Source organism: Primulina tabacum, chromosome 13, assembly GCF_025594145.1.
Source record: "Primulina tabacum isolate GXHZ01 chromosome 13, ASM2559414v2, whole genome shotgun sequence".
Lineage (NCBI taxonomy): Eukaryota > Viridiplantae > Streptophyta > Magnoliopsida > Lamiales > Gesneriaceae > Primulina > Primulina tabacum.
Genome location: NC_134562.1, coordinates 31,203,278 through 31,275,366, shown reverse-complemented (window position 1 = coordinate 31,275,366; position 72,089 = coordinate 31,203,278). Strand labels below are relative to the sequence as shown.

Sequence of the window (72,089 nt, the reverse complement as noted above, 5' to 3'; positions counted from 1 at the left end):
CGAACACAAACCGTTCAAGCTAACCATTAGATTATGTTGTTGTTGTTTGGTATACCGATGATCCTTAAATAACCAGAATTTGTAAAGTGATTATTAAGAATTTCAACTTAGACAATGATAAGTCCTACTCAAAGTAGACTGTTACAAAAAGTTGCAAACCAAAGTCTTTTAGTTACACATGTCAAAATGGGTTGGCGGGGCGGGGGGCGGGCCAGCCCGCCCTCTAAATGGTCAACTCAGCCCAACCCACCTTGGGCCGCGGGTTAGGCGGGCCGACCCACTTATTTTTTTTAAGAAAAAAATGTTAAACATATTTCAGTCAAATAATTAAAAACATTGAAATAAGAAATTAAGAAAGCATACAACATAATCCATAAAAAATAAAGTGTTTAAACCAAACATGAAGATTGAGACATAGAAGAGAATATAAAGTCGAGGAAAGACACGGTTGTAAATTTTAAAAAAATATTATGTCTTCAACAATACACATAATTAGCAAACATCTGTCGGGTCCACAAAATTTCACTGCAACTCGTCGGACTTCAAACGAAACCACTATTCGGTTCACAAACAACTGCTATGCTTAAAATTTATTTTAAGATTCATAAATAAATTTTACAAAAATTTCTTCCCTTTTGTTTTCTTTATGTATATCTGTAAATTTTTCTTTTTTTATTTTATTTATGTAAATCTGTTGTAAGAGTAAATTATCAATAAATTTGTTCTAAAAGTAAATTATCAATTTATTTGTTCTAAGATATAGAGGCGCATGAAACTTATTCTAATTTTTATATAAAACTTAAAACTTAAAAATATAAAATTTTATCTTAATTTGGCGGGCCAGCCAGCCCTGTTTGGGTCCGAACCGTCTTGGCCCGCAACCCAAACGGGCTCAGCCCATTTTGCCGGCCTCCAAACGGGCTGCTATTTTATCAACCCAACCCGTTCAATTTTTATAGCGGGGCGGACCGACCCGACGAGCCTAACCCAATTTGACAAATCTACTTTTAGTGAATTATTTTCTAAGTAGAAGAAGAGATTATGTATGAATATTTATTTTCGAACGTACATAAATATTTGTCCTTTTTATATTCGCACTTTACATATTGCTTGTTTTCATATCTAGTCGTTCCTTGTTAAATGTTGCATTTATTAAAATATATAACTTATCACTAGTAAAACTGGATTGTTTCCATACTTGTTTATTTTTTAATGTTTTATTGAAGCTAGTCGTTCAAGAAATTGTCTTAACCGTCTAAAAAATGTTAAGGACGTCTCGATTTCAAGAAAATATTTTAGAAATAGTTTATTCACCGTGGATATAATTTAATTTAGTGGGACGGAGAAATAAAATATTTTAAAAATTTGTGATGTAATGACAAATATTAAGGTTATTTCATTATTTAGAAAGGAAAAAAAAGCTACACGATCACACGAAATAAATTGTCACGATCCCACTTTTTTAAAAACATTTTAAGATTTTAGAAACTTATTTTTTAAAATTGTCACGATCCCACTTTTTTAAAAACATTTTAAGATTTTAGAAACTTATTTTTTAAAAAATAAATTGCAAATCTTCCTTAATTTATTTTAAGAAACATTTTGCATACATTTTTTATAAACAATATATTATAAAAGTTTCAAAACATTATTTAAGTTGAATCTGCTAAAAAAAATAATTTGTATATTAATTTCTTGAGAAACGTGATTAAATTTTTTGGATGAGGCAACAACGGCGGATGAGGTTCACCCAGAAGTCTCAACTGACGAAAATTCCATGCAAATGGAAAACCCCGCGCACGGTATTCACATCCAAATGGAACATCCACACACGCTAACCGAAGTCCTATATAAGAACCAAACCGAGCTAGCTAACTAACTCCAAATCAAAGAAAGCTGCAACAATGGCGGATCGAGAATTCAACTCTCATGATCTCCACGATCATCAGTACGACGAAGCACCAGAACCAAATACCCATTTGAGAGAAGAAGAAGCTGCAATCGTGCTGAACCGCTTCGACTCGTTCAATATAGAGGCCGGGAATGTTTCTTCTAAACCGGCAGCTCATGGCGGCTCTTCCGGCCAGGTCCTCTCCCAGTTTCCTCAATTGATCGTTATACTTTTCATTATTGACAAGCTCTATCTTACTTCCATTATTATATATATTTGATTGAGGACGGTTCTAGAATTTTTTTGGGGTGCGGCGTCCAATTTTTTTTAAATAGTTAATCAATAAAATATTGACAGGGACGAATCTAGAATATTTTTGGGTTGCGGAATCTAACTTTTGGAATATTTGATCAATAAAATATTAATTTTTTGACACTTTTCCTTATTTTGATTCTTTGTTAACAGTTTTCCAATTTCTGGGGGGATTTCAGACATATTTCATCTGATTTTTTGTTTACTAAGTTTTCAAATATTTTATTTTTTTATTTTGATGTACTAACTTTGATTTTTTTCCTTGAGAGATTTCAGACATATTTCGTCATGACACTGAAAAATATCTGATATAACTTCAAAAATATGTAACATCTTCATTCATTGTGCAGAATAGCTGGAGAAGGCTTTTGAATATAACTTTTCAGTGTGTGGGAGTCGTATATGGAGATATCGGGACCTCTCCACTGTACGTGTTCTCCTCCACTTTTCCCGATGGGATTCAACATACTGACGACATAATTGGAGTTCTTTCGCTCATCATTTACACCATTGTGCTCATTCCTTTGATCAAATATGTCTTCATTGTTTTGAGGGCCAACGATAATGGCGATGGTATGTTCTGTATATCATTCACAATTTCGATTAAAAAAATTAGTAAACTGAAAAATAAAAATGTTTAATATCATTTTTTCAATCAATAAACTTTCCATTATCATACTCATTTATTTCTTGAATTCCATTCGCTTCAATGCGGGTGCTTGCTGCAGGGGGTACGTTTGCCTTGTATTCCTTAATATGCCGGTACGCTAACGTGAGTCTGATACCAAATAGTCAGCCTGAAGACTCCCAACTCTCAAACTACAAACTCGAAACCCCTTCGACCCATTTAAACCGGGCTCGAAAGATCAAAGAGAATCTGGAGAAGAGCAAAGTTGCTAAAGTCATGCTTTTCCTCGCCACGATTCTTGGAACTTCCATGGTCATCGGTGATGGTATTCTTACACCCTGCATCTCAGGTATATTTTGAACACACGTGTTATAAATGGCAAGTTTAGAACTTTGAGTTGTCGTTAAGAAATGGGATATTTACATAATTTTGTTTATTGATCGAATTTGCAGTCCTTTCTGCTGTAGGTGGAATCAGTGGTTTGAGCAAAGGTAGCTGCAACATTTTTCTACGTGTTTACTTTCTTTCCTCTTTGGCATATATACAAAATCATACCATGTTCGTGATTTATGTAAATGAATAATGATGTTGGTATGTAATTTCTCAGATGCTATCGCGTACATTTCAATTGCCATATTGATTGCTCTCTTCGTCATGCAACGATTCGGCACTGATAAAGTGGGCTACACCTTTGCTCCCGCAATCTGCTTATGGTTTTTATTTATAACTGGAATTGGTGCCTACAACTTATTCAAGCATGATATTCGTGTTTTACGAGCTTTCAATCCGCTGTATATTGTGCATTATTTCCGAAGAAATGGTCACAAAGCGTGGGTATCTCTTGGTGGAGTTGTTCTCTGCATCACAGGTTATATTTACTAATCAATTCACTTACTTGAATTTGTTTAACTTTCACAAGCAAACCAATGTTTATCATTTGTTATTCTCGATATATAGGGACCGAGGCCATGTTTGCTGACTTGGGCCATTTCAATGTACCAGCCATACAAGTAAGTATATTAATTCCATTATGCCACGCCGAATCGTTGAAGGAATATGCAATGATCACATATATATTATGATTCTCTAGCTTGCTACTTGAGTTGGTTTGTTTTCATATAAAAGAACGTCACATTGTTAGTCGGCACCGATCGATATTGTAAAGTCTTTGCCCTGCGTATCTGAAACAAGAACATCATTTCAAAGGGAATGATTATCCTTATTCCACATCGGATTGTCGGAGAAATTTGAAAAAGTCCATAAAATCGTTAGCAGATTTATCTGATATCTTTGGTTAGTTATATTTGTAAATCTATAATGAAATATTTGTATGGATGATTGAATTCAAGGCATGACAACAAGTTTGACATGAAATATGTATTTCCCCTATAATCCTGTTTGAAGTGAAATATGCTCCTTTCTCTCAAAACCAATGAGAATTCTTTTTTTTGCATCATGTCAGATTAGTTTCTCGGGAATTGTTTTTCCTGCTATCATCATTGCATATATTGGACAAGCTGCGTACCTTTCGAAGTTTCCTGAAAATGTGCTAAACACATTTTATGACTCCATACCAGGTTAATTTCTCTCCGAGATGCTCCAATGCAAACATAATGCTAAATCTCGTATGGTTTTTGGGTTGAATCTGAACATTTAAATATATATATATCTTACAGATCCAATTTATTGGCCAACTTTTGTTGTGGCTGTTGCTGCGGCCATTATTGCCAGTCAAGCTATGATATCTGGAGCATTTTCCATCGTTTCCCAATCCCTGAGTCTAAGTTGTTTTCCAAGAGTAAAAGTTGTTCACACTTCTACCAAGTATGAGGGACAAGTCTACATTCCTGATATCAGTTACTTTCTCATGATTGCTTGTGTCATCATAACGTTTGGCTTCAAAACGACAGAAAAGATTGCCAACGCCTATGGTAATATCTTCGAATTAACTTCATTTTGTATTTCTACTAATTATCAGAAATTCTAATGTTTCTTAAATAGCCATTATATATTATACATGACAAGTAACATAGCCCACACTACTCATGTTGTAGGTATAGCTGTTGTTTCGGTGATGTTGATAACAACATCTCTGTTGACACTGATAATGCTCTTCATTTGGAAAACTAGAATTTGGTGGGTTTGCTTGTTCTTCGTGGTTTTCATGTCGGTGGAGGTGGTATATCTATCGTCCGTTCTTTATAAGTTTACCGAAGGCGGGTATTTCCCATTGGCTTTCTCTCTAGTGCTTATGGTAATAATGGGTACATGGCATTATTCGCAGCAGCAACGTTACATTTTCGAGATGAAAAATAAGGTTTCTAGTGCGTATATCAGGGACTTAGCTAAGAACAAAGACATAAAGAGACTACCAGGAATTGGGCTTCTTTATTCTGAACTAGTTCAAGGAATCCCACCAATATTTTCTCACTTTGTTTCTAACATCCCTTCTATTCATTCTGTGATGGTAATAGTCTCAATAAAGTCCATTCCTATCAGCACCGTCTTGCTTGAGGAGCGGTTTTTGTTTAGACAAGTTGAATCAAGAGAAAGCTATGTTTACCGTTGTGTTGTAAGGTATGGATACAAGGATACAATGAAGGAACCACACGTATTTGAACAACAGCTAGTGCAGAAATTGAAGGAGTTCATAAAGCATGAACATTTTATGCATGAGGCGGAAAACATCCCTAAACCGGATTTATTGGGTGAAGGATCAACTTCTTCTGCATTGATTCAGTCTGCTAGTTTCGATAACAAAAGGGCCAACATTCCACTGGCCCTGCTCCCGGCAGCAGAAGAACAAATGCGATTTATCGATAAAGCAATGGATCAAGGTGTGTTTTATCTGCTAGGAGAAGTGGAAGTGGTCGCGAAAAAGGACTCATCTTTGGTCAAGAAGATAGTAATAAACTATGCCTACACATTCCTGAGGAAGAACTTTAGGCATGGAGAAGAAATGTTGGCCATTCCCCAGAAAAGGCTTCTTAAAGTTGGAATGACATATGAAGTTTGAATTCTCACAAGATAAATTAGTGCAATTTTCAATTGTATATTTGAGTTCTGTTTATCGTGTTTGTTATAATATTGTATCGTGCCCAAATATGTGGGCTATTTCGGAAGTCATGAATTAAAGTTTGGACTTCGTTTTTCAAAGTGATTGAGAATGTTTGCTATCCACCGAGCTGATTTAATTCTATCTTTTGAATAAGTCTTGTTTTCAAAAGAAGAGGCTACAAATTAAAGTCAAATTTTAAAAAGTGGGGATTTAGTGGAACAATCTTCATCAAACTTCAGTGTTGGAAAATGAATATCTCCAAGGTATTTGAGCCCACTGGTCGGTTGAAAATTAAGGATTTGAGCACGGAAGTCTGGTGAGGTGGGTCAATGTGCTTTTGAAAACTTTGCAAATGTGACACAGTTGTCAAATATAATTGATGGAGGCGTAAATTCTTGAATTAAATGTGGCAACTTGCATTTGGTTCACACACACGGAGAGCTCTAACCTGCATTGTGTTTTTGTCTCTTATTTCATCACAATTTTTGGTATTATATTACCGTTACGTCTCAAAGAACAAACAAAAAATCAGTTGACGCTCTTGAAAACTAAAAACTATCGTAATCAAGAAAATGTAGAAGCTGATGATTTTTTCATTCTTAACACAATCCAACTTAGAGATTGTTTTCAACTTTTTTTTAAAAAAAAAAAAAGGGATTTTAGATTTTTCGTACAAATTTATAAAAAAAATCTAAAATCATTTTTTTTTTTGGAAGTCAACCGACAGACCATTGACTTCACGGATTCTTCGCACAGTTTCTTGACGACAAGCAACTACATAATGTTGGGCCATTGGAAGTGGCTAGGGTGATAGGTATAAAGTGGGCTAAAATCCATGTACCCAAATCCAACCTTTGGATCCATGAACCTATTACTGTGCATGGGCCTCTCTTTCAGTCTTTTATCTGACAATCAATGGTCATGATTATAGACTTAAACCCAAACTAGAATAAAGCCCATATAAAATTGGGCCTAATCCTAATTATAGCAAAACAAGCAAGTCCAGAACAATCCTAGAGCAGTCCTGTTTTGTGCCAGCCCAGTCCAATTCCATTTTCACCTAGCCCGAATATTATTAATGTTTTTATGTTACACTCCGAAAGCATTTTATCGTCTTTAAATTCAACATGAACATCTAAACAACTACTTTAAGTATAGGCACAACTCAAAATAGGGGACAGAGTTTAATTTCAATTTGTTTGATCTCTACTTTTTTACCAAGCTTTATAACGAAAATCGTCACGGCTTGGTGAACATTTACAATTTTAAAAAGTATAAAATTTCGGCTCAAATTCGAATTGAAATTTATTTCAACATTTCCGAACTTGGGTCGGGTTTGAAAACCAAGATAAAAACTTAAAGAAATGGATTGGATTGATTTTTACTTGTACTTTCATTCCAATGATGATTTAGATCCTATGCATCGCTAGTAATTGACATTTTTACAATTTAATTTAAACTACGTAATAAGAGTGTTGAATTGGGACATCTCCATTAGCTTAATGGTAGGTTACCACAGAGCAATATAGCCTAAAAAAAATTATTAATGAGAACCGAAAGCTTCAATCTACAAGATTATAATTCAAATTTTGACTAATAAACTCTCATATCGACATCTACTTATAATCAATATTTTCATAAATAATATAATATGATTTAATAAATATTTTACTTGTGTTTTTTGTTAGCGAAAATATTAATAACAGTAGCTTAGAAAAAAACTTGTGAAGACAAAATAGTAGCCGAAATCAGTTTATACTATGATTATTGTGTAAAGAAAAGCTAAACCAAACCGAGGCATGTAGCATGTACAGTTTCCTTAAAACAGATTCGTATCCTCCGATATGTGCTTCGAGGTTTCAACGGACGTCTATTTCTCATTATACAACGGGCATACCCACAGTGATGTTGCACAAATCACTACAATGGCGAATGAAACAGTATATGGACTTTATCGATGGACGAAGCAGGAGCAGAAGAGTAGAAGAGCCGAAGCAGGCAGGGGCATAATGCGGGGACGTAGGAGAAAGTAGATTTTGGTGTGTTTTTTGGCTTTGGCACATCCCCTATTTATACATGCTGATAGCAGCCATACGAAAGGCCAAAGGTTTTCAGACGAAGCACCAACCAGTTAGGCCATGCGAAAGGTCTCAAAGGCATGAAAAAGGTCTCAACCGAAAAAAAATTACAAAAGATGGCATAGACTGGCTAAGCAATTTTTTGCCTTGATATGTTCTTCGACATTAGACGCACTCAGGTCGCGTTTGTACGCTTGCACACAAATCAAGCCTTTTTCAGTTCAAATCGGGCTTATGATTTGGGCCTGACTGCGTCGCGTGCGCAAGATAGAGCTTCTTGACCAATCATTAATAGACTTCCATAAAATACAACACAAGAGTGATTTTATATGGAATTGGACTGGGCTGGCAACAAACAGGACTGTTGGACAATTCCTAATTTTATAAATCAGGCTAAGAACTCCATGTAACATAAGAGTTAATTGTGTCTGGTTTTAAAAATACATGGACATATTTTAACTTATTAATATTTTTAAGGGTTTTCGTCGTTTAGACTTTTCACATGGTAGCATGGTGGAGTTAGCCCAACAAATTAATGTTAGAATTCAATCCACATTCCTTGTATAAGTGTGAGAGAAAATAACATTCCAATCACTAGTAACCTTGAGTAGGTCTCTAGTGAGATAGTCTCACGAATCCTTATAGATGAGACAGGTCACTCCTACCGATATGCACAGTAAAAAATAATACTCTTAGGATAAAAAATAATATTTTTTCATAGATGACCCAAATAAGATATATGTCTCACAAAATACGACACATGAGATCGTCTCACACAAGTTTTTGTCAGTAACCTTTAGTATTACTTATGAGTCGACCCCTTTTGAAAATTCGGGGGACCAAGCGATATTTTGACGTGAGTATCTTTTTTTCGCGACTAAGATGGTATCAATTTGAAATGAAAAAAGAATCTCCCCCGATTCTTGAACCATCCTGGAAATATACCACAATGATTCATTCATGCATACGAAAACTAAAGTCAACTACAAAACTAGAGGTAATCACATCCCTTGAATATACTTTGGGGACACTTCCCCTCCATAATAATAATAAGAACACGAGAATTTTCAACCATATATCTTCTCTTTTTTATATGTAATAAATCCTACTAGTCACCATAATCAAATGGGAGAATTTTGCCAGTTGGTCATGTTTGACTTTTTGATTCTTAAAATGTAAATTTTTTTTTTAAAAAAAAAACCTTTGGTTCTTTTAAAAGGTTGTAATGAATGGAAAAAGTCTTGTCTATGCCCTTTATATAAAGGAATCAAGATTCTAGCAATTGTCTCATCTCCAAAAACCAGATATCCAGTGGGATCGCACATCTTTTCAACTTCTCATAGATCTTTTTCCCCGAATTTCTTGGAAGTTCTTCAGTTCTAAAAGCATCCAATCAAATGGAGAATCCTATTTTTCTTTTGGCATCGATTCTGTTTTCTTGCTGGGTAGCTACTTGCTATGGTGTCACCTTCTCTTCTCTCCAGAACCAGAAGACTCTCGTAGTCACCACCTCACCGCAAACGGGACAAGGTAACTCGATCTCCGTGGTCCATGCACCTGTTTTTTATCCGATGATCAATCGATATTATGCACAAAAAGTTGTTACCTGATCCAAGAATGTTTTTATATTTTAAGAAATTTAACTTTGCAGTTCTTAAAGCCGGGCAAGATTCGATCACCGTGACATGGTCACTCAACACTACCTTCCCATCAGGCACCGACTCAGACTACAAGACGGTGATCGTCAAGATCTGCTACGCTCCGGTGAGCCAAAAGGATCGCGGGTGGAGGAAGACGGTTGACGATTTGAAGAAAGACAAGACCTGCCTACGTGATATTGTATCCCAACCGTATAAGCCTTCCGGCAATACCTTCACATGGAAAGTGGCGAGGGATGTGCCCACCGCGACGTACTTCGTTCGCGCATACGCCGAAAACTCCGCGCAGGTGAAGGTGGCATTCGGGCAGAGCACGGATTCTAACAAGAACACGAACTTGTTCCAGATCCAGGCGATAAGCGGGCGACATGTGTCGCTTGATATATCTGCGATCTGCTTCTCTGTTTTCTCGATTCTGTCGTTGTTCGGGTTCTTTTTCATGGAGAAGAGAAAGTCGAAGGCATCCGAACAAAAGTGATGCAGAGAATTTCACACTTTTCTATGTTATTTAACTTTGCGTCGTGATATATGTGATTCCTATTAGCAAGTTCTTGTGTTTCTTTACAGTTTGGTCATGCAATTCTGTTATATGCGAGGAATCATAGGTGGTGTAGAAATCCTTGTATGGTTAACGAGGTTGGATTACATGTTCGGGTTAAATAAACTTTTGGATGAATTATTGTTCATTTTCATGTTATTAATGTTCGTCTTCTGTCTGATTTTATGTTAATTTCTTGAATTTTTGGGATTGAGAAAATCTATGCACGCTAATAAAGAAGTCATCTATTTCCTATAGATAACAGAGACTTTGGCCTCTTGGCAAGATACACGAGTATCTAACATGCATTGACTTGAAATGTCAGAAATTACCAGGCACCTTCCCCTTGTCTCAAGTCCAATGTAGCAAGTACAAGTAATTTAAAAATGGGAATACATAACTTATTTAATTTTGTCTCTTCATCTACTAAGTTTTTAAATTTTTTTATATTAATTTTTAATTTGCAGTTATTTTGGTCCAATAACTAATGTGATATTGGAAAATGCTGATATGAAATTGAAATACGAAAAAAATCTGGCACATCGACAATTGGACTAAAATAGCTGAAAATTTAAAATTAGTATAATAAAACCAAACTTAAAAAAGTGAATGGATTAAATACTAAAATTGGACAAGATAAAAACAAATTTAAAAAATCACTTTTCCTTAAAAAAAAAAAAAAAAGCGGGACAATTGTATAGATAAATCTATGTGGTGGATAGATTAGAGTTGTATTTTGATTTTTTAAAGAATTAATTTGGAGTGAGTGAGAAATTAATAGCCAAATCAAGGACGAATAAAATTGTGTATGTTAAATAAAAGTAATTATAATACGAGTTTTTTTAGTAAAATATAAAAATATACTTAATCAGATAATACACATTTCTCTCTTCAAAATTATGGGGGTAAGAGTATCTAAAGAGATTTTTTCTCTATTTACCAAAATACATAATCATTTTTTTAAGAATCAAAATCACCATGTGATCAACTTTGAAATTTTGATTAAATTAAATAGGTAACATGAAAAATTTTGGGTTAAACACACACAAAAGTGATTACTGATTTTTTTTTTTTTTTTTGAGTTTGCAAACACTCATTTTTTGCATATCACTTGTTTGGTTCAAAGCAAGCCTATTAATCCAAACATAAAAACTCATGTGAGATGTTTACACGAGTTAATTTTGTAATACAGATATTCTATTTTGGTCATCAATATTTTTTTATGTCAAAAATGTTATTTTTATTATAAATATAGACAGAATTAACTCGTCTCACGAATGAGACCATCTCATGATAAACATATTCTTATCCAATTCCCGAGTTCATGAGGATAACATTGTGGAGCCACATATGTGGCTATCCGGACACTTTTTATAATAAAAAAAATTATATATTAATTTTGATTAATTTGATATTAACTCGAATAGATTAATTTAAAAAATTATAAAAAAATTAGTTTTTAAATCTTAGTCCGTATGATATTTAATAACCACGTTATAATTTATTATTTCAAACATAAATTTCCGTACCTAAAGAAGTTCAATGGTTTATGTCATGAAAAGGCCAACCATCTTTTAAATAGTCTACTTGTTGAAATTTAGCTCTATAAATCGTATTATGATGTCATTACTCGCCTTTAATTTCGTTAAATATTAATTAAATAATATATGAAAGTCAACTCCAAGGAAGAGGTACCCATGCCGAATTATTCAGTAATAAAATAAATGGTAATGTCTTGGGATAATATTATTTTTTTTAGGTGGTGATTTTGGTTATATATATATATATATATATATATATAGGTTTGTTTGTTAGCTATTTTTCTAATATATTTCATCAAATATCATTTTTTGTCATATCTTTCAAATTGTTAAAATTTAGTTTAGAGTATTGATAATATGTCAGTATATTCGTCAACATCACATTGATATCACATCAGATCATATTGGAAAAAAGTAAAATCACAACAACAACAAAACAAAAGTCAATTTAGTGATATAAAAGAACAAAATCGTAAAAAAGAAATTCCTATTTTCGACTTCGAAGATATTATTGTTGAGAAGTAAAACGATGGATAATATTTTCATAGATACATGCACTTTTTTTGGAATGAAATACAGTAGTTGACCAACGAGCATGCATGAATCAAGCACACCATCAATTGCACAATCCAGCAGAATAATGTATACATAATGAATTACGTATTTGTTATGCAATTATAGGATAGCGTGTTATGAATTTGAGAAAAAAATAGAATATTATAATTAAATATGTTAATAATTTGTTTATAGAAAGGATAGAATATTTTCAGAAAATATGTTATAACTAAAACAAAAGCTTGTGTGAGATAGTCTCACGGGTCGTATTTTGTGAGACGGATCTCTTATTTGGGTCATCCATGAAAAAATATTACTTTTTATTGTGATTATCGGTAGGATTGACTCATCTCACAGATAAAAAATTCGTGAGACCGTCTCACAAGAGACCTATTCAATAACTAAAACTGAGATAAGAAAGTTTGTATTCATTTCGTTCCAATTATTTAAAGTTTTTTTTTTTCCGTTTATTTCAAATATATTGTTCAGTTTTTATACTTAATAACGTTTTTTTTACTGATATACTTCTATTAACTAAGTATTGAAAAATATGCAACCATTTTTTGAATGAAATTAAATAAAAACAAAATAAGAAGTTTGTTTGAAAACTTTGTTTAACCAATGATTTCTTAATTATGTAAAAAATAAACGAATTTATATATTTGAGACGGATGAAATATATATTATCGGATAGCTGCGATCTAATCAGCTTGTCATGCATTAGACCACAAAATATTATACTCCTTTACGAAGTATTCAAGTAATATTTCGATATAAGAGAAGATATTAGAGTTAGCCGACATGTAAGGATTCAACTACTTCAATATTTGATTTGTCGATCAAGCTCTCTCGATATTGAATTAATTGAACGTGGCATTTGTCCCAAATCTTGGGATGTAATCGAGTCGAGCCGAGCCGAACTCTTTAACGTTTGAGATTGACTTGTTTATAATCGAACCAAACTCGAGCTTTATTTAACGAATATATTCATGGCTCACGAGCTTATTCAAGCTTTTATCGAACCTAAACGAGCTCAATAAATATGAATTGTACATTTAAATATTCATTAATTCATTAAAAATAAATTATACATTTAGAATAAAATATAATATTCTTATTAAAATTTGTCAATTTATTATAATAAATAAATTTAATAGATTTTTCTATATATTTCATAATTAATGTGTTAAATCAATAAATTAAATATCAAAATTATTATTTTTCATCTAAGATATTACTTATGAATTTACTAACGAACATGTTTACGAGCTAACGAGCCGAATATCGTAGAGCTTGAGCTTGGTTCGTTTATCTTAACGAGCCTCATTAAACGAGCTCAAACGAGTTTTTATCGAATCGAGCTTCGAATAACTCACAAACGGTTTGGTTCATTTGCATCCCTACGGCCAAATCCATCAAATTAAGATGAAAACAAAAATCTCTCATTTATTCTTTGATTTGAATGTCAAATGTTAAAACAGAGTTATATCAATATATTATAACTTGGAAAAATAGTAAATTTGGATCTGTAAATCGGAATAATTTTGATTTTAATAATCTAATCAATCAAATTTGGGTCTTAATACAATTATTTTGCTGAATTTATAATTTAAATATTTATTTTTGTCAGAAAACAGATGTGGGGTCGGATACGAAAGAAGTATTCTACACCACCGAAACAATGATTGACATACTGTCATCAACAATTGATGTCATTAAACATTTCGATAAAAATGACTAAAATTGTAAAATAAGTAAAATTATTATGCTAAAATTAAATTTTGATTAATTAGATTACCGAAATTAAAATTAGACAAACCTACATGGACAATTTTACAATTTTCCCACATTCAGTTTGATTTAATTCTCATATTTTACTAAGATAAGAAAAATCTCATATAAGTTAATCCTACGATGAATTTTGGTAAAATTAAAAGGAAACTGCAATTTTTTTATCCTAAACATTTACTTTTACTGCGAGTTTGGTCATCTATTTTACCAAATTTCAGTATTAGTCCTATATTTTTAAATTTTTTTTGACAATTTTAGTTTTTTTTATTTAGAATTCGGTGAGTCAATGCACACACCAGTTCTATGACGGCACCTGCATCAACGTCACATCTAAAAATAACTAAATTATAAAAAGAAAAAAGAAATAACATACTAAGAATGAATTTGACAATATAAAAAAAACTAAAATCGAAATAGATAAATGTATAAGACCAAAAATTAACTTTTCTAAATTAAATTAAAATGATCAAAAGTCTACGTACATGGGACACACAAGTTGTAATAAAAATAAGGAAAAATTTCAATTTTAGTATTGTATATATTGATTTGTGTATTTTAGTCCTATATTTTTTGTTAAATCAGATATGATCCTATAACAATATCTCGATTATCATTTGTGGTCCTTATCCTAAAAACCATATAATTAAATTACTAATATTATCTTAAATTTTTATAATTATATTGTTAAAAAATTCCCAACGATGTAATTATAAAATATATTGTTCATTTAATTATATAATTTTGAAGAGAAAGATTAAAATCGATCATATGACATAGTGTAGAACCATAATTAATTCGGAAAATATATAATTATTGATGTTAATATTAATAATTAAAATAATAATGATATAGTTACATGACAACGTTAATTTAAAAATAATAGAGCATCAATAATTTTTTTTGTTATTTTAACCATAATAATAATATTTTTTGGACAAGCTATTATTTTCAATTTTTAATAAAAAAATATTTGATTATTAAAAATAATTTGATTTCATTCATTTCTTATTTCGTTCATTCATATCAATCATATCCGTAGTGTTTTTCCTTCATTTAACTCTATATATCATTAAGTCCAGAAATGACTAACGAGTTTAATTCCATAACAATAATTACGTAAAATAATCATTGTATCATTTGTTCATGCACAAAAAATTCATGTGAAATGGTCTCATTGATCAACTTTGTGAGACAAATATTTTATTTGAGTCATTCGTTAAAAAATATTTATTTTTTATGCAAAAAACATTATTTTTATTGAAAATATGATCATGGCTTACTCGTTTCACGAATAAAAACCCGTGAAATTGTCTCATACCTACTCTTGTCCATATTGTTCTTTGTGATAATTAATTTTTTTATTTTATCACATAATTACCATAATTTGCGCTTAAAAATCTTTCTCTTTGTGCAACACCCCAAAACTTAGGTACATATTTTAATATATTTAATCTTAATACTAATAAAATGTTATTTGGCTTTAAATTAAAATACCAAATAAATGGACTAGGCCCATAAGTGAATTGAGAATTTTGATAATAATTAAAACTAATGAAAAAAAAGCCCAATGCTCGTCAAACTATAGCGCCGTTTTCAATTATCACAGAGATATAGGGTTTAGGGAGGAAATTTACTAATCTCATATTTTCATCTAATTTTTACTGTTTTAAGGCAACTACAATTACTCTTTTGATTTGTTGTGTTATTTTCGAAACTTAATGTGTATGTAGGCAAGTATTTTAGATATGACAAAAACTTGTGTGAGACGGTCTCATAGGTCGTATTTTGTGAGACAGATCTTTTATTTGGGTTATTCATGAAAAAGTGTGACTTTTTATGCTAAGACCATTATTTTTTATCGTGAATATCGGTAGGATTTACCCATCTCACAGATAAATATTCGTAAGACCGTCTAACAAGAGAGCTACTTTTTAGAGATAATAACAAGTGAATTTTGGAATTTTAAGATTTGGTGATCGTGAAATATAATTTATTAATGTTGGCTCGATGATCCTAGGAACTTAGTTGCTACTCATTAATTACAATAATCAATTTCATGAAATTTCATATGGGTTATGGGAAGATTTCCGATGTGATTTGGCAACTAAGTATGATTTTAAGTATAAAGGTTTTTTAATTCATGGTTAAGACTTAGCTAATGTCATGCACAATTGCCGATTCAATTAAATTGTAACATGAATATTTAGTGCTAATTTAAATTCATTATGTGGTCTTCTTTAGAATTCGACTAAATATATATAGTAAAAATGGTCCAGATTCAAGCTTTGTCATTATTTATATTATTTTATAAATCGATTTATGGTGTTTTGAGCTGAAAGGGTTTGGGTCCAATTAGGTATTAAATATTATCTTAAAACTCAATAATAGATTCTTAACATTACGAGGCTTGGCTAAAATTCTTCGGTCATCTGGCTTTCCAATAACTAAGATATCATGTAATAAGGATTTAAACAATAAGAAATAGTTGTGTATGAACTTTATATATAGAACAACAACTTAGGACTACTTTCTAAATTAAATTTACTTGGTTTATAAATTTTTATACTGCTCAAGATTCCTGATTTTAGTATCCACAATTAGGCTAAAGATCTCAGGTGCGTACACTCTTATTCCGACATTATTTCACAAAAGCTCAGCAATAATGGATTTGGATGCATTTTGTTGTTATTGCTTCTTTATTGTTTCCTTATATGTTGGAATTTTGTATTTGATTATGTTTTGGTTATATTCTGGACGATATGTATTTCATGTGAGCCACCTCTTGATTCTTGTGAGTCAAAGTGCTGCATGTGGGAAACATGTGAGTCACCTCTTGTTTTCCTATGGTCAAAGTGCTCTGTGACGGGATCCCATTGTGGACGTTGTTCTGTAATGTCTATCATGTAAACTACTTTTTGATTCTTGCGGGTTAAAGTGTTGCACGTGAAGAAGCATGTGAGCCACCTCTTGTTTCTCTATAATCAAGGTGATGCATGATAGAAATTGCTTATCTGGGTTATGTTATTCTGTCATCCTCTCATTCTGTCATCCTATCTACATGTGTATTTATTATCGTGAAATTTTTTTCATTATCCTTGAGATCGAATTAGTAGCTGGATACAAGAGTGTATTGAATCATTTTGGTTTCAGGTAATAATCTGGATGAGGAAGACGAATATGTAGAATATATAGAAGAGATCATTGAGAATGAAGATGACATGGAAGATGTTCTGTAGAGTTTACAGACTTGAATTATTTCATTTGAGTTTTTTTAGGATTCGTGAATTATTTCCTTTCAAATATTTTGATTAGTCCTTTGGAAGACTAATTTATTTACTCATTAATCTGATTGAGAGATTGACTCACTGTTTTTTTTAATAAATAAATTATGGTTCTTTTTTTAATATTTATTTTAGGCCTTGTATTGATTATATGGGTTATCGATACGTTAAATAAGGTTTGACCTCCACAAATATTGCGTGTGTTTGGGTGTACGAAATCCGGGCCTTACACTTTGTATGCGAATAAATTCATCTACATTTTTGTTACTTTGCTCCTATCTGTTATTAGAATTGGGATGGATATTGTATTAAATATAGTTTTATTTATACACTCACATATATTGTTTTATGTTGCAACATTTTGTGCTACAGATTCAGCCTGCATGTTCTCCGGTGTCACATCTCAAACCCGAGGTGAGCGACACTAGTGTTCTCAGATTATACATTAAATAAAAACAAGTATCAGAAGTATAAATCTCAGAAACCAGTCTATTCATTCATAATATCAAAATACATTTTATTTACAACAAACAATTCAATAACAGAAAAAATGAAATGTCTAATAAAGGCAGCAGATTAATATAATACAAACTGAACAATATATTTAATCGAATCTTCTTCACAAGCCCTAGAACTCTGCTTGCTCGTCTTCTTCATTCTTACGTAGGAAGGAGTGATTTGGTGAGTGAATATATATTTCTAATCATTTTTTCATAACTTCAGTGTTTCAAATGTACAAAGTTCAAGAATCACACTTTGATTTCATGAATACAGGTAGTTTGGTTTTAACGTGAAGATCAAATGAAATCATATATCTAGATTCTCGTTCTCACTGATTTTAAATCGTGTGTGTGCTTTCATTAATTTTAGGTTATGATTAACAACAAACATTCTATTGAATTTTTTAAATAAAGTCTTATTGTTTAATTGCGCTAATTAATTTATAATTAAATTACACTCCTTATGGGATCGATATATTTACTCCACTGAGTACTAAAACTTAACACTGTACATTTGTGGGTAGCAAATATTGCAACAAACATGAAACTAAAGTCAAATTACATCTAAAAATTGTCCCGCCCCGAGATCGGGTTATGACACCGGCGTTGTTTAACAACCACACGATCGAAAAACAACTAGCCTCGTAGTACATCATAAACCGAAACCAGTTTATTATCATAAATTTCCCAAAAGTTCACTGTCTTTACAACTCAAAAGAAATAGAAACATGCGGAAGCGTAAATACACGATACTGAAATCATAAGACAGAATAATCGACGGGTCCCGAATTAGACTGCTTCATCACCATCCCCAAAAGTAGTCTTGCTCCTCATCCTCAATTTGATTCTCATTCTTATCTGGGTGGGAAAGTAAGGGGTGAGTATTTTGGAGAAATACTCAGTAAATGGGGGCCGATCGCGCATGACCATTATCGAGGATATACATATGAATAAATTATCAAAATTTCAATATTAAGCAGGTTGAATCAAATACTAACACAAATATGAATATAGCACTGAAAATCATCTCATTTTCTATGGTTTTTACTGATCAGTCCCCTATATGTTACTCCTCTAAGGGGCGATGCCAAAGGAACGGTTATTATAACCTACCGCATCAGGGCCTAAACAAAGTATATCAAAGTTCGGAATTTCCTTTACCATTTCTAAATCGAGTCATTACAGTGCATTTCAAAAAAAATTCAAACATGCTTTCACATATTTAACTGATATCGAACAAAGAACAATTCAAGGGATTTCAATACCAAATGGAAATGAATATATCACGCCGACCGAATTTTCAAAGTCATGTTTAATTTATTTTCGAAACATATTATGCCCACTTAAAAGGAAATAAGTGTGCCAAATAAAATAGTATCAAGAACCCACTTACAAATAAAGATATATAGCAAAAGCCCACTTACAAAGAAAGATATATAGCAAAAGCCCACTTACAGTATTCTGACTGCTCAAGGAAACGTAAACGTGAACGGTGATATTGCGGCAGAGCTTTGTTACTAGAGGGTGAAGAGCTTCGAGAATACGGTGCTGCTAGAGAGGATTTCGAGAATTTGGATGTGCAAGTTTCGAATGAGGAGCCTTCCTTTTTATAGGCACGAATAATCTGCTACAAGGTAAGCTCTGAAGTCGCTCCACGAATGACGTTGCGTTGATGGCTCCACGAATGACCCTGATGGCTTAATCAATGGGTGATTGCACTAATCTCTCCCGGATGAATGTGGCCACTTTTTGGTTCAAGGTGCTCACTCGAGATTTATGCTGAAATGGAGTGATTTTGGCTGTATGAGTTCCTCCACAATTGGTGCACTTCCATAGTGCATGGTCTTCACATTCTCCCCTCCTTAATGTAAGTTTCGTCCTCGAAACTTGGATTATCTTGTCCTTCGAAAAGGTAAGGGTAATGGTTTCTCATTTTCTCTTCGAGTTCCCAAGTGGCTTCTCTTTCGGTGTGATTGGACCATTGTACTTTGACGTATGGAATCGTTCATCGTCTTAGCACTTGGTCTTTGGCATCCACAATTCTGATCAGGACTTCCTTATAAGTAAGGCCTTCATTCAAGTCTCCCTCGATTAGGAGTGGTTCAGCTTCGAGGATGTGGCTTGGATCCGAAACATATCTTCTTAGTTGTGACACATGGAAAACATTATGGATTCTAGACATACTCGGTGGGAGTGCCAATCTGTATGCAAGTGTACCCACTTTTCCTAGAATTTCAAAAGGTCCAACATATCTAGGGTTCAGTTTCCCGGGTTTGTTGAATCGAACCACACCTTTCATTGGTGATACTTTCAAGTATGCTTTATCTCCCGTTGTGAATTCCACCGGTCTTCTTTTCGGATCAGCCCAACTCTTCTGTCGGTCTTGTGCCACTTTAAGTCTCTCCTTGATTATAGCGATTTTATCCACTGTTTCTTGGATTAATTCGGGTCCAGTGATGGCCTTTTCTCCTACTTCATCCCAATATAGTGGTGACCGACATTTTCGCCCATACAGAGCTTCATTCGGCGCCACTCCGATGCTGCTGTGATAACTGTTATTGTAAGCAAACTCAATCAAAGGCAAATGTTAACTCTAATTGCCACTAAAGTCTAGAGCACATGCTCTCGGCATATCTTCTAAAGTTTGAATTGTCCTCTCTGTTTGGCCATCGGTCTGAGGATGATAGGCCGTACTGAGAGTGACCTTAGTTCCCATGGCTTGTTGAAAGCTCTTCCAAAAACGAGATACAAACCTCGGGTCTCTGTCTGACAAGATGCTGGCTGGAACCCCATGTAATCGTACGATATTATTCATGTACAATGTGGATAACTTATCCAAATTATAGTTCATTCGAACAGGTAGGAAATGCGCAGATTTTGTGAGTCTATCTACGATTACCCAGATACCATCATGGCTTTGTCTAGACTTTGGTAACCCGACCAAAAAATCCATGGAGATATGTTCCCATTTCCACTCTGGAATCTCTAGAGGTTGAAGAAGTCCTCCAGGTCTTTGGTGCTCTGCTTTGACCTGTTGGCACACAAGACATTTGGAAACAAATATCGCAACATCCTTTTTCATTCCACTCCACCAGAAACTCTTCTTCAGGTCTCTGTACATCTTGGTACTGCCAGGATGGACTGAAAATTTCGACTTATGTGCTTCATACATTACTTCTTGTCGAAGGTCATCGATGTCTGGTACGCACAATCGTCCTTTCATCCAAAGGACTCCTTTGTCGTCGATCTGAGTATCTTGTGACTTTGCTCCCTTAGCTTGTTCCTTAAGTTTTACTAGAACTGGGTATCGATCCTGGTTCAACTTGACAATTTCTCGCAGACATGGTTGAGCGGAGAGTGCAGCTAAGGTAACCTTACTCATATTCCTCCGACTCAAAGCATCAGCTACTTTGTTTGCCTTACCTGGATGGTAGCTTATGGTCAAGTCATAATCCTTCAACAGCTCAATCCATCGCCTTTGTCTCATATTTAATTCCTTTTGGGTGAACAAGTATTTGAGGCTCTGGTGGTCCGTGAAGATTTCGCACTTGGAGCCATAGAGATAATGTCTCCATATCTTCAAAGCAAAGACGACTGCTGCTAGCTCGAGGTCATGAGTGGGGTAATTCCGTTCGTGTGGTTTCAACTGCCTTGATGCATAGGCAATTACTCTTCCTTCTTGCATGAGTACACATCCCAACCCTTCCTTCGATGCGTCACTGTAGATGGTGAAATCCTTATCTTCAGTGGGCAAGACTAACACTGGTGTAGACGCAAGCTTTTCTTTCAATGTCTGAAAACTTTTCTCGCAGTTGTCATCCCAAATGAATTTAGAATTCTTTTGAGTAAGCCTTGTTAATGGTACAGCTATGGAAGAGAATCCTTCAACGAATTTCCTGTAATAGCCTGCCAATCCAAGAAAGCTTCTAATGTCTGTGGCGTTTCTCGGTTTCGACCAATCTAGAATTGACTCCACTTTCTTTGGATCCACTGATACTCCTGCTTCCGATATCACATGCCCTAAAAAGGATACACTGTTTAGCCAGAATTCGCATTTCTTGAACTTGGCATAGAGTTCTTTCTCCCTTAAGGTTTGTAGAGTGAGGCGGAGATGCTCTTCGTGATCTTCTTTGCTAGGAGAGTAGACAAAGATGTCATCAATGAATACCACTATGAACCGATCCAGGAACGGCTTGAATACTCTATTCATTAGGTCCATAAAGGCTGCTGGTGCGTTTGTCAGACCAAAAGGCATCACCGTGAATTCGTAGTGTCCATACCTTGTCCGAAAGGCCGTCTTTGGGATGTCTTCAGCCCTGACCTTCAATTGGTGGTAGCCCGTTCTCAAATCCAATTTGGAAAATATTGTGGCTCCCTTAAGCTGATCGAACAGGTCATCTATTCTCGGAAGAGGGTACTTGTTCTTGATAGTGATCTTATTCAATTCCCTATAGTCAATGCACAGTCTCATGCTCCCATCTCTCTTCTTGACAAAAAGTACTGGAGCTCCCCATGGAGACGCACTTGGTCGAATCTGCTTTTTGTCTAGCAATTCTTGAAGTTGTTCCTTTAGCTCCTTAAGTTCAGCTGGTGCCATTCTGTACGGTGCCTTGGAGATGGGTGCCGCTTCGGGCACTAAATTGATTTCGAACTCAATTTCACGATCCGGGACTGTCCCTGGTAGTTCCTCTGGAAAGACGTCTGAGAATTCTCGCACGATAGGGATATCCTCTGGTTTAAGTTCACTCTCCTCCTTCACTACGTTAACCATAGCTAGATAGATATTTTCTCCAGATTTCATGGCTTTCCATGCTTGGGATGGGGAAAGAAGTGATTTTCGTTTCTTGGATTTGCCATGATATACGACTTCTTTTTTTGTCCGGGGTTCGGAGCCTAACACTCTTTCCCTTGCAGTCTACCATCGCATTGTTTCTTGCTAACCAATCCATTCCTAAGATGATATCGAACTCCACCATGTTCAGTTGTATCAATTCTGCTTGGAATAGGTGCTCATTGATACAGATTTTACACTTTCGGTGCACTCTATGTGTTTCAACTGTCTTACTAGTAGGAGTCGCTACTCTAAATGGTTCAACTAGTAATTCAGGCGTAAGCCCTAGTTTCTTAGTGAACCTCTTAGATATAAATGAATGAGTAGCACCACTATCAAATAACACATAAGTTGGCATTTCATTGACAAAAATGGTACCTGCCACGACATCGTTTGCATCATCTGCTTCTTCTTGGGTTATTGCAAACACACGAGTGTTGGGCTTATTCTCCCTTGGCTTTTTGAGGTTAGCATCAGCATTAGGCTTGGTACTTCTCTTCAATGGCTCGGGGCAGTTAGCAATTCGATGCCCTAATTTCCCACAATTGAAACATGCTCCCGTCTGTCGGTGGCATTCTCCAGAATGACGATTATTACATTTGGGGCACATCTTTGGTTCTTGGTAAGTTGGGTGGGACGAAGCACCTTTGAAGGGTCCACTGGACTGATTCGGTCTCTTGAATGGTGGCTTCCCTTGAGATGACTGTCCAGTAAGAGGTCGCTTATTCTTGTTCTCGTTCTCCCGACGCTTGATATCCGTCTCAGCTCTTATCGCTGCTCCCATTAAATCAGCAAAGCTTGTAGGTTGGTAAACTGCTAAGGATGACTGGATACGGCTGATCAAACCCTTCTTGTATCTGTGCATCTTTAGAACTTCATCTGCCATGATTGTCGGGGCATAAGTTCCAAGGTCATTGAATTGGGATGTGTAATCTACCACTGACATGTCTAGAGTTTGCGAGAAGTTCTCAAATTCGCTCAGTTTCTGAAGTCTGACTTCTGCTGAGAAATACTGTTTGAGAAAGACATCTCTGAATTGTTGCCAAGTGATTGCTCCGGCGGCTGTCAGGGTAGGTGAGACGGTTTCCCACCACTTGCTTGCCTTATCCCCCAGGAATGGCACTATCACCTCTACCTTAAGTGCCTCAGGTATCTCTAGCAGTCGCAGTTGGGTTTCCACGCTTTTCAACCAACTCTGGCTACTCTCAGGGTCGGCGTCTCCCTTGAACACTGGGCAACGGTTCTTACGAAGGGACTCATAATGATACTTGATCCCATTCTGTGCCGGTGGTGGTTGTGGCTGCTGATTACCGTTACCATTGGGGTTTCCCAAACCCTGGATAGTTGTTGCCACTATGGTGGCTATAGCCATTAAATCTACTTGGCTTAGGCCCACTCTGGGTGGTGGATTGCCGTCAGCATTTGGATCTCCAATATTATCGTTGCGGTTGTTAATGTTTGCGTACCGCGGGTCGCGATTGTTTCGTGGAGGTCTTCCGGCCATTTCCTACAAGGGTACAAGTTTCTAAGATATTGTTTGCTCACATACATATGAATTAATCATGAACTGAAATTGGCCGCTGATATAATCAAGTAAACTTTTTATTGATTCAATCGAAAATAGAAGCAATACAAATCAAAGTTTTTAGGAAACAAGAAAAGAAAGGACAGAAAATTCATGAGAAAGCAAATGGATTATAAATCCTTATTACAAATAGTCACGACTCTAAATCCTTAATTATCTAAAATCTCGCCATCTCCTACTGCTTCATCTTCAATTGGTTCTTCTATCGGTTCCATTTCAGGTCCTAAGTTGATAATGACATCCTGAAGTTGTTGAACCTGATTTTGTAAGTGTTCGTTATGCATAGTCAGATGTTGCACTGATTCTTGCAGCTCTTGAATGATCAGTGCATCTTGTTGATGTCGTTGGACTGCTATATAAGAGGTCTGCTCCAAGAGAGCACTGAGATGAGCTTTCTTTTCCTCTAGCTCGTGCTTTTCTTCTTGCAGCTTATGTAATGTCGCAATCAACTTCCCGTTGTCTTTTTGTTCTAGTGCGAGGGATGCTCGAAGGTCCTTAATGATGAGGTCCTTGTCAGGGACGGGTATAACACTCATACGTGCTGTGGTCCGAGTGCGAGGCATAGAAGAACTTGAAGCCATTTCCTGAAATCGAGAAAAAAAATTGGAAAGGCTCAGAGTAAATCAATCATATAGAGCAGAAAGCAGCAAAAATGCAGGAATAGAAATTTATCGAAAATTTTCCAAAAATGGCAATTTTCGAGATATGTACATGGATGGAAAGCACATGTCTAGAGGATTCCAGAACAGTTGACGGAATCGAATTCGGAGTTTCCTACGAAAAGTTATAGGAGTTACAAAACTTTCCTAAAACGGCAAAATCGAGGTTTCGGAGGCCTAAACGAAGGAATTTCGCGATTTCGCGCTGTAGCTCGTCTTGATAGTTGGGCCGTTTCGGAGGGGATAACATTGGCAGATTTATAAAATTCCACCGAAAATTTTTCCGAAGATTTTCTTCCCCAACCGGATTATGAACCTGGCGGCTCTGATTCAACTTAAATGTCACGCCCCGAGACCGGGTTATGACACCGGCGTTGTTTAACAACCACACGATCGAAAAACAACCAGCCTCGTAGTACATCATAAACCGAAACCAGTTTATTATCATAAATTTCCCAAAAGTTCACTGTCTTTACAACTCAAAAGAAATAGAAACATGCGGAAGCGTAAATACACGATACTGAAATCATAAGACAGAATAATCGACGGGTCCCGAATTAGACTGCTTCATCACCATCCCCAAAAGTAGTCTTGCTCCTCATCCTCAATTTGATTCTCATTCTTATCTGGGTGGGAAAGTAAGGGGTGAGTATTTTGGAGAAATATTCAGTAAATGGGGGCCGATCGCGCATGACCATTATCGAGGATATACATATGAATAAATTATCAAAATTTCAATATTAAGCAGGTTGAATCAAATACTAACACAAATACGAATATAGCACTGAAAATCATCTCATTTTCTATGGTTTTTACTGATCAGTCCCCTATATGTTACTCCTCTAAGGGGCGAGGCCAAAGGAACGGTTATTATAACCCACCGCATCAGGGCCTAAACAAAGTATATCAAAGTTCGGAATTTCCTTTACCATTTCTAAATCGAGTCATTATAGTGCATTTCAAAAAAAATTCAAACATGCTTTCACATATTTAACTGATATCGAACAAAGAACAATTCAAGGGATTTCAATACCAAATGAAAATGAATATATCACGCCGACCGAATTTTCAAAGTCATGTTTAATTTATTTTCGAAACATATTATGCCCACTTAAAAGGAAATAAGTGTGCCAAATAAAATAGTATCAAGAACCCACTTACAAATAAAGATATATAGCAAAAGCCCACTTACAGTATTCTGACTGCTCAAGGAAACGTAAACGTGAACGGTGAGATTGCGGCAGAGCTTTGTTACTAGAGGGCGAAGAGCTTCGAGAATACGGTGCTGCTAGAGAGGATTTCGAGAATTTGGATGTGCAAGTTTCGAATGAGGAGCCTTCCTTTTTATAGGCACGAATAATCTGCTACAAGGTAAGCTCTGAAGTCGCTCCACGAATGACGCTGCGTTGATGGCTCCACGAATGACGCTGATGGCTTAATCAATGGGTGATTGCACTAACCTCTCCCGGATGAATGTGGCCACTTTTTGGTTCAAGGTGCTCACTCGAGATTTATGCTGAAATTGAGTGATTTTGGCTGTATGAGTTCCTCCACAATTGGTGCACTTCCATAGTGCATGGTCTTCACAAAAATGGTGCAATAAAAGTGTTTTCTAAATCTAAATACCAGTAAATAAAAATCAGTTCCTAAATAAAGCTTAAAAAAAAAACACCAACAATCTCTACAACAACCTTATTTCATTTCCCACAAATGTATTTTTCATCATAAGTTGACAGCCAACTCCTTTGGAAAATCATAAATAGAAATTGGAAAATTCTTCTCTTTTCTTAAAAAAAATATTTTTCTGGAAAATTCTAAAAAATTACGGAAAATTTTGAAATTTCAATGCAGACAAAGAAATTAGTAATTTACGTGTTCGAATACGAATTTGCTTGTTAGGGTTGAAAAAACAGCATAAAACTCCCTTCAGCGTTAGATATCTGCTAATCTCCACAGCCTTGGGAAAATAATGGCTTCTGAAATTTTTTTGGTACTCTGTCTCAGCTTCATCTCACCTTTATTCTTGTTCTTACTCCTGAAAAAGAAGAGAACGAAAAAGCTCCCTCCTGGCCCTCAAAGCTCCCAATTATAGGCAATCTTCATCAGCTAACTGGGAAGTTGCCTCATCGATCCTTCCAAGAATTATCCAAAACATATGGAGATCTCATGCTCTTGCATTTGGGGTCGGTGCCTACATTGATCGTCTCGTCGGCCGACATGGCACGAGAAATCTTTAAATCACACGATCTTGCTTTCTCGGGGAGACCGCGCATTTATTTAGGCAAGAAAAGCGATTTTGTTTCATCTTGTACTATTGCTTTAGCACCATATGGTGAGTATTGGAGACAAGTAAGAAAAATCGCGGTTTTGGAACTATTTTCGGTTAAGAGGGTCCAATCTTTTGGTAGAATACGGGACGAAGTCACGAAGAGGTGGCTTTCATGATTCAACGTATATCTGAACACAATACAGATCCTGTAAATTTGAGTTCATTAGCATTTTCGCTGTCGAATAACGTCATCTGTCGGGCTGCTTTTGGAACGATGAGCCCTGATGATCATGGGAACAAAGATGGAAGAATGAGCAAGTTTCAACAAATGCTTCTTGAAATGCAGCAGCTGGCTGCTGCATTTAATGTTGCAAACGTTTTTCCATGGCTGACTTGGGTTAACAAGTTTAACGGTGTCGAGCGGAGGATCGACAAGATTTTTATGGAAACGCACGCCTTTTTCGACAAAGTTATACAAGAACATCGTGATCCCAAGAGGCCAAAACCTGATCAAGAAGATATTATTGATGTTTTGCTTCGAATTCAGGACGACCCCAATCAAGAAATCAAGCTGAATGATGAGCATGTCAAGGGTCTTCTTGGAGTATATATGTATTTTCTTTCTTAGAGTTTTCCATTCAATTTTTTCTTAAATTTTACTAGAAAAATAGTTTTTTTTGTTTAATTTCGGTTTTGAATTGGTGACTTGTTACGTCCGTAAATGAACAAAAATAATGGAAAATTTAAAAAACCGAATTTTTAAAATGTAATAGACCAAAAACCAAAACTATACAAGTTATTCAACGAAAGAAATCATATTCTCTTTTTTTTGGTAAGAGCATCTCATATCGAACACCAAACTAAATCGAACATTTTACGGTCTGGCTTCTTGATTCAAAAATAGACATCAGTTGAAATATTCTCTACTTACTAGTCTGAACAAAAAAATTTAGAACCTCAAACAAGAACATAGTGAAAGAATTGTTTATATTAGTTTCAAATATGGATAAATTTTAGAGGTATGGAATGAATATTTGCAGGAACTATTTTCTGCTGGAACTCATACTTCATTTACAACAATCGAATGGACAATGGCAGAGCTGATAAGAAACCCCCAAGTTAAAGAAAAAGCTCAACAAGAAGTGAGAAAAACTTGTAAAGGAAATGTTTTAGTAGAAGAGAAGGATCTCCAAAGACTCACATACCTAAAATCAGTCATAAAAGAGTCGTGGAGGTTCCATCCACCTGTCCCGTTACTGGTCCCTAGAGAAACTACTGAGGATTGCACCATTGACAACAAATACGAAATCCCAGCAAAGACAAGTCATTTTTAACGCAGCTGCAATCGGAAGGGACCCAAAATATTGGAAAAACCCGGAAAAGTTCTATCCTGAGAGATTTTTGAATAGCGAGATCGATTTCAGAGGACAGCATTTTGAGTTGTTGCCATTTGGTGCTGGCAGAAGAGCTTGCCCTGGAATCAATTTTGCAGTTTCTTTGGTAAAGCTTGCACTCGCGAATCTTTTGTTTTCGTTCGATTTGGAGCTCCCGCGGGGAATGTCAGCGCAAGAGCTTGATATGGAAGAAGCACTTGGGATCGCAACGCACAAGAAAATCCCACTTTGCCTCGTAGCTTCTCCACCAACAAATGATATCCATTGATATTTATTGTAATAGTATTTTTATTATCGCAAGAAAAATATGAGGTATGCTGTAACGGCTTGGATTCTACGATTTTTTTACTGTACTAAAAAAATCTCACTTTGTCTTGTAGCTTCTCCACCAACTAATGATGTCCATTGATATCCTTGTCATAGTATTTATATTATTGCAAGAAGAATCGATGTATGTGATACCACAATGTATTGGCAAACAAATAAAACTGTGCCTATTCCATGTCAAGAAAATGCTTTGAACTCTATGGCTTCTGTTTCTCTTGTAAATTATTTGCCATAAGCATTTAGTGATGATCATAAACACCCCTTCAATTCCGTGTTCAAATATATTAATTAACATCATTATCGCCCCGTACCATCTAGTGGCGGGTTGTGAGCTGGTCGAACGCCTGGTCTACCATCTAAAATATGTGAGTTGAATTGATAATTTTTCCACATGTAAAAATATAAGCAAGCTTGCCCGCCTAGTTGCAGGCTTCAACTGCCCGCTAGCCCGACGTCTCTATGGCTACTTTCTTCTTTCTAGATCCAAATTACCACCACGTGACTCTATCTTCTTTGTAAGATTCTCTACTATGTAGGGCAAAACTCTTGGATCATGTAGACCTCGTATATGGCACGCATGACACCGGAACTAAATCATATTATTTATTATGTACACAAACTCGTCGATTGTGTTTGGGTATTGTAATTTAAGTATAAGGAACAAATGAAAAGCATTTATTCTAGTGATAACTTATAGTTCGTCTGTCACTAAGATCTTCATTATTATATAATAAGGAAATATGTGTAATTCACATGTGGGCGTATAATGCTAACTAATCGAATTTGCAAAAACTATAAATAAACTAAAGATATAGTAATTAATTGTGTCGAGCGTGGACCCAGGGCCGGACCTTTTATGAGGCCAAAGAGGCAACCGCCTTAAGGCTCGGTCCTTGAGAGGGTTTAATATATATATTTTGAGTCGATAATCTATTGAAATAAGTTTTTGTTGGCCCAATATTAAATAAAAAGAAGAGTAATTTGAATATTTTTTGTCTATAATTGACCAAACTCGATTTTTTCTTAAAGTTCGGTTTGAACAATTTAAACAATATCAAGAGACTTTGGGGGATTTGTTGAATTTGGAGAAGTTAACGAGTTAGTTTTTAAGTAGCTTAATAAAGTATTGTATTGAGTTTCAACAATTTTTTAAGATGCTACAGTTTTGGTAAAACTGAATGATTTATTATATCTCAAATACTTATATTGCCTATAAGATTTTGTTAACGATCTTAGTAATAATTGCATAAGCATAAATAAGTTTATCGAAGTTGAAGTTAATATACATTTATCTTCGATCAATAATGTCACAAAATAGACTAAATGAGCTAGCTATCTTGTTGATTGACAAAGAAATGAACCGAAAACTAGATTATACAAATTTGATATATATATATATATATATATATATATTCCTCTAAAATAGCTAGACGATTATTATTTATGTAATTATTTCTTCAGGCTCCATCGAATAAGCTCTGCGTGGACCAATACAAATGCACTCTTTGATTTTTTTTTTCTATCTTAAAAGAGAGCTATTTATAATTTTTATTTAGATTATGGAACTACATTAGGTAATTAATGGACGATATATTTTCCAAAATATTTTCCCACATTTCTCATCCAGAACTTGTAAAACAAAACAATTCCAAGTTGCTTTGAATAATGCTTCTATATCAATCCTTTTTCGACCCAAGGTTAACTTCAACAACTTGAGCCATAACGTTATATCTATACAAAAGGTATTCATTTTATTAAGTAAATTATAAGATAAAATTCTTATTTTATTAATATAATAAAATATAAATGTCACACATTTGTAAATTATATACGTCAAATATCATCTAAAAATCTTCACATTTATATAATTTTGATATGTTCATCCCACCGTGCTTGAAAAAATCTAGCCCATTTTGAACAGAAACTCCAGCCCAGGCCTGTGACTGTATTATGGTTGGTCCAGAAACCCATCTATCCCAACCGGTCCATTATGAAAATGGTCCAATCTAGTATGTTTTTATAAATATGAGCCCACTTCAAAATGGGCCCAAGCAGTCCAGCCTTGTTTATATATCTAATATTATCATTCATATCCACAGCATAATCCATCGCTCCTTATCCTAAAACCTCGAACCCTTCCACTCTGCTTCTTCTTCCTCTTATTTTCGCTATAACATTCAATTTACAGACGTTATTCTGTGCTGTTTTCGATAGCATAACTGAATATGGCGGCAAATGGTTTCTTGATTACAGTCCCCGCGCGTCTCACCATCTCGAAAGCTTCATATTCATACCCTTATCTATCAATCCCATTCAAACCAGTTAAATCCCAGTTCTCGAGTTCTTGTTCTTATTTTTCTTTTTCTTCAATGTCATTCCCTTCTGTGTTTTCTCTGGACAAGAGAGAAACCCTTTTGAGAGTTTCTGTGATGGCTGCTCAGCAAGAAGGGAACAACCCAGCTGTTCTTGAAGAAGAGCGAGGTGAGGAAGAGGGGGTTCTTCAGGGGATTGCTAACTGGGATATTTCGGAGAACGAATCCGTAGGTGAGGAGACTGATGCTACCGTGGAAGCTGTGGGGGATTCTGGAGAGGATGATGGGTATGTGGAACCGCCTGAGGAAGCTAAAGTGTTTGTTGGGAACCTGCCATATGATGTTGATAGTGAGAAGTTGGCTCAGATTTTTGAGCAGTCTGGTGTTGTGGAGATTTCCGAGGTAATTTGATGGTTTTTTTGGAATTGAGATTTTGTTTTGTAGAATTTTGAGTAAAATGATTGATTTTATGGTTATTGGCTTTTGGTTGAGTTGTAGTGAGATAAATAGCTTCTTTTGATTGGTTTTGCTTTTTAAAATGTATTGTGGATTTGCAGGTCATTTACAATAGATACACTGACCAAAGTCGAGGGTTCGGGTTTGTGACCATGAGCACTGTGGAAGAAGCTAAGAAGGCTGTGGAAATGTTTCATCGCTATGTGAGTTTCATAATTTTCTTTATTAGAATTAGATTGTCGGATTTTGTAGTTTACTGCATTTTATAGAATTATACTGTTGTAAGTTAATCGATTTGAAAAATATTTGTTTAATTAATTGTAGGAAGTTATAGGTCGCCGAGTATACTCTTGGTCTAGTTCGTGGGGACTAAGGCATAATAGTGAGATCATCCATTTGCTGCATATTTTGGATCATCACGAGTTTGACACTCTCGCTAATCTTTGGAGAGTACATTAGATAATGTAGGTCATAAAACCTTCAAAGTGATAATGGTCATGATGTGATACTTGTGGTTTAGTATGCATCTTGTGATTCGAGCCCAGGATTTATATCCGGAATCTCCATTTGTAATACAACTGGGGTATCACACGAGCAGAGCAAGAACTTGGCAATGTGATGCATTGCTTGGGTATACAGTATTAGGTTGTTAAGGTGTCAGGATGATGTGATCAAATACATTTTATTTGATAATTAGGTGTTGAAGGATCTTATTTGTTGGTTATTGAGATCATAGGTTGTTTTATCTATGTTTACGGGTAGCTAAATATTGGTCTTGGAAAATGGTTAGATAGATTGCTAATCAGTGCATTATACAATTGATGTGCTGGCCGTGCTCAATGGTTAGAAGAAGTAACAGCATTCTTTGGATGATTACTGGGGTCTATAAACTCCCATCAAACTATACTCCCCTGAGATGGCCTCCACTCTACGTATGAAATGGACTTTTAGATTGGGACGGAATCTAGTCCCTCTCAGGAGTGCCCAATTCTTACACATGAATCGTGAATGTGATGTTTGGCAAGTTCCTTGCGCTTCTGATCTTAACATAGACAATTATGTCTTTTGCACTACTAATTTTCCTCGTACCAATCCTGGTAGACAAACAAAAACAATATCTTTTGGGATCTGTTAATTAGCAGTTATTCCCGCACATCTTGGTTACTTTACCTTTTTTTTCCCCAAGTTATCATATGTTACAGCTTCCAATTACAAGCAGCTCTTCTCTTAATAGGAAATAAATGGAAGGCTGCTAACAGTATACAAAGCTGCTCCAAAAGGATCACAGCCTGAGCGCCTTCCCCGGGTTTTTGAACCCACATACAGAATTTATGCGGGAAACCTTCCATGGGGTTTGGATGACGAGCGTCTTGAGGAGATGTTCAGCGAGCACGGTAAAGTCATAAGTGCTCGAGTAGTCTCTGATAGAGAGACTGGAAGATCACGTGGCTTTGGCTTTGTGGTGATGTCAAGCGAGTCTGAAATGAACGATGCCATCGCTAACCTTGACGGACAGGTGAATCCCTTTTCCCTTTATATTGTCTCAGCGCGCAATTGATTTCAGAAATCAATGTTAAATTATTGCATCATTAATTTTCTTGATGCAGAACTTGGATGGGCGAGCAATCAGAGTAAACTTCGCTGAAGAGAGACAAAGGCGCAGTAGTTTTTAATTTGCTTAAAGACCAATACTAGAGAATGTCTGTGTTTCATCGTTTTTGTAGCTAGATCTCTCGGTGTTCGAAGACCAGAGCCACGGGATGGGGTAGTATTAATCAACAGTATGTTTATTAGAATTGATGTATTTTTCTTGTTTGAGTTGGATATGGAGGATAACTATGGTTCTAATGAATAGTCAAAGTATATGTATTTTGGGAGACGATATATCATTTCGTGAAAGAACATTGCCCTGTATACAATGATTCAAAATTATTTGGGATGTGTGCATTGGATGATGGATTGTATACTTTCTCTAGCATCGAAATCCTTTAGATAATGATATAGCTCATGTTATCAAAATTTGGTTTTGATGATGTTGGAAGGGGACTATTCTTTGAGTCATATCGAATTATTTGAAAGTATGCTGATCAAAAAGTAGAATTCTTGAGATGATAAAAAAAAGGTTTATGCTCGATTCGAAATTAAAATTAGTAATTTTGCACACGGCCTCACTCTAATTTTGTGATCTTTAAATTTTTTGAATCTATTGCAATCCTTCGATATCCATTACATTATTGAGTTCGAAGTTCAAACAACATATAAAGCTAGCAAGCAGTATAAAACATAAGGTCACTTCCAAATTTATCCTTTTTTCTTTCTGTTTGTGACGAACGCTACTATAAAATTTATTTAGTCATGTTCTTACAAAGTAAGGGGGAATTATAAAAGTCGCATCATCCGGTTATTGCGTTTTTTGAGAAAGAAAAGGCGTTTTTGGAAAAAGGTCAGTGCGCTTGATTGGCCACAGCAAGTTTAGAACATACGTTGTTCACTTCTACAGCGACTGCTCACAGCTCTAGAAATTCAGAAGGGATTTTTTTTTTCCTTCTTCTTCGTCGCTAGATGTCATCAATTAATCATCACTGGAAAATCCCAGATCATTTATTAAAATCCCTGACAAAGATTCCGCGATCAGACACAAAAAACTGTTATCCAAGATGTAATTTTTCGAACTTGTGGTCTGTTTTTTTGTCTTGTTTTTCCCGATTGGTTGAATCATTGATAACCCTTTTATTGTTTCCGTTTTTTTTTTAATTTTTTGTAAGGTCGCAAGAAGAAATAGCTGTGGAAGCAATAAAACATGCTTTGAAAGCGCTGAAAAAGCGGCATTTACTCGAAGAAGGGGCTCATTCTCCAGCTTTCAGCACTCTCGCTCGCCCTATTCTTTCCCAGGTTGTCCTTTTTCGATATGAATGTGATTATTTTTACGACGTTTGTGATTTTCAGGTTTATGCTCTATTAATTATTTAGGTTTTTTTTCTGTGTGGTTTTTTAACAGAGTTAATTTAGCTTTCAGATTGTTAAAGTTACTTTGGATTATTATATTTGAAATGAGTATTGAAGATTTGTATAAGGTTCTGATATTTCTATGCTTTCCAAGGAAAATTTACTTATAGAGAGGAACACTTTGTAAAAAAAATTTGAATGCATTTAGTTAGCACCACCATCATTGCTAATCAACTTTATTGATCATCAACGATACTAGAGAGAACGATTAGTTGTTGCTGAAATATTTTATGTGGCAACATTACTCTAGCTTCGAAATCCAAATATATGTTTGGAACAGAGAACAATGTAGAACTTATGGTAAATAGTGATGTTATATTTGAAAAGGAGTACAAGAAAAAACAACACCAAATGTTGGAAACATTTTATATATTGGGTTGCACTTTGAACTCAACCAGCCAAAAACCTTTATAAAAGCCCATTTTCCATTAATGGTTTGATGACAACCTATACTAGTCCGAGGCAACGCTTGCACTCTTTGTATGTGTAATGCTTAGATTGCAAGTTAGGTTGTTGATTTGAAATTTCAGTAGTTTGTGCGTGAGGATATCTCATGCTATCACTATTTTAATTTTTATATTTATTAACGAGTGTGTGTTGTTTCTTATATAAATGGGTGAAATGAAACTCTTATTGCGCTTGAAATTCATTAATTAAAAATTTTAGGATGCATTTAAGTTGTGATCCTGGTTTTGATGATTGTCTTGGTTAAGTTTGTTGTCTTTGTACTTGAAAGAGAAAGAAAGGAATCAAATGCACTTATGCATGTATAGGTTTTGTGATTCCTCAGAAATGAATTTTGGCTAAAGTTTGTGTTTTAATCTTAGGGCTCAGAGTGGAAAGAGAAGGCTGAGAATCTCGAGTTGGAGATTCACCAGTGTTACAAAGCTCAATCTCGACTCTCAGAACAACTCGCAATTGAACTGGCTGACAACAGAACTACAAAATCCTTGCTACAGGAGAAGGAATCCTTGATATCTGATTTGCAAGATGAGCTTAGTCAATCGAGGTATGAAGTTCTCATTCTTCTCCGATTCTTTTCTATGGAATTCGAGAGGATATTAATATGAGCTGTAGGTAGGGATGTAAACGAACCAAACCGTTCGTGAGCTATTGGAAGCTCGATTCGATAAAAGCTCGTTTGAGCTCGTTTAATGAGGCTCGTTAAGATAGACAAACCAAACTCAAGCTTTACAGTATTCGGTTCATTAGCTTGTGAACATGTTCGTTGGTAAGTTCATGAGTAATCTTTTAGATCAAAAATAATAGTTTTGATATTTGATTTATTGATTTTGCATATTATTTATGAAATATATAGAAAAATCTATTAAATTTATTTATCATAATAAATTTACAAATTTTAATAAGAATAATATATTTTTCTTTAAATATATAATTTACTTTTTAATTAATTTAATGGAAATTTAAATGTATAATTTATATTTATTAGGCTTGTTTAGGCTCGATAAAGGCTTGAATAAGCTCGTGAGCCATGCATATATTCGTTAAATAAAGCTCGAGCTCGGCTCGATTATAAACGAACCAAGCTCAAACATTCAAGAGTTCGGCTCGGCTCGACTCGATTACATCCCTAGCTGTAGGGTATTGGACTTGGGAATTTATTGTATCTGTGTCAGCATAACTTTTATTTATTTGCAGGGATGAATGCTCTCGTTTAGCTGCTCTGTTTAAAGAAAAGACTAAGGCTCTAGAACTGTTGATAGATGAGCACCGGGATCTTAAAAAACTGCATGAAGCAACCACTCTAAGAGCTGACAATGCTCTGGTGGAAAACAAGAAATTGATTGACCGTTGGATGTTGGAGAAAATTAAAGATGCTGAACGCCTGAATGAGGTAATAAATATTTGCTTGAAGCATGAAATCATAATTCATGTTACTTAGCGTAGAGGAATATGATTTAGCTGACCAAGATAAGGAGTGCCACTGTATTGTTTCATTCAGTGGGGATTCAATAACACGGTCGAGCTTTTAATATGTATAGTACTTGGTTCTATGTGGCGGAAAACCTGGTTGGATATGTTAATTGAATCAAAATTATCCATATCTATTCAGTGAAATATTTGTTCTTTCATGGTGATTTTGTAGTAGGAAACATATGTTTAACTGGCGAGCGAGCTTGTTATTGTCATGTATTTGCCGCTTCTTGTGTTAGGCTAATGAGATTTATGAAGACATGCTGGGGCTTAATGGTAGTAACATACAACAAATTGCCAATCAGCAAGTGGATGGTTTAGTTCGCCGCAGTGAAGAAGGCGCCGAATATAATGTTCAGTCAACCATTCCCACTACATGCAAGCAAAGAATCCCAGCACATGAAGGTGGATGTGCTTCCATATTATTCGAGTATAATTCCGATAAATTAGTTAGTGGAGGGCAGGACAAATCTATTAAAATATGGGATACAAGTACAGGGTCTTTGAGTCGTACTCTTCATGGTTGCCTTGGTTCCGTTCTTGATGTTTCAATCACCCATGACAACAAATCTATCATTGTGGCTAGCAGCGCAAATAACTTGTATGTATGGGACATAAGCTCTGCTCGAGTAAGACATACTCTCACTGGGCATGTAGACAAAGTTTGTGCTGTGGATGTCAGCCGAATCTCTAACCGTAATGTTGTGAGTGCAGCTTATGATCGCACAATAAAAGTTTGGGATCTTCAGAAAGGCGACTGTGTCAATACCCTAATCTTTCACAGCAATTGCAATACTCTCTGCTTTAGCATGGATGGACGGACCATTTGTTCTGGTCATGTGGACGGAAATCTGCGCCTTTGGGATATCCAGACCGGGAAACTTCTGAGTGAGGTTGCTGCACATTCTTTTGCAATTACATCTCTCTCATTATCGAGAAATGGAAATGTTATCTTGTCCAGTGGAAGAGACAACTCGCATAATTTATTTGATACGCGTACTCTCGAAATCTGTACAACACTGAGAGGGAACGGGAATAGAGTGGCATCTAATTGGAGCAGATCCTGTATCAGCCCTGATGAGGGCTACGTCGCTGCTGGATCTGCTGATGGATCTGTACATATTTGGTCTGTAGCGAATGCGAAAGTAGTTAGCATGCTCAAGGAGCTTACGTCTCCCATATTATGCTGTTCATGGAGTAATCTTGGGAAACCTTTGGCTGTTTCCGAACAGGAGTGGTAACATATGCGTATGGAATCGATAGTATTTTCCTAAGAAATCGCTCGTGTTTGATGAAGTCTGCTCAACTTCAAAGCAAGCTTCCTATCGACATTTTTTCGTCGGCGGTAAGTAAGATTATTTGTGATTGCTAATTCTTGAGCAAATATCTGTAGGTAGAAGGATGAAACTGTAAAGTAGCCTAAAGAGTAGTAGAGTATTGTATATATGGAAAATCCGCTCGTTAAAGATTGGGGTATTATATGAGCTTTGGCGAATGATTGTTTATCACGAAGTTTGGTATTATGGGTTTTAGTGAAAAAATATATTTTGAAAAATAAATGTGAAAAGAACGTTCGAAGTTTCCAATAATTTGTGTTCACATTCACGTTTACATTTATTTACCAATAAAATAAATATTTAGCAAAAGCCAACGTCGGAGGCTGCGGATTAGCAAAATTAGGAGAAATCAAATCCTACAAATGGTTCAAGGAATTTGTATGATTGTTCCACCTTTGTTATATTATAAAACTAGTATTTAACCCGTGCGATGCACGGGATGATATTATTAAAAATTAGTGAAAAATGAATAGATATTTAAATTTTAAAAAATGATATAATTAAAAAAATAAAAATAAAAACTATTTTTCACTTATTTTAAAAAAATTTCTTAAATACAACGCATGTCGATTAATTTTTTTGGCTAATAATCACTATCATATATCAAAATTTTAGATTGTATTAGTCTAAGGCAATGACATGATGCTTATCGTGTTTAGTGTATTGATGTCGGCCACCAACCTTAATACATATTTAATTCTTTAACTTTCGAGAAGTTATATATTATTATTTTTTAACATAAATCACATTCAATAAAATTAATGAGAAATAATTTTTTAAAAATTCAGTAATTTCGTCTAAATCCACATTCACAAACAATTTTGTGACATGACACGTGTTCGACACATTTGAATGATAACAATAATTGTTTCATCAATATCTTTATCTAAATAGATTGTTATTTTATTTACAAAATCTCTTCATAATATACACAACATCGTATTATTCTGAAAGAAAAATGAAACATGTGATCCTAAGTAAATAATGCATAAATCAGAAAAGTTATTTAATTCACATTTATTATGTATTCCAAAATAATGTCAATAAAATTTATAACGTTTCTTCTAATAAGATGCTTACTTTCTTTAGAATTGGTTTAATCACTTCCAATACGGGAAATTTTATATTATCATGTATCCGTGAACTTTGTAATATAGAAGAAAATTAGTAATACGTAATAACTAAAACTTTTGTACAAATAGATGAATAATATTTTTTATTTCTCGACCATAAAAGACAGATTTCAAACTTAATGTCTCGTTGTTCTCGTTGTTCCATATGTAGGTAGTTCATAACAACGGAAAAAATCTAAATTTAAACGAACATTACATCTTGGAAGGATTCAACTCATAAATGGTGCTGAAAAGAGGAGTCATTTCAGAATTCAATTTTGGAGAAGATAAATTTAGTAAGATAAATAGAGTAAAATTGACTTCTAATATAATATGCAATATTGCATTATTTATAATTTAAAATTCAAATAAGACATCTCAAGGGACAAAAATTATACATTGTATGCTTTTGACAAAATTATATCATACATTAACGTAACCTTTTCAAATTATGGAAATCTCGAATTGCATGCATTGAGTGTCAAACATTTCTGATTATTGAAGGTAATATACATGTTTATTGAAAGTAATTTAACGTCCATTTGAAATTCTTTTAAATATATCTCTTTTAATTTTTTTGTGCTCTCTTATTTGAGTTTTTAAGAAGACAATTCAAGATATACAATATACACATAGTTTTGGAAGAAAATTACAACGCATTAATTCTTTCAAATTAAGATAATTTCGAAATAATATGTATTTGGGATAAAAAAATTTATGATTATTAAATGGTAAATTAATGTTCATTGAAAAACCTTGTTGTAGTGATAACTTTTACACTCAACCAATTTTATTTTTAGAAAAATTAAATAAACTAATAAAATATTTTATTTCTTTTTTAGCAAGTAATTTGGGCATGAAATTACTTAAAATAGAAAAATTTATTTTTGAATGATTTATCTAATGAGTGATACTGAACATTGTAATCATTTGTATTTTAAATTTATTTATACAATTTTTAATTAAATTGATTGATATAATCAATGCAAAATTTTTAATATAGTTTATGTTTTTAATAGAGTTTAGTTTTAATTTGAGAAAAAAATAAAAAAACATATTATACATAAATTACATTTGAATTAATATAAAAATTAATTGAATTAAATGAATTGATGTAATCAATGCAAACAATAATTAAGTGATCATTTATTGCAGTACACATGTGTCAATATTCATGTAAATCTTTCCTTTTTTAGAAATGGTATTTTGGCAAAAAATTAATATTTTTAGCAAAAACTCTGTTTTTATATATATATAGATAATATCCATATTTAGTAAAATAAAGAATTAAATTTAAATAAATCAAACAGTTCAATTACATAATTGAAGTTTTCTATATCGTATAAAAATTTAAAATTAATTTATGATTCGATTCCAACTATTATTATTGAGTAGGTCTCTTGTGAGACGGTTTCACGAATCTTTATCTGTGAGACGGGTCAACCCTACCAATATTCACGATAAAAAGTAATACTCTTAGCATAAAAAGTAGTATTTTTCATTGATGACCCAAATAAGAGATCCGTCTCGCAAGATACGATCCGTGAGATCGTCTCACACAAGTTTTTGTCATTACTATTTTGGAAATTTTCGATTTAGATGACCAAGATTATTAATGTTTTACTTAGTTTACCCTTTTACTCACCATTATTTCATTAATGATTTATTTATTTATTTAAGTGAGATATGAGTTTGAATTGTTAATTTACTTAGTTATTCTTTCATTCACCATTACTTTATTAATGTTTTATTTATTTATTTAGGTGAATTTTCAATTTTCTGATATAAAGATTGATATTGAAAATAAAAATAACTTTATTTCATTATTTTAGTTGAATCAACGACAAATATTACAAACACATTAATATGATACTTAATTTTATTTTTAATTTCATAAATTGTGATATTTAATTAATGTCTTAATACACATATCAAACTTACACTTTTCTACAAGTGTCATTGAAAACATGTCAGAAAATGTCATTTTTTATGGTACTTTTTCAATGAAAATAGGCATTGAGACCATGTAGATTCTATATGCTCTTTTGTAAATTTTTCTTATATTTTATTAGTCGTATAATTTGATTAGTTTTAGTTATTTCAATTAGAAAGATAAATTAATGATATATTATGTCATTCTTTATGGTACTTTTCCAATTAAAATGGACATTGAGACCATGAAGATGCTATATGTTTTTTTTACAGTTTTTTTATATTTTATTTGTCGTATAATTTGATTAGTTTGATTTATTTCAACTAGACAGAGAAATTAATGATAAATTATGTCATTCTTAATGGTACTTTTCCAATAAAAATGGACATTGAGACCATGTAGATTCTATATGCTCTTTTGTAAATTTTTCTTATATTTTATTTGTCGTATAATTCGATTAGTTTGATTTATTTCATCTAGACAGACAAATTAAGGATAAATAAAAAAGAACGAAAATTATTTTCTACTTCTGTATTAAATTTATTAGATAATCTATATAATTTTTTAACGAATATAATTCTTTTAATAATATGAATTATAGTGATAATCTATTTTCATTCGTTATAAATTAATTTTTAAAATATGATATTTTTTAACTTTGTATTATTTATTATTTTATTTATATATTTGTTTTACTACACATTTTATTTGATTGATATTATTTAAAAAATTTATTTACCATGAAATATTAATCATCAATATTAGTTTACAAATGATCCATTCTGATATAAAATTAACTATTTATAATATGTATTTTAAAAAAAAACAGAGAAAGTTAAACAAAATCCGCAAGGGGTTAAAAGTTATCAAATCTATATATCTATAAATATATGAGTTTGATTTGTGAATTTTCTTAGTTACATTTTTACACATCATTACTTAATTAATGTTTCATTTACTTATTTAAGTGAATTTTTAATTTTCTGATTTAAGGATTGATATGGAAAATGAGAATAACTTTATTTTATTATTTTAGTTGAATTGACGAAAAGTATTACAAATACATTAGTATGATACTTTTTTATATTTTTAATTTAATAAATTGTGATATTTAATTAATACTTTAATATATATCTCAAGCTTATACTTTTCTACAAGTGTTATAAAAATCATGCGAGAAAATGTCATTTTTCTTATGGTTTTTTCTAATGAAAATGGATATTGAGAGCATGCAGATTCTATATGCTCTTTTGCAAATTTTTTTAATATTTTATTTGCAATATAATTTGATTATTTTGAGTTATTTCAAATTTATTCATAGAAAAAGAAGTTAATAAGAAATTAAAAAGAATGAAAATTACTTTATAATTTTGTATTAAATTTATCAGATTATCCTTATAATTTTTTTTAATTAAAATAATCCTTATAATAAATATGATTTACCGTGCTAATTTATTATCATTGGTTAGAAATTAAATTTTTTATATATGATATTTATAAACTGAATGTTATGTATATGTGTTTTAATACATATATTTATTTGATTGATATTATTTTAAAGTTTTATTTAACATAAAATTATTAATCATCAATATTAATTTTCAGATGATCCATTCCGATATAAATTAACTATGTATAATATCTATTCTAAAAAAGAAGAAAATTAACAAAATTTGCAAGGAGTTAAAAGTTAGTAAAAATAAAATTGATATTTAACTTAATAACAAGTTTAAGGTTTTTATTTTAACATCATTATGATAATTTAGTTAATTAAGAGAATTTTATTTTACAATCGCTATGTTCTTCATTTAAATATATTTTGATTTTGGTTTTAGTAATATTCACTATTCTATTAATTATATTTTTATTGTTTTTCTACTGTGAATAATATTTGAATGAAAAATATCTTTATTAATTTGATAGAGCTGTCATTATGCTATAATAATGCGAATTGAAAAATGTTATATAAATAAATGAATATATTTGATTTATCGTCATCATGTATTTTTATTTATTGTGTTTTGATATATCTATATTAATAAATACTCAAAACAAGATGTTATTCAAACGATTTTAAAAATTATATAAATCGTGTTATTATATTTTTTATTATTAATCACAAATTATATAAATCTCGTTATTATATTTTTTATTATTAGCAGTGGATGGCACGTAATCATTTCTATTGTATATATATATGTGTGTGTGTATATATATATATATGAGTTCCGCGTTGTTTGTTGAACGGTTGCACCGGTCTATAAATCGGTGTTTGTATTGTGAATTCTGCATACAAAAACACAAAGGATGAGAGATGGCTCATACGGCCATTCTTTCCCTTGTGAACACACTCGAGCAGATTTTGCGCTCCGATCGCTTTTCCATTTTTCATGCGAAACAAGAAATCATCTCTTTGTATAGAAAATCTCGATTCTTGCAAGCATTGCTCGAAGATTCTCCTCCAAGAACCATCCAAGATGAACTGAATTTCTTGGAGATTAGAGCCAGGGATGTCGCGTATCAAGTGGAAGATACCGTTGAATCCCACGTTTTCACTGAAATTCTTGCCGATTATCCTGGTAGTTTCTCCTCTCATTTGGATTTTTACCCTGAGGACCATTCTTGTGGCGGAAACTTTGACTATTTGCATGAAGCAATAAACGAGATTGACTCCATCGTGGAAGAGTTGCAGAAAAACAGATGCGGCCTAAAGCAGCTGTTGCCGAGGAATTTATTGCCCGCCGGCAAGCCCAGACCTGCTAATAGTAGTAGGAAGAAGCTGGTGGGACTTGAGGATGAAGTTCTGGAGTTGAGGGATCGGCTGATGGGGGAGGATTCTAGATTTTGTGCCATCCCCATTGTTGGGATGGGAGGTATTGGTAAGACGACTCTCGCGAGAAACTTGTTTGATGATTTCTTTATCAAACATCACTTTGATGTTCGTGCTTGTGTTACTGTATCCGAAGAGTATCATGCTAGTGAAGTACTTCAATCTCTTTTAAAATATATTGGAGTTGCCATTGATAAGAAACGAGACAAGAGTAGGGAAATGTTAAGGCAATCTCTGTTCCAAAGTTTGAAGGGTCGGAGGTACTTGATCTTTTTGGATGATATGTGGAGTACCAAAGTATGGGATGATTTGAAGATAATATTTCCAGACGATGATAATGGGAGTCGAATCATGTTCACTACGAGGCTATTGGATGTGGCTGTTTATGCCACCGATTCTTCTAGCCCCCCTCATCAAATGCATTTTCTCGATCACAGGAATAGTTGGGATCTTTTCTGTCAAGAAGTGTTTGTTGACAAACTTTGTCCTCCCGAATTGGAGCAGGTCGGCAAGGAGATTGTGAAAAATTGCAGAGGACTTCCACTTCTAATTGCCGTAGTTGGCGGACTCGTCGCAAAAGCGAATGGTGAACGGGGATACTGGGAATATGTGGCTGAAAATGTGAATTCTGTTGCTGCCGAAAGTGATGAGCATTGTTCAGAGATACTATGGTTGAGTTATAACCATTTGCCTAACCATTTGAAACCATGTTTCCTCTATTTTGGAGTTTTTCCAGAAGATCACAATATCTCTGTCTCTAAACTTGTCAAATTATGGGTTGCCGAGGGATTTCTCAAGCCTATTCCGCCAAAAAGATTGGAGGAGGTGGCCGAAGAATACCTGAAGGACCTGTTAGAAAGAAACCTTGTTTTTGTTGGTCGAAAGCAGCCTAATGGGACAGCAAAAACATGCTATGTTCACGATCTTTTAAGGGAATTATGCCTTAAAGAAGCTCAAAATGAAAAGTTTCTCCACACCATGAACAGGAATGCTAACTTCTCTGATGGAAGCTGGAGCGGTCACCGACGCCTGAGCATGCATCTGGATATTTTGAAAGATGAAGATTTTACTGATGACATATATATCCTCTTTTTTAGATTTCATTATATATTGAATATAAAATCTAACGATCTAATATTTTATTTATGTAAATATAGACAATGCCTTCCATGAGATGGAATATTGAAAATGCTAGGCGATATGGAATTCATATTAAGTAATAGATTAGCTTCAGTGAGATGAGTTGAACAACAAGAAGATGAACTTGCACGCCGTCGTGAATATTACTGAGGACGTCGAACTGAATCAGTGAATGAGTCAACTTCGAATAGTGCTGAAGTTTTTTATAAGCTCAATTTAAAAAACCCATCTGATTTAAAAAACGAATATCGACTTGAGTTTTTATTCAGATTGATATCTGATTTTACTGATGACATAAACGGGGCGATAGAATCCATGCCACTCGCACGATCTTTGTTGCTGACAGGTCGTCTCCTCTCCACGTCTCTTTTTTATAAAAATTTTGGATTACTGAGGGTACTTGATCTTCCCGGAACTGAATTCTCTCAGTTCCCAATTGAATTTCTGTATCTTCTGAACTTGAGATACCTCGCTTTCGGGTTCCGAAGTTGTCCGATTCTCCCTCCCTTGTCCCCACTCTGGAATCTTCAGACCTTGATTGTGACGGAGGGCCAAGATCTGTTAAATAAAGAGATGTTTCCCTATTATAAATCATATTGTGAAGTAGAGCTACCATCAGAAATTTTTCAGATGCCACAATTACGACATGTACAGATGACCGAATTTTCGCTGCCGAATCTGATTGAGGGAGACAACCCTGTTGTTTTGAAAAACATGGAAACACTTGCATCCGTATCAGATTTCAAATGTACAGGAGAGGTCCTCAGAAAATTTCCAAATTTAAAGACGTTGGAAATTTATTATTACGCCTTTAACATTGTGGACTGGTCAGATTACCATCTCGAGAATCTTGTTCATCTGTAAACTCGAAAACCTGAAATGTACCTTTAACTGGCCACCGAACGAACCCTTGTTGCCAAACCTGGTTTTCCCATTGAGCCTTAAAAGTTTAACTTTAAGTGGCAGCGCTCTTTTTAGCAAAGATATGAGGATTATTGGTTTGTTGCCTAATCTTGAAGTACTCAAACTGAAAGAGGATGCCTTTGCTGGGGCCTTCTGGGAATCAGTTGATGGAGAATTCTGCCAACTCAAGTACTTGCATATAAATAGAGCAAGACTGTTGAGTTGGAGAGCTGAAACCTCGCACTTTCCATGCCTCGAGCACCTGAAAATAAGCCAATGCTTATATTTACAGAAGATCCCTTCTGGTATCGGCGAAATATCAACACTACAGATGATTGAGATTTATGATAGCAGGCCTTCTGCAGTCACTTCAGTAAAGCAGATTCTAGAAGAGCAAAGAGACCTGGGAAATCATGTCCTTAAAGTTCGTGTCAGACGGAGTCAGAAGCCGAAAATGCATTAAGTCGTCCCCTCTAATAAATTTTTGTCATTTTAATACAGGTTTCTCACATGGATTCAATTTCTTGATATTGGAATACATCAGATCGATTCACTTCTTCTGTTCTTCCTGTTTTGAGGGTGAAAATCTTAACTTTTCAAGAATTTTGTGCTGCTTGTTTTCAAGAATTGGCTAGCGATAATAACGAAAGATCCTTTCCAATGCGTATTCTGCCGTATGAGATTCATTCCTTAAACATTTATGAGTACGACAAAATTAAGAATTTATCTCGAGTAGTTTAATTTCTCGTATGTCAAGAATCTTGAATATGATCGTTCAATATTTCAACTCAATCACAATTGCAGCATTGGCGTATAGTAATTTGTGTCAAGTGTGTTAATTAGTCCCTCATGTATTGTCGAAAGTTGACATCAAATGTTACGATTCAAGGGCTAAAATTTTATCACGGGATTGAAAAATCAAGATAGATGTAAAGTTCAAAATCTGAAAAATCCAATTCTACCATTAGGTTTTGTCCGAAGGGTTTCTCTATTGCCTAAAATCTTTCAAATGTCGGAGATCCAAATGTTTTATCTTTATGCAGTAGCATCGAACTAACCCGCAAAATCTATAGAATACCATTTATTTTTTAGATTTATTACAGGCAGAATCTTGTACAAACATTCTCCCAAGTAAACATTTATGAAAGCCTATTATTGAATAATAATAATAAAACATTAAGGGTCGAACTTTACAAGAATCTAGCTAGCAATTTTAGATACCAACAAGGAATAGTTGACTTGTCCCACTGAATCTGCATAACATCTGTCTGTGAATCATAACCAAAAACAAGAAAAGAGAAAAGGAATGTAAAACACACTGACAAAAACATAGATTATTACAAAGCATGCACATCCTGCTACATTCCAAAACCTAAAAAAATATCTTTAAATTGTGCATACCAGATTCCGTGTCAAAAAATTTCTCCCCCCACCAAAATGGATTCAAACACTAGCCTTCCAGGGGGACTGATTCCAGATGAAGCTAACCCGCCATGGATGAACAAAGGAGACAACGGATGGGAGCTAACTGCTGCTACCTTGGTTGGCCTACAAAGTGTTCCAGGTATGGACGTACAGTGAGTGCGTTGAGCCGATGGTGCTAGCGAGGTGCTCAACAAAAACACAAATTTACCAAAGTTTTGAGCTCTTGTGTATAATCCATTGAAAGTCGGATTCTTGTTTTTTTTTGTTGGCCTAACATATACATGTTTGATAAGATACAAGTTAACTCGATATTATAATTATTCAAAACTTGATGAAATTCGTCCATGCATTACGTCGTTGTTATGTTGCCTTTTTATCTTCCTGATATCATATAAGTAATGGTGTTGGCGGAAGAAGGGCAGAATGAGGGGTTACTTAAATCCCTCAACCTGCAAACTCTCAATATTTTGTCCCTATAAATTCATTATCTTTAGAAAAATATAATCCAATGATCATTTTGGTTTTGCTTCTACGCTGACTGAAACTCAAATATACTATAGAAACTCTAGCTAGCCTGACCTTGAATACTTTCGGAAGTTTGACTAGAACTAGACAAATTGTTTTTGAAAGTTCTGTTTCCACAGTGAATAGTGTATGTGTGAGTTGAGAGTGAGTGTTGTGTGTATCAGAATGTAGGTGTTGTAACACCCACGACAACATGCTGCGGAAATTATGATTTTAACACACCTACACGTAGCTGGAATAATGATAATAATACGAGATACGAGATGTAAATTATGCACAAGTATAAAATACTTGTGCGGTGTCTCAGGGGAAAATAATTCACTAGAAAAACTTGTAAGTTTACAAAAACCAATACTAGTGAAAGAATAAAACAACTCCCTTATTAAGGCGAGTAACAAATTGCATCCTAAACATCTAACAAACCGTATAACCAAAATACATAGGATGCATCAACTGAGAAGTGAAAAAAAATCTTCAAAACTCCACACACTAATCAACACGGTGATTAGGTAAAGTCTCTGGATGTTGGCAGCACTTCACAGCAACAAGTTATCAATCACGAGATGGCTTCAATCAGAAAATCTTTTCTTCGTACAAATGCATCTCTGTCTCTCCGAAAGTTTTTGCTCTGTATCGTCACTCTCTCACACTTTTGTTTCTTCTCCTTTGAGTCCTATTTAACATAGAAAAACCAATTTCATTAGGAAACAAACTCTTTTTAAAACAAGGATAATATCTTAAAGATATTGTGATATCATATCTTAAAGATATTACGAGTCATATCAAAATATAGTCTTATATCACATATTGAATTTATAAGAGATCATATCATCAATTTCGAGATTATCCTCATGTCTAGAAAGGCAAAATATTAAAGATAAAAAAGGAAAATATATCAAGGAATAAAATTCCTTTCAATCTCCCCCTTTTTGCCTTTCTGGACAAAACAACCCAAAAATGGTTGTACATCTCAGCTCCCCCTGAGTTAGCAAATCAGTGACTCAGCCAACTTTAGTTGACTCCCCCTGAATTCTACCGTTAAGCCTTCCCCTGATGAAAAGTACAGTTCACACAGGTGTTGTATGTTAGATGTTGCAACATTCAGATCATAACACCGAAATAGTTCATTAATCAGGAGGGACAAAGATCAGAGAGAATAAAAGGACAACTAAAATACTAAAACCATCAAGAGAGAAAAAAAACTCAAAATCTCATTATCCTTCATTACTGCCATCATCATCAGCAATTTTTGCTCCACTGGTTCCAGCTATATCTGTATCTACATATCTACTCCCCCTTTTTGTCCAGAATGGACACTTTCACCCAGCAGAAGCTCATAGTCAGCCACTTCACTCCTAATGTCTTGAGGACCAAAGCCAGCCATCTGCGAAATAGAGAATAGCAAAGTAGGGAAGTTCGAAGAAGACAGAAATTTACGAAGAACACAGATACTTTTGCGCGAAAAAGAAAACAAATAGTTAGGGTAGGAGAGATTTTAGAATATGAGGGAAAATAGTAAGCCGTAAATTTGTTCCTTATTTATCCCTAAATATTTAAGCACACCTCTCCAACGGTGACATTCTGTTGAGCCGCAACTTCAGCACCTTTTCAACTCAATTTTTAATTTCGCCCAACGGTAACTTTCTGAAACAGTGCCATCATTATTTCAAGAAATCAGGCAGGATAAAACACCACGTCGAATTAACCCCACAAACAGTTAGAAATCAAGAAATTTCAAAATTAAGTCGGTTAGGGTTTTCTTCGTATTTCATGAATTAAAAACTGATAGCCCACTGGTCATGATGAATTCACATAACAGCAGTATGAATGACTTAAATTTATGCCTAAAGTATGATCAAAAATGAAATGCACACGCATGTGATCAAATTGTGATCAGTCTGTACTTAGGTGTTGGCAACACCTCTTGGCAACACTCACAAGTTGGACTCAAACTTTCTTGAACATTTTTAATTCAGACATGGTAGCTCCCACTCTAGAAGAACGGTCTTCATAGGACTCCTCTAGGTAGCTTTTTCCATCTGTATTTTGACTTAGAAGTGGTAGCTCCCACACTAGAAGAACGGTCTTCATTGGACTCCTCTAGGTAGCTTTTTCCATTTTCTTCTAAACATTTTTTTGTTCTATTTTATTCTCTTTTCTATTTTTCACCATATTGCTCAAGAATTTTCTAAGTCATTATCTACATTGGACAAGATCATGTGGTACACGATCATCCTCAACAGCTTTATGACTTAGATTGAGCACACACCATTCTTTGGAGAATATTGATGGAAAGTTTGATTCACAACTGAGAGCACGCCATTCAGTATCCTACACTTGTACAGGCTTCACACAAAGCAGGATGTATGCAATATTTCTAGCATCCTAAAAATAAAATGCACATGCATGCTGGGTGTTGTCCACAGGTGTTGTAACACCGAGGACAACATCCGTGAGTGATCATTGTGTACACAAGCTGAGAGACTTCCTAAGATTGGAAAATCTCTCAAAATCCAATGGTTTTGTAAAGATATCAGCCAGTTGGTTCTCAGTTTCAACAAATTCCATTCGAATTGTACCCTTATCAACCAAATCTCGAATAAAATGATGTCTAATGTCTATGTGTTTCGTTCGAGAGTGTTGTACTGGATTTTTTGAAATATCAATTGCACTTGAATTGTCACAGTATACAATTAAGGTGTCACTGTTGAAACCATAGTCTTTAATCATTTGATTCATCCACAAAAGTTGTGAACAACAGCTAGCAGCTGCAACATATTCAGATTCAGCAGTGGACAGAGATACACAATTTTGCTTTTTACTATACCATGACACCAAATTGTTACCAAGATAAAAACACCCACCCGTGGTACTTTTCCTATCATCTAAGTTTCCAGCCCAGTCAGCATCACTAAAGCCCACTAAATTGGTGTTTGTTTCTTTGGTATACCATAAACCTAAGTCAACTGTTCCAGATATATATTGCAAAATTCTTTTGACAGCCTTTAGATGAGTGACTTTAGGATCAGCCTGGTACCTAGCACACAAACAAACACTAAACATGATGTCGGGATGACTTGCACTTAAGTAAAGAAGACTGCCTATGATGCTGCGATACTGGGTGTTGTCAACACCTGCCGCAACATCGTCTTTGGACAATTTTTCAGTCGACCCCATTGGTGTTTTCATGTGCTTAGTGTTCTCGGTAGAGAATTTCTTCACCAAATTCTTGGCATACTTGGATTGACATAGAAAGATACCATCATGCATTTGTTTAATTTGCAATCCAAGAAAGAAACTTAATTCTCCTACCATGCTCATTTCAAATGTGGTAGACATGCATTTAACAAATTCATCAACATACTTTTGAGAAGAAGCACCAAAAATGATGTCATCCACATAAATTTGACACACAAGAATATCATGCTTCGATTTTTGAATAAAAAAGGTTTTATCAACCTCACCTCTTTTGAAGCCTAAGTCAAGCAGATATTCAGTAAACCTTCCATACCATGCTCTTGGAGCTTGTTTAAGTCCATAGAGTGCTTTCTTCAACTTGTAGACATGGTTCGGGTGGTGTGGATCTTCAAATCCTTTAGGTTGGCTTACATAAGCTTCTTCTTTCAAGATGCCATTCAAAAAGGCACTTTTCACATCCATTTGATATAATTTTATGTCCATGTAACATGCAATAGCAAGTAAAAGTCTAACCGATTCAATCCGGGCAACAGGGGCAAACGTTTCATCAAAATCAATTCCTTCAATTTGAGTATACCCTTGAGCCACTAGCCTAGCTTTATTTCTCACAACAATTCCAGATTCATCAGTTTTGTTTTTAAAGATCCATTTGGTTCCAATAACATTCACATTATCGGGTCTGGGAACCAAATCCCACACATCATTCCTAACAAATTGTTCAAGTTTTCACAGTGTATGTGTGAGTTGAGAGTGAGTGTTGTGTGTATCAGAATGTAGGTGTTGTGCGTAGGTGTTGTAATACCCACGACAACATGCAGCGGAAATTATGATTTTAACACACCTACACGTAGCTGGAATAATGATAATAATACGAGATACGAGATGTAAATTATGCACAAGTATAAAATACTTGTGCGGTGCCTCAGGGAAAAATAATTCACTAGAAAAACTTGTAAGTTTACAAAAATCAATACTAGTGAAAGAATAAAACAACTCCCTTATTAAGGCGAGTAACAAATTGCATCCTAAACCTCTAACAAACCGTATAACCAAAATACATAGGATGCATCAACTGAGAAGTGAAAAAAAATCTTCAAAACTCCACACACTAATCAACACGGTGATTAGGTGTTGTCTTCGGATGTTGGCAGCACTTCACAGCAACAAGTTATCAATCACGAGATGGCTTCAATCAGAAAATCTTTTCTTCGTACAAATGCATCTCTGTCTCTCCGAAAGTTTTTGCTCTGTATCGTCACTCTCTCACACTTTTGTTTCTTCTCCTTTGAGTCCTATTTAACATAGAAAAACCAATTTCATTAGGAAACAAACTCTTTTTAAAACAAGGATAATATCTTAAAGATATTGTGATATCATATCTTAAAGATATTATGATATCATATCTTAAAGATATTACGAGTCATATCAAAATATAGTCTTATATCACATATTGAATTTATAAGAGATCATATCATCAATTTCGAGATTATCCTCATGTCTAGAAAGGCAAAATATTAAAGATAAAAAAGGAAAATATATCAAGGAATAAAATTCCTTTCAGTTTTCACTCGTATAAGTTCCCGGCATGTCAAATGAAAGATGTAGTTAGGGGTAGTCTCCCCCCTCTCTCAAAAAAATTACTCAGTACTTAGTTGTTTTGCATTCGGCCGGCAAACAAAATATCTCATACTTTCCTGATTCCAGGCCTGATTATACTCTATGGCAGCATGGTCAAGAAAAAATGGGCCGTAAACTCAGCCTTCATGGCGCTCTATGCATTCGCAGCTGTGCTCATCTGTTGGGTATCATGGGCTTGTAGAATGTCCTTCGGATCACCTATGTTGCCCATATTAGGAAAGCCTGGTCAGGCCATGACTGATACCTATGTTTTGAAACATGAATCCGGAACATCTCTCCCGACTGCAGATGATGTATTCTATCAGTTTGCATTTGCTGCCATCACTGTTATATTGCTGGCCGGCTCATTGGTGGGAAGGATGAACTTTTACGCGTGGATGTTGTTCGTTCCGCTCTGGGTTACGTTGTCTTACACGGTGGGTGCATACACCATATGGGGCTCGGGGTTCTTGAGAGACTACATTATTGACTATGCAGGGGGCTATGTTGTCCATTTGTCTTCAGGGGTTGCTGGTTTCACTGCTGCTTATTGGGTAATCCTGATATACATAATAAAACATTGATTCAAATACTTTCTCAAGTTTAAATTTGTATAAATCACGAGGGCCTTTTTTATGATGACTTTGTTGCTCTTTTCTTTTACATTATATTACATTCTAGGTTGGACCAAGGCATTCCCATGACAGACAACATTTTCCACCAAACAACATAATAAATATGTTGGGTGGCGCAGGTTTCCTATGGATGGGTTGGACCGGATTCAATGGTGGCTCGCCACTCGCGGCTAACAGGATCACGTCGCTCGCTGTGTTGAATACGCACGTGTGCACCGCCACGAGCCTCCTCGTGTGGCTTTCACTCGACATGGTGTTCTACTTCAAGAGCTCTGTCATTGGTGCTGTCCAGGGGATGATCACTGGCCTCGTTTGTATTACTCCTGGTGCAGGTAATTCGACTAGCTAATAGTTTAATATATGACAAATACATTACGAGTACAATTGAGTTAGAATACAAAATCTTTCTTCTTTTTTTATGATAGTAGATTTCTTGAGAAATACAAAAGGTTCATTTTAAAATCGTAAGGTTAAAAATATTTTTTGGGGAGATTTTATGCTATCCAAAAATAGCCTATGCTTCTACTAATACTGTAATACACCATTTTTTGGTGTGCTTTTGGATTGGTAGGTATTGTGGATACATGGGCCGCAGTACTAATGGGTATACTTTCGGGCTCAGTACCATGGTACACCATGATGGTCTTGCACAAGAAATCATCCTTTTTCCAAGAAGTCGACGACACATTGGGAGTATTCCACACCCACGCAGTTGCGGGCCTACTGGGCGGGCTCCTCTCAGGCCTCTTCGCTCATCCCGACCTCCTCCATATGTTCTATCCGCCAACAAGGACTCCTAGACCGGGCTTCATCTACGGTCTAGTCGATGGCGACTTAAGGGGCGGACTTCACCAAATGGGCTACCAAATCTTGGGAGCGCTTTTTATATCTGCATGGAATGTTGTATTAACTAGCTTGATATGCATCTTGATAAATAGAATAATTCCACTTCGAATGGACGAAGATGACCTTGAGATAGGGGATGATGCGGCACACGGGGAGGAAGCGTATGCGTTGTGGGGCGACGGAGTAAGGGAACCTCCACCTCTACGTTTTAGAATGACGACGCCTAGGATGCCTGCCTTTTGTAGGCGTCACGGGAGCCAACAACATTGATTATGAGCCGGAAAGCCCGGCCCGAAGCATGTTTCATTTCACTTGGTAAATTCTGTAGCTGTATGTACGGGCATTGCCTTCACAAGCGTGGGGTCTTTTTTAAATGGCTATCCAGTAATAATATCATGGTTGGGAGGGGATATTTGACGACCTAGTTGGTTGTCGAAATGCTTGCCAAGAAACCTAAAATCCCGGGGTTCAATTTGTAAATATTTTTTACCAAATATAACAAATTTTAATTACTATTGAATTATAATATGTATATAATACACAAAAGATCACAAGCATGCATAATTTTTTAAGTAAATATCTCGTAAAACGGTCTTCCAAATCTATATTCGTGAGACGAGTCGACCCGATAATATATGAATTGCATATGAATATTTTTTACATAATAACAATCATTTTAATGAGTGGAGTCGGGTAGGAGATATGTATCACAAAATTGACTCATGTGACGATCTAACAAATTGATTCTGTCACTTTTTTTTCTTTCAATTGAGCATATATTAGATTAAACAACACACGAACGAATATTAGCATTATAAACAAATAAAATTAAAATAAACAACGAACAATAGCTTATTTGAGCAAATTAATACACATCCAAAGTTTTATTTACAAAATTTATGCATATTGCTCACACGCAATGAAGAAAACTTTACAGAAGGTCACCAATCTCAATATTGCTCCAAGTCAATCACGGTTAACTTTAGAGTTCTTATGTGATGAGCTACCGAAAAGAAGATGCACCTTCTTGATATGAGTAGTACCAATCAAATCTTTTAAGCCATCTTCAACTGTACAGTCTCATACCTTAACAGTTTTGGAATCCCTCTCTTTCCGGTGTAAGATCGGTTCATTTATGTTCCCTCCGCCTAGAAACCTGCCAGGAGCCGCTCATTATCCGTGCAACTTCATGGCACCAGCGATCATCTCCCGCCCTCTTCGACCGCGGGCCTCACATACTCTCTGGTGGTTCCGAACTAACTACTGAATAAATACTTCGATTTGTTGAAGTGATAACACTCAATCATGTTTAAATCATACTTAATGGTAACTGAACTTAGGTCATTACATGAATTGTTTATTATGGTCTCTAATTTCTTGTTCATTTATGCCCATATCCATATTTCAATGTTTACTTTTACATCCATGGCTCTTTATGTGATCTATGTTGATTTATATATAATTGGGAGGCAAAGTTATCAATTACTTGAAAAAAAACTTATATTTTATTTTTCACACTTTTATAAGGGGTATGTCTATTTGTTTTTTAGCAAGAAAATATTGTCATCTAGATCGTATTTTTTTATAAAAAAAAATCAGATCGATCGTATTTTTATAATCTATAAAATAATTATATTTTTATACATGAATATCAAGATCAGCATATACTCGTGCATCCAAACGTAGGCGTCCATCTCATGTTGCCCCTCATGTTTTTTCTCTCTTTCATGGCACGAGTATCAAGTGTACACAGTCTTTTTATATGATTGAATAATTCTCATCTTTGTGAGACGGTCTCATGAGTTCGTGAGACGAGTTTGAAAGTTCCGTTTCCACAGGGTGAATGTGATGAGGGTGAGTGTTGTGTGTATCAGAATGTAGGTGTTGTGCATAAGTGTTGTAACACCCACGACAACATGCAGCGGAAATTATAGTTTAACACATTAACACACAACTGGAACGACAATAATACGAGATACGAGAGATAAATTATGCACAAGTATAAAATACTTGCGCGGTGCCTCAGGGCAAAATAATTCACTAGAAAAACTTGTAAGTTTACAAAAACCAATACTAGTGAAAGAATCAAACAACTCCCTAATTAAGGCGAGTAAAAAAACAATTGCATCCTAAACCTCTAACAAACCGTATAACCAATATACAGAGGATGCATCAACTGAGAAATGAAAAATCTTCAAAAATTAACACACTAATTAAAACAGTAATTAGGTGTTGTCTTCAGATGTTGTCAGTGCTTCACAGCAACACTTTAGCAATGGCACGAGCTTGCTGCGATGTCAAAAGAATTCTCAGTAAAAATTCGTCTCTCCGAAATTGTTATGCTCTCTATCGTCACTCTCCGTAGTTTCTTCTCCTTTGAGTCCTATTTAACATAGAAACACAATTTCATTAGGAAACAAACTCTTTTTAAAACAAGGATAATATCTTAAAGATATTGTGATATCATATTTTAAAAATATTATGATATCATATCTTAAAGATATTATGAGTCATATCAAATATAGTCTTATATCACATATTGAATTTATACGAGATCATATCATCAATTTCGAGATTATTCTCATGTCTAGAAATGCAAAATATTAAAGATAAAAAAGGAAAATATATCAAGGAATAAAATTCCTTTCAATCTCCCCCTTTTTGTCTTTCTGGAACAAAACAACCCAAAAATGGTTGTACGGCTCAGCTCCCTCTGAGTTAGCAAATCAGTGACTCAGCCAACTTTAGTTGACTCCCCCTGAATTCTACCGTTAAGCCTTCCCCTGATGAAAAATACAGTTCACACAGGTGTTGTATGTTAGATGTTGCAACATTCAGATCATAACACCGAAATAGTTCATTAATCAGGAGGGACAAAGATCAGAGAGAATAAAAGGACAACTAAAATACTAAAACCATCAAGAGAGACCAAAACCATCAAGAGAGAAAAACAGCCATTTTTGCTCCACTGGTTCCAACTATATCTGTATCTACTCCCCCTTTTTGTCCAGAATGGACACTCTCACCCAGCAGAAGCTCATAGTCAACCACTTGATTTTCATAATGTTCAATGGTTTTCTTGGCATTTTCAATCTGTTGTCGACCATAGGCAATCTGAGCTTGAATGTAGGAGATAGACAGTGTGACATAACCTGTAGGAGGAACATCTGTAGGTGGCTGTTCAGCTGTCTCAGGCACATGTTCAGATGTTGTATCATCAGTGTTGCCAACATCCGGAGCAACATTTGAATGCAGCCAAGGCAGATCGATCTTTCTGTTGCCTTTGAAATAAGCAGGAGAAATCTTCAGAGGATCTCTGACAGGGCAATGATCTTCATCAATATCCCTAATGAAACCTTGAGATTCCAAGATTCCATAAATCAGTGAAGGGTAGGGCAGCTTTGTTTTCTTGAAGTCTCCTTCAGCATATTGCAATGCTGTCCTGAACACCAGATTTCCAAAGTTAAAGGCCCTTCCAGTACCAATAGCAAACAACACCAGGGCCTGAGATCTAGTCACAATCGTAGAATTGGTTGACGGTGTCCAATTCCAGATTGATGTCTTGTGCAGCACGGAGAAAAAAGAAGTGAGATTAGCAGCACTCAACTTCTTGGGATAATCAGGGAATACTTTGATCAGGCCTCCAGTGAGCACAGAGGTTACAGCATTTATGTCCAGATCCTCTTCAACTTCCTCAATATCCGGAGTGTCGTAGAATGCATTGATCACAGAAGGTGAGAACTTGTATATACGATCACGAACAAACACTCTCCCATACTTCACCGATTCCTCATCTCCAACACTGCCCAGGAGATTGCAGTAGAATTCTAACACTACACGGCGACAAGTAGGGCATAACAGTAGTGACTGTGGATAGCAACCTTCGGTTCTTGAGAAACTCAATCAAATTGTATTTTCCATATGCATTATCATCAATATTTTTCTCCTCAATCAGCTCTCTCTGAACAAACAGCGGCCATAATGCCAAGGCATCCTCAGAATAAAATTTGGGGGAAAATGACTTACTTAAATCATAGTCAGCCGAGTCAATGTGGCGCTCGGTGTTGTCAACATCCACCTCAACACCGGCAGCAGTAGCAGCAACATCATCAGAAGACTCACTAGTTTCAGAGCCAATATCCTCAGATTCAGCATCACCCTGTTCCTCAGATTCAAAGTCAGATACAGACGATGAAGAGGAAGAAGCTCCAGGTCGGTTTTGCTCAAACTCCTTCATCATTTCTGAATCAGGTTCATCATCCTTAGAAATTTGTTTCTTGGCAGCCTTTTCTTCCTTAAGGTGAGCAAGAAACTCGGCCAGAGATTGTTCATCTTCTACAGGCTCATCAGGAACTCTTTCTTCTGCAACATGTTGAGTATCTGTGATGGGGTTTTGTTTTTGAATACCAGAAGTAGAACCAGGTTCTTTTGCAGCAACAGTTGGTTTGGGGCGAGCCACCAACTCAAAATCATCATCATTGGAGTCGTCTCCAGATGAGAAATCAGGGTCCAGAAGATTTGAGGAGGTAGATGCCCGTGGTTTCTTGGTTGGAACAAAGTCAAGATCGAACCTTGCTTGTCTCTTTGACCTTCGGCGCATAGGAGCAGGGGGAAAAGCTTTATTCAAGGCTTCAAAATCCGGTGGATTCTCAACGTTTATCTCATTCCCAGGTTCACCAGGGGCGATTACTTCCAGCGGAGTTGGTTCTTTTGGCACACCCATAATTTCCAGGCCCCCAACATTGGCTTCGGCGGTGGGTGTTGAGTCATGCGACTCTCTATGCATGCTTGCAGCCATTTCACTCCTAATGTCATGAGGATCAAAGCCAGTCATCTGCGAAATCAAGAATAAAGAAAGTAGAGTAGTTCGAAGAATACAGAGAATTGCGAAGAACAGAGTTAATTCGCGCAGAAACTGAATAGTGAGAGCAGGAGAAATCTTAAAATGTGAGGGAGATTAATAAACGGTAAAGTTAATCCTAATTCAATCCTAATCATTTAAATACTCCCCTCCAACGGTAACATTCTGTTGAGCCGCAACTTCAGCACCTTTTCAACTCAATTTTTAATCTCGCCCAACGGTAACTTTCTGAAACAGTGCCATCATTATTTCAAGAAATCAGGCAGGATAAAACACCACGTCGAATTAACCCCACAAACAGTTAGAAATCAAGAAATTTCAAAATTAAGTCGGTTAGGGTTTTCTTCGTATTTCATGAATTAAAAACTGATAGCCCACTAGTCATGATGAATTCACATAACAGCAGTATGAATGACTTAAATTTATGCCTAAAGTATGATCAAAAATGAAATGCACACGCATGTGATCAAACTGTGATCAGTCTGTACTTAGGTGTTGGAAACACCTCTTGGCAACACTCACAAGTTGGACTCAAACTTTCTTGAACATTTTTAATTCAGACATGGTAGCTCCCACTCTAGAAGAACGGTCTTCATAGGACTCCTCTAGGTAGCTTTTTCTATCTGTATTTTGACTTAGAAGTGGTAGCTCCCACACTAGAAGAACGGTCTTCATTAGACTCCTCTAGGTAGCTTTTTCCATTTTCTTCTAAACAACAATTTTTTTTTTTATTTTTCACCTTATTGCTTAAGAATTTTCTAAGTCATTTTCTACATTGGACAAGATCATGTGGTACACGAACATCCTCACAGCTTAATGACTTAGATTGAGCATACTCCATACTTTAGAAAATTTTGATAGAAAGTTTGATTCACCACTGAGAGCACACCATTCAGTATCCTTCACTTGTACAGGCTTCACACAAAACAAGATGTATGTAATATGTCTAGCATCCTAAAAATAAAATGCACATGCATGCTGAGTGTTGTCCACAGGTGTTGTAACACCGAGGACAACATCCGTGAGTGATCATTGTGCACACAAGCTGAGAGACTTCCTAAGATTGAAAAATCTCTCAAAATCCAATGGTTTTGTAAACATATCAGCCGGCTGGTTCTCAGTTCTAACAAATTCCATTCGAATTGTACCCTTATCAACCAAATCTCGAATAAAATGATGTCTAATGTCTATGTGTTTCGTTCGAGAATGTTGTACTGGATTTTTTGAAATATCAATTGCACTTGAATTGTCACAGTATACAATTAAGGTGTCACTGTTGAAACCATAGTCTTTAATCATTTGATTCATCCACAAAAGTTGTGAACAACAGCTAGCAGCTGCAACATATTCAGATTCAGCAGTGGACAGATATACACAATTTTGCTTTTTACTATACCATGACACCAAATTGTTACCTAGATAAAAACATCCTCCAGTGGTACTCTTCCTATCATCTAGATTTCCAGCCCAGTCAGCATCACTAAACCCCACTAGATTTGTGTTTGTTTCTTTGGTGTACCACAAACCTAGGTTAACTGTCCCGGCTATATATCTCAAAATTCTTTTGACAGCTTTTAAATGAGTGACTTTAGGATCAGCCTGGTACCTGGCGTACAAACAAACACTAAACATGATGTCGGGACGACTTGCACTTAAGTAAAGAAGACTGCCTATGATGCTGCGATACTGGGTGTTGTCAACACATGCCGCAACATCGTCTTTGGACAATTTTTCAGTCGACCCCACTGGTGTTTTCATGTGCTTAGTGTTCTCGGTAGAGAATTTCTTCACCAAATTCTTGGCATACTTGGATTGACATAGAAAGATACCATCATGCATTTGTTTAATTTGCAATCCAAGAAAGAAACTTAATTCTCCTACCATGCTCATTTCAAATGTGGTAGACATTCATTTAACAAATTCATCAACATACTTTTGAGAAGAAGCACCAAAAATGATGTCATCCACATAAATTTGACACACAAGAATATCATGCTTCGATTTTTGAATAAAAAGGGTTTTATCAACCTCACCTCTTTTGAAGCCTAAGTCAAGCAGATATTCAGTAAGCCTTCCATACCATGCTCTTGGAGCTTGTTTAAGTCCATAGAGTGCTTTCTTCAACTTGTAGACATGGTTCGGGTGGTGTAGATCTTCAAATCCTTTAGGTTGGCTTACATAAGCTTCTTCTTTCAAGATGCCATTCAAAAAAGCACTTTTCACATCCATTTGATATAATTTTATGTCCATGTAACATGCAATAGCAAGTAAAAGTCTAACCGATTCAATCCGGGCAACAGGGGCAAACGTTTCGTCAAAATCAATTCCTTCAATTTGAGTATACCCTTGAGCCACTAGCCTAGCTTTATTTCTCACAACAATTCCAGATTCATCAGTTTTGTTTTTAAAGATCCATTTGGTTCCAATAACATTCACATTATCGGGTCTGGGAACCAAATCTCACACATCATTCCTAACAAATTGTTCAAGTTCCTCATGCATCGCATCAACACAAAATTTATTTTTTAAGGCTTCATTTATATTTTTGGGTTCAATGAGTGAAACAAAACAAGAATGACTTACTTGAGAGTATACGGAAGTCATGCATACTAGACCCATCATTTTCCGATAATCTACCTTCTCCTTTCTTCTAGTTTGCATTCCTCCAAATGCTTATCCAATGATCTGAGATGATGGATGATTTTTCTGAATCTTACTGGGAAAATCAATCCCTTCATTGGTTACAACATCATCATTTTCAGTATACTCTCCTGGTTCATCATTTGATTCTGCCAGTGCAGGTGTTGTCTCAGGTGTTACAACACCGGGTGCAACATCTGTGTTAGGCAGTGTCTCACTTATGTTCAGTAGCCCATCAATATCATCCTCGATTGTTTTTCCCGTTAGATCTGCAAGATCGTCAAAAACAACGTTAATAGATTCCATAGTCGTTCTTGTTCTAAGATTATACACGCGATATGCACGACTATTGGATGAATAACCAAAAAATAAACACTTGTCACTTTTAGAGTCAAACTTTGCAAGATGGTCTCGGTCATTCAAAACATAACATACACACCCAAAAACATGAAAGTACTTCAGGTTTGGCCTCTTTCCCATGATGATTTCATAGGATGTCATAGTAGAACCACTCCTTAAGTACACACGATTTGAAATATGACATGCTGTGTTTAAGGCCTCGGCCCAAAATCGTTTTGAAATATTCTTTGAACTCAACATGACCCTAGCCATTTCTTGCAGTGTCCTATTCTTCCTTTCGGCTATTCCATTTTGTTGAGGAGTCTTAGGGGCTGAAAATTCATGAGTTATCCCTCTCTTTTCACAGAATGATATAAAGTGTGAGTTTTCAAATTCTTTACCATGGTTGGTCCTTATCTTACCAACCATCAAATCACGTAGATTAGTAATCTTAGTATGTAATTTCTTAAAAACAGCAAATGTGTCGGATTTTTCTCTAAGAAAACTTACCCATGTAAAGCGAGAGAAATCATCCACACACACATGAATACTTCTTACCTCCAAGGCTTTCCACTTCCATTGGACCCATAAGATCCATGTGCAAGAGTTCAAGACACCGAGTTGTCCCAAAGTGTTGCAACACTTGATGGGGAACACGTGTTTGCTTACCCTTTTGACATGCACCACAAACATAAGGAATTCCAGAGGATAAATTAGGCATTCCTCTCACATCATCGTACTTATCAAGGTTCTTTAATGTCTTGAAGTTTGCATGACCCAATTTTTGATGCCACAAGTTTAGTTCACTCACTTCTGAATGATTGCACACAGGGTCCTCTCCAAGTTGATAACAATTGTCAGTCGACCTTGTACCTGTCAAAATACATGTATCAGTATTATCAAAAACTTCACAATTGTCTTTATCAAACTTAACATATAAATCATCATCACAAAGTTGACTTATGCTTATTAAGTTTGAGTTAAGTCCTTCGACATAAAGCACATTGTGTAGACTAGGTAGTCCATCAACATTCAAGGTCCATTTGCCAGCTATTCTTCCTTTAGCACCTCCACCATACGTCATATGACCATTACTTAGTTCAACATAGTCAGTCAAATAGTCTTTAGAACATGTCATGTGGCGTGAACAGCCACTGTCAAAGTACCATATTCCTGCAATGTTAGTTTTTAACGAAGTATAAATAACAGAACATTGAATATTAGCGTTTGGCACCCAAACCCTTTTTACCGATGGTTTCCTATTGGCAGTGTTACGCCGGGTGTTGTATAACACCTGTGGCAACACCTGTTCAGATTCCCATCTTTTGTAGTCATCTCTCAGTTTAAAACAATAGGGTTTGATATGACCAGGTCTAAAGCAATAGTGGCAGATAAAGTGGCGTTTTCTGGACTTGGACTTCTTTGTAGATATTTGCCTCTTTGATGAAACATCTTTTTCAGTGTATTAAGCATTCGAGATTTCAGCACTTCCTTTGACAAAGCCAGTTGGTTTTCTTTCAGTGTTGGAAGACTCTCCTATTTCAAACTGATGATTCGTATAACCAAGTCCAGCTTTGTCATTCTTTCCAATCATCAAGAGTGAATCAAGTTTGGATGAACTTGAATTAAGCTTCGCAAGAATTTGAGTTGCTTCTCCAAGCTCTTCCTTGACTTTGCATAATTCCAGATCTTTCTTGCTCAAGATTACTTCAAGTCGTGATACTTGTGACTTCAGCTCAGTGTTCTCTTTGGAGAGAATTGCATTCACTTTATTTCTTTTGATCAGGTCTTCATACAATTCTTCATACATTGTCTGCACACTTTCCAGAGTGACTTCATCATCATCTACTTCTTGGTTTTCAGACTGACTTGATTCACCAAGGGTTGTAGAATTAAGACACACTGAATTTGAAGAGATGTTGCGACCAGGTATTGCAACACCTGTGGCAATACCTAAAGGATTGATTTGCATTGAACGCTTCTCCTTGATCACAGCAGACAACGATGTGTGATTTTCAGATTCATTTGATCCTTGATCATCATCAGACTCTTCATCACTCAAAGTGACAGCCATGCCTTTGTTTCTCCGAAGTCGATTGGCACACTCATTGGCATAGTGTCCAAATCCAGAACACTCTCTGCATTGTACTGAGTCCAAATTTCTGACATTTGATTGGAATTGCAATTCAGTTTTTGGTCGAAATTGTCCTTTCATAGGAGTAAACTTTTGAGCTTTTGCAGAAGTGGTGATTTTGTCCAATTTTCTTCTTCTCTCTCATTTTCGTCAAGTAATCACCGAATTTCTTAGTAATTAGAGAGATAGAATCTTCACCTAAATCAGATTCATTCAATTCTTTAGATATTTGAAGGATTTCATCATAAGAGTCAGTTGAAACTTCAAGGGCTATTGTCTTCCCTTTATCCTTCTTTTGTAAATCAAGATTCATCTCAAAAGTTCTGAGGGAACTCATTAATTCATCCAGGTTGATTGTTGAAGTGTCTTTAGATTTTTCAATTGCACAAACTTTGACATTAAATTTCTCAGGTAGAGATCTTAAAACTTTGTTCACCAATCTTTCATTGGACATGGGATCTCCAAGACTGTGAGCTTCATTAGAAAGTTGTCTCAACCGGCTATCATACTCAAGAATAGACTCCTTGTCCTCCATTCTCAGGCTTTCAAATTTTGATGCCACAATCATTAGCCTAGTTTTACGCACACTCTCGGATCCTTCACAATGTTTCTGAAGTATATCCCAAGCTTCTTTGGCACTGACACAATTGGTGATTAAATTAAACATCCTTGTGTCAACAGACGGGAATATAGCATTGAGAGCCTTGGAATTAAAATTTGACGTTTGCACTTCATCGATTGTCCATGTACTTTCAGGTTTGAGCCGAGTGTCTCCATCAGCATCCTCAATCTTTGGTGGACTCCAACCATCAAGTACATGCTGCCAAGCTCTTTCTTCAATTGATTTAATAAAAACCCTCATCTTTACTTTCCATAATGCATAGTTTGATCCATCCAATACGGGAGGTCTAAAAACAGTGTTTGTTGATGCTTCCATGATCCTTTTCCACCTGGAAAACAAAACAAAACAGGATTTCACTTAGTAGCGTCAAGTGGAGGCTCTGATACCAATTGAAAGTTCCGTTTCCACAGGGTGAATGCGATGAGGGTGAGTGTTGTGTGTATCAAAATGTAGGTGTTGTGCGTAAGTGTTGTAACACCCACGACAACATGCAGCGGAAATTATAGTTTAACACATTAACACACAATTGGAATGACAATAATACGAGATACGAGAGATAAATTATGCACAAGTATAAAATACTTGCGCGGTGCCTCAGGGCAAAATAATTCACTAGAAAAACTTGTAAGTTTACAAAAACCAATACTAGTGAAAGAATCAAACAACTCCCTAATTAAGGCGAGTAAAAAAAACAATTGCATCCTAAACCTCTAACAAACCGTATAACCAATATACAGAGGATGCATCAACTGAGAAATGAAAAATCTTCAAAAATTAACACACTAATTAAAATAGTAATTAGGTGTTGTCTTCAGATGTTGTCAGTGCTTCACAGCAACACTTTAGCAATGGCACGAGCTTGCTGTGATATCAAAAGAATTCTCAGTAAAAATTCGTCTCTCCGAAATTGTTATGCTCTCTATCGTCACTCTCCGTAGTTTCTTCTCCTTTGAGTCCTATTTAACATAGAAACACAATTTCATTAGGAAACAAACTCTTTTTAAAACAAGGATAATATCTTAAAGATATTGTGATATCATATCTTAAAGATATTATGAGTCATATCAAATATAGTCTTATATCACATATTGAATTTATACGAGATCATATCATCAATTTCGAGATTATTCTCATGTCTAGAAAGACAAAATATTAAAGATAAAAAAGAAAAAAATATATCAAGGAATAAAATTCCTTTCAGAGTTGACTTGATACATATCTAAAAAAAATAATATTTATGATAAAAAAAAATTGGAACAGATCGAGTTAGTGATCTTTATCACAAAAATGATATATAATACGGTCATAAATGTTTTTGAATATAATATTTGGACGATTTATTCACACTTTATTTGACTACTTTCCTCAAGGAAATTTTTTCTTTGAATTGAAACTCTCACCTACATTATTAATCAATTCCTGAGAAATTAACTTACAATCGGCTAACATTTGAAAGACACACAAATAGACTTCGACTTTAGCATCTACATGGCCAAAAAAATCAGTGGCACTCCATACAAATAAATATACTCAAGTTTTTTGGAACCAAGGTCTGAAGCCTCGATCCCCCATTATCCTTCTTGGCTCCTTTTCTTTCTTCACATGCAAATTCGATAAAGACGACGTAAATTTCGCGGTCGTCACCTTCCTCACGAGCAATCTCCACCGGGCATCACTTCCATCTTGCTCTGCCTTTAACTTGAATTGCCTGATAGAACAGTACAGGTATATTCAAAACCTCGGACGATTCACAATTTATTTTAGGCTGGAGAAGTAGTCGTACTTGATGCGTGAATCAATACGGCATTTTACATTTATGAGGAAATGTCATTTTTTTGTCGGCCCTAATATTTGGTTGTCACGTCAATTTTTTTAAGAGGTCATTTTGGATGCAAATGCAATACATCGCCTTCTATGTCAATATTGGAGTCTCACCCTTTTCACACGCCTAAAACACACAGCCACCTTTAATATACTATTGCCATTCAGAAAAGGATAGGATCGCCAACGGTTGCGGGAGCTTCAAGACAGCTCGATTCGTGTTAAAATTAATGGGATCTCACAATATAGACGAGACTCGAAATTTTTGTGATGGGAAACTTTATTTATCTTTAGATTAACTCAAGAGCAATGTGTTAAAAAAAGAATTCACTAACCTGCATAGAGGAACTCTGCATCCATCAGGTCGGTCACAAATGGAGGAGTGCAATCGAAAGAGCTGCCACATTCGCTTGCAACGAAGGCATCCTCCGTTAGCCCTTTTCGTACAAGTACCGAAATGCTTGATCAGAAGCTGAACGCGATGACATGTCGTGAATTTGGCGCACGGACCATTGTGTTGGCTCGGGTCCATATCGATCGGCCCAACAGTGGTGCAACCTTCCGAGCATATATGTTCAAGGCATTCCATTGCTTCACTGAGTTGTATATACAAATCCTTATTCTCTCTATGCCTTCTCATCCTCTGTTTCCTCTGTTATATCCAAGAAATTCAAAACAAATGTTATGATAACAATCGACACGTTCGATCTGATCGAAAAGTGGGTACTTTTTCAAAGCTTTACACACCGTTTCAGACTCATCGATGAATTGTAAGATCTCGAGTTCAAGAAGGGGATCATGTTTCTGCAAAAACTTCCATCCGTCACCGGCCTTGACCATCTTGAAATTATTTGACAACAACTTCATACCCTTGACGTAAAGATCCGGGGCGTCGCATAGCCTTGCGAGCTGAAGCACATCCACCACGTCCTCAATCGACATCCGGTCGGCCAAATCCTTGGTACACATCTGCTTCAGCTGCGGCACCAAGTAAACATGCGACAATGCAAGAAGAGGAATCCCATACTTCTCCATTTGATCCTCACTACACCTACAAAAGTAATAAAAGGCCGTTTTGATCATCTCACACAGCACAAACAATCTTAATTCGGCTTGAGGCTTGAAACAGAACTCACTTGGAAGAATAAAGAAACTTGATGAAGGCGGAGACGGCGTCGAATGGGACGCCCAATATGGTAATGTTGCTGCAGTTGCTCCGGCCCTTTCGCGGCCTTTCTATTATGTTCTCCAGCACGGGCGACGCTGAAGCCTACAAGTTTCACATTTGAATCAACAACCACAAGTCCAAATAATCAAAAGTTTTCAGCTAAGTTACATAGAAAATACTCGATCATATTTCAAATATAATCAATCAGCTCGGAACGAAAATAGATTTATTATCTAGTGTAAATCATATGGTCGCCCACGAGTCTCTGTAAGTACATACAGATTAACTCTATGCTATAAATATTCATTTAAATTAATGAATAATTTATCTTATTATTTTTGAACAGATAAAAGCCCGTATTTGCGATATGGTTACGTAAAAAAGATCGAGTACCAGGACTTTTGAGTGCGCGAAGATGAGCAACCCGTCGGAAGTGATGACACGGACGTCGGGTTCCGGCATGTCTTCGGCGCCAACGACTGTCAGGATTCTACTCGCTTCTGCTCGAACCATGATTATCGATATCAAGGAATCCTGAATAATATTTTTTTTTTCCAAATGAATTTCTTCGTGAGTGAATGCTTGAGAATTGAGAAATGATGGAAAGACTGGATATAGAGTTGGTGTTGAAGAGCAGTTTGAATTTATAGGCAATACAGAGAGCAATTTATTTATTTATTTATTTTTTTTGGAGTAGAACAATTTATTTAATAAGGAATACTAAAAATAAATAAACAAGAATTCTATTTTATGCTTGGTATACTCAAAACATGAATAAATTGTACACATAATGTGAAGTATAAGAAAAATAGATTGCAGTGCAAAATAATATTGGGAGGTTCTTTGAAGAAATTTACAACGTATTTAACTTGTATGTATACAAAAGACAAAAACTTGTGTGAGACGGTCTCAAGATTCGTATTTTGTGAGAGATTTCTTCCATGAAAAATTATTAATTTTTATGCTAAGAATATTACTTTTTATTGTGAATATCGGTAGGGTTGACTCGTTTTACAGATAAAGATTCGTGAGACCGTCTCACAAGAGACCTACCGTACAAAATGAGAAAATAACAATATTCACGTGTATCTCATAGTGGTAAAACACCGTGAAGATAACAAGAATATCGTGGATTTTAACTCAGTCGGCATCTTGGGAAGGCAAGTTTACTTGGAAGTCATCGAATCGTGGTTGATTTGACTGTGAACGTTTATTCTGATTGTATATAAATTATGACAGTATTCAAATTTATTTATGAGACGAATTATAAGGAAAGTGTGGCGTAAAATAAATGAACCTCCTTCGTTTATAATTTTAGATTTTTAAGTTCATTTTAATGAAGTGTGGCGTAAATAAATAAGCATATATAATATAAATATTTTAGGTAGTGTTCACGGAGATGGATTTGAAATCAATGGATTTTGATTATATTTTTGTTGTTTATAATGAAACAATAGATCAAATCTTAAATCAATATCTTGTTTGGTTAGACATTATTAGTGTAACGCCCCATATTTGATGATTGTCATCAATGTCCCAACACAGGTCATTCCAGCGTGCTTATGTCTTCACTCACATGCGCTCTGAAATTTTTTTTCAAGGGATCACACATCTCATAATTGTCTAAGTCAAGCACACTTAAATTTAAAATTCTTATTTGCGAAAAGAAGATAAACTTTAATTGTATGAGTAGTAACTCTCAATCTTTAAAGTCTTCATCAATTGTACACTCTCATACATGCACAGTCTTGGAATTCCGTTCATTCTTGGACGGGATATCACAATTTGAACAAAGTAAAATTAATTTCAAATGACACCATATTTAGGTAAACTTTAGAATCATATCGATTTAAACATAAGTTTAATGTGTATTAGTAATTACGCAAAAAAGGCCAAAACTGAAACAAATATGTCCAAAAGTAATGGTTGTTACTGGTTCCTTCTATCTCGCCCCGAACCTATGAGTGCGGTATTGGCGTTGCTTTCAAATAAAATTCAAAAACAATAAGCCTCGTAGTATAAAATTTAACCAAAAATCAGTATATTATTTCATGATGAAATTTGTTCTTACATCCAAAAGTACAAATCATAATCAAATACATCAGTGGAACCTAAAACTTATCATCATAGGGACAACAAAATCAAATAACAGTGGCACTTTTAAATGTCTCTTTTTCAACAGCCCAAGATTATGTATGCTCTTCCTCTTCAAGTTCCTTTTCATTCTTATCTGAGGAGAGAAATAAAGAGATGAGTGTTTGGGAAAAAACTCGGCATGTGGGAGCCAATCGTACACCAGAATATCGAAATATACATATAATATGAGTTCAAAGATGAAATGTCGCATAACGTATTCCAATATGAATTAAGACATGAGACAAACATAACTCAAAACAAGACATCAAAACATATCAAAATAAGGCACTGTTATTCATCTTTTATTCATGGTATACTGATCAATCCTAATTGTTACTCCTCTAAGGGGACGATGACATATATCTGTTATTATAACCCACTGCAACAGGGCCTCATCTTATCTTATCATGTTTCGAAAATTGCTTACCACTTTTAATTCGAATCGTAACATTGCATTTTCAAGATTTCATGAAATAATAGATGAATCATGCTGAACGATATATATGGAATCAAAAGACGTGAAACAAGTAGTGTACGATCGAGTTTTTAAAATCAAAAACATCATTATTTTAAAACACATATATAAGTCCACTTACCTCCATCTCAGTTTCACATAGTGGAAACTATTATGGATCATCTATCATCAACTTCATGCATAGCTTAAGAATTATATTTCATAAAGAAATCCTTAAATATCCAGAAGTACACATTACCCAATGTATCCACATGAAAGACGATTATTTTCAGTGTCATTCAATCCTTATGTCACTACTCTAATTTAATAAAAAGAATGAGTATATATTAGTATAGAATGGAATAATTTGGCGGTGCCAAGTTGACAAAATAAAATGAATTTGGAATAGCACTTAGTAAATTTGGTGGTTATAAAATATAATATTTATGGCTTGTCTCTCCATTCTTTTTGTAAGAAAAGTGAAAATGGGTTGGGAAGATTTATATAATATACAAAAGTAACATGAAATGTTGACAATTTAATTAGGAGATATTATTATCACATTAAAAGGAATTTATGAATATGAGTTACAACTTTTAATTAATAATAATTTCACGTTAGTATTGAAATTAGGATAAATTCTAATTGAAAATTAAAATAACGAATTAACTCAAAAATAGTATGTTGTCTTTGAAGATAAAATATATTTATTATAAAAATAAATTCTTATTCTATGTACCATGAATGAAACAAAATTCAGCCTAAAAATGAAAATAAAACCCTAGTTTTTGTTTCACTATTAAATAAAAAAATTTAAATATATTTTATTTATTATATCGCAGATTTGGTCATGAATATTACACTTTTTACCTAGGTTGGAAGTTGCATCCATCGAGTCTATTTGATTAGCTTTATCGAGATTTACTTCTCCACTCAATATATGTCTTGAGGATTGCTTTTATTTTCACTTCTTTTAAAATTTATTTTGTATCACAAAAAAACACACCTCACAGATACAAATTTCAAATTTCTAACTTACATCAAAGGAGAAAAACAAATACTCCCTTTCGTATGCCGGCTGTCTAAATTTGATTCTTGATCTCCACAATTTTTTGCATATAATCTAACAATTTTTTTAAGCCATATATATTATATCTAATTATTTTAAGCACATACAAATGAAAAGTATATAATTTGAGTTGTTTATAATTTTAAAAAATCTTTAAATAATTACATTGATTTGTTTAATTATGTGCTCATATATATACATATAATTTTGATATTTTGTTTATCAATCGTGATTACTTCTGTGTCAACCACTGATGTGACGCTCACATATTGGACATGATGAAGGCATGTGAATGCAACCTCAACAGTGAACACATAAATGAACGTTATTGATAAACAACATATCAAAATTATATGTTTCAGAAGTGATTGAGTACTAGTTTCAGAATATTTGTTTTCGTTATTACTAAATCCGAGACCAATCATGTCTCTATATTGCTTTTGTAACACTTGCATCTTCTCTACTAAAATAAAGATTTATTTCAGGAATTTACCAGTATACCCAACTTCTTGTTCTCATTCAATAGCAACTGGTAATCTCTATTTATTCTTTCATTATTTGTCTTCTGCTTACTCGTTTCAAGCTTGAGATCCTAACAACTGTCTTTTTGTAAATAAATGGACTTGTTGATTTAACAGTAAGGCTTCTATTTTCAGTTTTGACTTCTTCAATTGAGAAAGCTTCGAGTACTCTTCTATCATCTCATGCAATGCTTTAACAAGATTAGTACGTGTAAATT

The 72,089-nt window shown here is 35.0% G+C and overlaps 6 protein-coding genes and 3 pseudogenes across 6 annotated transcripts; 7 read left to right on the top strand and 2 right to left on the bottom strand.

The window, feature by feature from the left end:
- Positions 1–1,866: 1,866 nt before the first annotated feature.
- On the top strand, positions 1,867–6,007 carry LOC142521687 (potassium transporter 5-like). The gene is made up of 9 exons (XM_075624816.1): positions 1,867–2,087; positions 2,554–2,776; positions 2,932–3,180; positions 3,284–3,322; positions 3,439–3,699; positions 3,789–3,841; positions 4,294–4,408; positions 4,508–4,762; positions 4,886–6,007. The coding sequence occupies exons 1-9, from the start codon at positions 1,905–1,907 to the stop codon at positions 5,845–5,847; spliced, it is 2,340 nt and encodes a 779-aa protein (XP_075480931.1). The 5' UTR covers positions 1,867–1,904; the 3' UTR covers positions 5,848–6,007.
- A 3,198-nt stretch (positions 6,008–9,205) lies between these two features.
- LOC142523294 (high-affinity nitrate transporter 3.1-like) lies at positions 9,206–10,322 on the top strand. The gene is made up of 2 exons (XM_075627034.1): positions 9,206–9,497; positions 9,619–10,322. Exons 1-2 carry the CDS (start codon positions 9,365–9,367, stop codon positions 10,101–10,103), a joined length of 618 nt encoding a protein of 205 aa, XP_075483149.1. The 5' UTR covers positions 9,206–9,364; the 3' UTR covers positions 10,104–10,322.
- A 16,431-nt stretch (positions 10,323–26,753) lies between these two features.
- On the top strand, positions 26,754–29,089 carry LOC142523266 (strychnine-11-hydroxylase-like; annotated as a pseudogene).
- A 1,897-nt stretch (positions 29,090–30,986) lies between these two features.
- LOC142522784 (28 kDa ribonucleoprotein, chloroplastic-like) lies at positions 30,987–33,640 on the top strand. Its single transcript, XM_075626321.1, has 4 exons — positions 30,987–31,610; positions 31,766–31,867; positions 32,899–33,180; positions 33,272–33,640. Exons 1-4 carry the CDS (start codon positions 31,122–31,124, stop codon positions 33,335–33,337), a joined length of 939 nt encoding a protein of 312 aa, XP_075482436.1. The 5' UTR covers positions 30,987–31,121; the 3' UTR covers positions 33,338–33,640.
- Positions 33,641–34,114: 474 nt separating this feature from the next.
- Positions 34,115–38,077, top strand: LOC142522143 (autophagy-related protein 16-like; annotated as a pseudogene).
- A 5,118-nt stretch (positions 38,078–43,195) lies between these two features.
- On the top strand, positions 43,196–46,527 carry LOC142522008 (putative late blight resistance protein homolog R1A-3; annotated as a pseudogene).
- LOC142522145 (ammonium transporter 2 member 3-like) lies at positions 46,303–54,567 on the top strand. The gene is made up of 5 exons (XM_075625296.1): positions 46,303–46,439; positions 47,265–47,424; positions 52,713–53,179; positions 53,307–53,592; positions 53,832–54,567. The coding sequence occupies exons 2-5, from the start codon at positions 47,298–47,300 to the stop codon at positions 54,374–54,376; spliced, it is 1,425 nt and encodes a 474-aa protein (XP_075481411.1). The 5' UTR covers positions 46,303–46,439; positions 47,265–47,297; the 3' UTR covers positions 54,377–54,567.
- Positions 54,568–64,132: 9,565 nt separating this feature from the next.
- LOC142522007 (uncharacterized) lies at positions 64,133–65,017 on the bottom strand. The gene has a single exon (XM_075625185.1). It carries the CDS (start codon positions 65,015–65,017, stop codon positions 64,133–64,135), a length of 885 nt encoding a protein of 294 aa, XP_075481300.1.
- A 983-nt stretch (positions 65,018–66,000) lies between these two features.
- Positions 66,001–68,314, bottom strand: LOC142523367 (BTB/POZ and TAZ domain-containing protein 2-like). Its single transcript, XM_075627143.1, has 5 exons — positions 68,085–68,314; positions 67,660–67,793; positions 67,271–67,574; positions 66,859–67,175; positions 66,001–66,410 (listed from the first exon to the last, which is right to left on the bottom strand). The coding sequence occupies exons 1-5, from the start codon at positions 68,202–68,204 to the stop codon at positions 66,233–66,235; spliced, it is 1,053 nt and encodes a 350-aa protein (XP_075483258.1). The 5' UTR covers positions 68,205–68,314; the 3' UTR covers positions 66,001–66,232.
- Between the last annotated feature and the right edge of the window lie 3,775 nt (positions 68,315–72,089).

Coding starts and splice junctions, on each gene's coding strand:
- LOC142521687 (XM_075624816.1), top strand. CDS start 1,905: ATGGCGGATCGAGAATTCAACTCTCATGATCTCCACGATCATCAGTAC. Junction 3,181..3,283: donor TCTTACACCCTGCATCTCAG/GTATATTTTGAA, acceptor TCGAATTTGCAG/TCCTTTCTGCTGTAGGTGGA. Junction 3,323..3,438: donor AATCAGTGGTTTGAGCAAAG/GTAGCTGCAACA, acceptor GTAATTTCTCAG/ATGCTATCGCGTACATTTCA.
- LOC142523294 (XM_075627034.1), top strand. CDS start 9,365: ATGGAGAATCCTATTTTTCTTTTGGCATCGATTCTGTTTTCTTGCTGG. Junction 9,498..9,618: donor CTCACCGCAAACGGGACAAG/GTAACTCGATCT, acceptor TTAACTTTGCAG/TTCTTAAAGCCGGGCAAGAT.
- LOC142522784 (XM_075626321.1), top strand. CDS start 31,122: ATGGCGGCAAATGGTTTCTTGATTACAGTCCCCGCGCGTCTCACCATC. Junction 31,611..31,765: donor GTGTTGTGGAGATTTCCGAG/GTAATTTGATGG, acceptor GTGGATTTGCAG/GTCATTTACAATAGATACAC. Junction 33,181..33,271: donor TCGCTAACCTTGACGGACAG/GTGAATCCCTTT, acceptor TTCTTGATGCAG/AACTTGGATGGGCGAGCAAT.
- LOC142522145 (XM_075625296.1), top strand. CDS start 47,298: ATGGATTCAAACACTAGCCTTCCAGGGGGACTGATTCCAGATGAAGCT. Junction 47,425..52,712: donor TGGCCTACAAAGTGTTCCAG/GTATGGACGTAC, acceptor TCCTGATTCCAG/GCCTGATTATACTCTATGGC. Junction 53,180..53,306: donor GTTTCACTGCTGCTTATTGG/GTAATCCTGATA, acceptor ATTACATTCTAG/GTTGGACCAAGGCATTCCCA.
- LOC142522007 (XM_075625185.1), bottom strand. CDS start 65,017: ATGGAAGCATCAACAAACACTGTTTTTAGACCTCCCGTATTGGATGGA.
- LOC142523367 (XM_075627143.1), bottom strand. CDS start 68,204: ATGGTTCGAGCAGAAGCGAGTAGAATCCTGACAGTCGTTGGCGCCGAA. Junction 67,794..68,084: donor TCGCGCACTCAAAAGTCCTG/GTACTCGATCTT, acceptor TGAAACTTGTAG/GCTTCAGCGTCGCCCGTGCT. Junction 66,411..66,858: donor TGCAGAGTTCCTCTATGCAG/GTTAGTGAATTC, acceptor CTGTTCTATCAG/GCAATTCAAGTTAAAGGCAG.